Raw genomic sequence first — 71,220 nt, forward strand, 5'->3', positions numbered from 1 at the left:
AAAAGTTTTGTCGTTAATTAATGACATATACACATGCTAATAAAGCAATTTAAAAATGTTGATAATGTGGAAAGCGAGGAAAATATTTGTAGAGAAAGTCTATAGACAAAAAAAAAAATTGTTAGAACTTTTCCTATCAGCTAATGTGACAGATTTTGTGCTAATAAGACTCTGAAATTATTTACTATTCAATTCATAAATGTATAATTTAAATTATTTATGATGAACAAATTAATAATCTCCAATCATTTTAATATTTTGCATATATGGAGAGTATAAGGAGCCAATGTGATTTAAATATGAATTTGTTAAAAGAAAATATTTAATAGAAAATTATTAAGTGGTGTAACTTGAATCAAAGGAATATAGGAAAAATGTTAAATTTGTTGCACACTAACTATTTCTATAGTTTTACACACCCTAAAAGGTAACCAAAACTATAATTTTAAGTCATCTTTTTAGTTGTTTTTTTAGATGTATAAAACTATGTAAAATAATTTGTGTGTAGTGACGTCTCATCAAAAGTTGACCGGTATTACACTATTTATGTGTATAATAATCATATTATTCATATATCTAATCATTCACACAAATCTATAAAACCTGAGTTTAGGCAACTTTCAAATTTCTATTGAATTAGTCAAGTAATATGGTGTATATTTCTACTTATTAATTATGATTGTATAGTGAATATGTTGCTTTTTCTTATCATACAACAAGTCTGATTAGTGAGCACTACCTAACAATAGTTTTTTTCCCCCTTATCAAATTACCCTCAAGTTATATTTTTGGTTTGACTTTTGTTAGAATCACACCATTCAATAACTTTTCATTACATTGCATGAATGTTAATTATAACAAATCTACAATTGGATTATTTTGTCTCCTCGCTTGCAAACACCAAGATGATAAAGATTAATAATAACCATCCCCTCTATGAATTTATGAATTATATAATAAATTACATTCAATTAATATGAAACTTAACGTACGTATTTGAATTGAAGGGCCATGTCCACTCTCAAAATCCATGAGAGGCTCAACTTCCATCTGTGCATGGTGGCTTCTAACATTATACCAACTATGAGCAAGCTTTGTCAAGGAAGATCACAGATGACTCATGTCCGCTCTGCCAACAAAGCCAAGGAAACGGTATGCACCTCTTTAAGGATTGTGACCATGCAAAAAGAATGATTTGCAAGTACGTGGTGTCTATACTCAGATATTCAAGGACAAGAAATTCAGAATTTGTGGAGGGGAACTCCTTTAAACTATGCAGCCAGCTCTGTGAATCAAATTTGGAGAAAATGGATTTCCAAAAGGAAGAGCGAGACTTACATCAAGTGTTCCAGGTAAATAATGAGGGATAGACTAATCTCTCTCTCTCTCTCTCTCTCTCTCTCTCTCTCTCTCTCTCTCTCTCTCTCTCTCTCCCAGGCTCCCACCCATTCTAGGTTCTCTTTCTCAGTCAATCACTTACTGTTATAGCCATGATTAGTGGCTCCATCTTCTGAACAAAATGTGCCACCGTTATATTTTTTTTGTCTGTCTTCTTCTTCCCAGACCAGCGGCTATGGAGGAAAATATCATCAATTGGGTGGCTATGGTGCCGTGTGAACGGAGTCGTTCTAGTAACGAAGTGGTGGGGCAATTGAGATTCGGATTGAGTTGTTAGAAATTTAATATTTAAATCGAATAGAGAGAGAAAGAATGAGTTTGTTGGAGAGTATATCCAGAAAGACAGGTAAAATTTAAAAACACCTTTCTGGAAAACAATATCTAGTGAATGCTCTGCTTTAGAAAAAAATAAAAAGTAAAGAGAGCTTCACTCTCTTTTGGCAGGCAATACCAGCTAAGAAGCAGGCATACGTATAGTCAGAAAAGAGACCACAAACACATTAATCCAACCCAGCCAACAAATCTATAGTACTTCAACTAATCCAAATCATATGGCACTTGCACAGCCTCTCCTAAATTCACAAGGGAAATTGAAATGATCACGACCCAATCATGTTAAGGTTTAATCAACTAAATTCAGGTATCAGCAGTGGAAAAAACACAATTGTTTCTACTTTTAGCCATTACATGACCTCATCTGCCTTTACTTTCACTTACCGCGGCAAAAGGCAAAAGGCAAACGAAAAAAATGATTGCGTCCTCCTTGATTACCTCCGTAACATTTTATGCAGTGAATATCAGCTCCAGTTGACAAATGAAAAGATATCAGCTCCAGTAGACAAACAAAAAGAAACAAAAAGAAACCAAACGCAATTAATAAAAATAGTAAAAAAATTAAAACTACATCTTAAATTTTCTGCAAGATCTATTAATATCATTTCACAGAGGAATTCTTTCCATGCAAAAATGTGAGACCTGATTCATAGGCCGCTTTCACACCCAATTTGAGTAGGTACACAATATTCATTTCATGTAAAATACTCTCGATAATTGCTCCCCATAGCAAAAACGAACAGAGGATTCCAATCAATTTTGCTTTGAAACACTCACTGTCATGGTTGCCGTTTAGATCTAGGTGCAAGAGCAAGAAGAATCTTTTTTCTAGGCCCCTGCAATTCAAACATCCTTTATAAGAAACACACACAGAATGTGATGATGCCTATGACATGCAATAAAATATTCACACAACACAAAAACAGACACGAGTGAGGAACATTCATAGTCACCCAACTACTTGTCTGCTTCTCCCACTTTCCAGGCTACCATTCCTCTATGAGGAGAACCATATATGAACCCCCTCCCCCACTAATAATTACAATTGACTTTTAAATTTAATAAATAATCTGAAGCAGAGGGAAGGGGGGTTTGGTAGGACTTGGGTCCAATAAGGCTTGAGCAACCCACAAAGAGAAGACATCAGAGCATCTGTTTTACATAGCATTTAAAAGTAAGGTGCAGGAAAAAATTGTATTGAAGAATTGTTTTATTACAGAACCAAAGCATCTGGAAACCGCACACACTTAGGAGACAAACAGAGATCTTTACATTAAGATATAATCATTGCAGGACAACAGGCCATCACCAACATAGCTAGCAGAGTGGCTACTGACTAATGCTTCTAAACAACCAATCAGCTATTCATTCTGCTTTTGATTCAAATTAGATTAGTTATGGAGATTCCTCTAGTTTCTTCGTGCATAGTGACTAGGCATTTGACACAATATAATGTCAAACACATCATCTCAAACTTCATGTTCTTATGGCACCTATTAATACAAAAGCAGCTTGACGATGCATTTTATCTTTTCACTAAGGAAAGAGAAACATGGTACTACATAATGTGAACTTAAAATGAAAATGAACAATGGTCAGGAGACAGATTCCAACTGGAATTGTCAGTGAATGCAGTGATCCCCTAACTACACTATCCCCCACATATAATCTGATTTTGAGTAGCATATATATAGGCAGGAAGATTTTCAAGTTGGTCTCCATAACACCATATACAATGCAGATAACAATTGGATAATCTATACATGCTTCTTCATTTGCTACTGAATTTTATGGTTCATTAAAATTTTGAAAATTAGAAAAGCAAAATATTATAGGTTGATTTTTATTTTTATTTAAAAAATAAATAAACATATAAAAGCTGAGAAAGAACAGAACAGAAAAAATATACCATAGGGATCCCCAGTTCCTTGAGGTCATGTTCCCCCATCTGCTTCAATGCAGTCATATCCACCTAGAAAATAAGTCAAATTTATCAATTATCATCTGAATTATAAAGTAAGCAGTAAAAGATTGATCTTTGTTCAATGCAGAATACTTCAAAACCTAATAAAACATTTGAGGTTTTGGTCATTCAATTTGAAATCCAATAGGAATTAAAAATTTCATATGATGATCATATGGCTACTGGCTACAGCACTTGCAAATTAAATAAACATGATCTCATCCAATACAATGACTAGGAAACAACAACAATACAAAGATGCAAAGACAAATTTTAGAGGTCTTGGTGGTCCACCAAACATGCTCGATAAGCAACCTTTCATCATGCTTGAATTTCTGACGATCCCTCCACACCATTACCTATAATCTGAAGACTTCTCATTCATAACCATTTCCATGTGACATGATGTTCACTGGATATGTATCAAGACCTTATGAAATCACTGCATGATTTTACAGTTTTATCTAAACACAAATCAAGAAAGATTGTAACTTCTACCAAATAGAGAGAAGGCAAAAGTATAAGAAATTAAGATTGTAGAAAACACAGATGAGTAGTGGCATGCTCAAACTGTAGGAATCAATTTTGAATTGTTAAAGCATAGATCATATATCAGATCTTCACCACATCAATCCACAATTGAATGTATTCTCTATAATTAGCAAATAGGAACAAGTACGTACATCTAGAAATTTTTTTTCTTCTTATTTAACTTCATTTTACCTTTTTAGCAAATCAAATGTTCAAATAACCCACACCTAAAGCATTGATTACATTTGGTAGCATAAAAGATTAAGCACTTAAGCAGCCATAAAAGTAACTGTCCAGTGGAATTAAGCATATAGGTGTGTAACTGGGAGATTTTAGTAACTAAAAATCCTAAGCAAGCCAAATACCATTAAAATTTGAGTGCGGTGAGCCAAACCTAAATCATCCAACCTTTAATTCAAAAAGAACAAAACTACTAATAATATGATTTTTGAGACAAAGGTGGAAAAGAAGACTATAGAGGCTATGTCAATTTAAGGAATGCTTGGATATGCACCTACAATGGGTGATTATATCTGACCCTGTATTCCATTGACAATGACAGGCTTTGAAAATTAAGATTTTTCCAATGCTGGAGATACTTAAAACATGTAGAATATAAACAAAAAATCCAGTGATTTGTTGGAAAATTTTACTTAGATTAATTCAATGGATTTTTTATCTTAGAAAAATGAAGGTAAGGCACAAAGTTGAGTTGGAAAAACCTTTGTTTTTTTTTTGGATGGGGGAGAAGAGGGAGGGGGGAGAGTGGAATGAAGAGGCATATGCTTTTATACAGAGTTAAATACAATTGAACCAAGAAAATTACAAATAGCTAATAATATTCACAAAATTCAGTAAAAAATAAAGAGTGATGTTTTTATGGATATCACGAACAACAACCAACAGCCAAGTATTTTCCTCTTTAAAAGGTAGGACCCATTTATTGGATCTTACTACTTTGAAATGATTTTTCATGTATTTCAAAGATTATTCCTCCCAAATTCTCATATTTAAAGAAGCAGGGGGCATGGGTAATGTGGTGTGCATTAATCACAAAAACAAATGAAGTACAGTGAAACAATGTAAAAGAAATAAAGAAATATAATTAAAACCTAACATTATTTTTGTTGTTGGTTCCCATTGCATAGCATGGAGCTTTATATTATGGTGAAAATGGGTGACTTTCACTCTTTAAACAAAATTGTGCATGATTCAGGACATCAGAAAATTCTAGATATTTATCAAAGTAGGCAACCGAAGAACAAATAACATACTTCCTCAGCCTTGAAAAGAATGACATATTTTCCCAATCCCAGTGACTGTAACAAGCCATCAACAGTTTGCTGTTCATCACCCTACATAACTCATCAAAAACAAAGGTTATCAATTAGCACACAAGTAAATTGCCTTTGTTTGAAAATGAATAGAAAAATATATTTAAAAAATAATAATAATACACTTTGTGGCATTTCATCCAAGAAACCGGGAGGTTGATAGAGTTCAACCACCTAGATTTCCATGATTTAGAAGTAGCTAAATAAGTAGTACCATATATGAACTCTTTTGTGCAAGGTTGGTCGGTGGTGGATGTGGTGGAGGAAGTTGTCCAAGAGGAGGTGGCACAGGCTTGGCAGGTATTGGAGGTACTGCAGGTTTTGCCATGAAAGGTGTGGTACTCATAGGTCCTGAAGTATCAAAAACTTCTTTGCTCATATACGGAACTGATCTTAAATCATGTGTCCTGTTCAAAGGCCTTCTATGTTGTTCTTCCATGTTCCTAGGTGGGGAGTGGTCCCTAGAAGCACCCATACCAACACCTCTATCAGGCGATCTTTGTCTTAAATGATCCAACGTCCAAGTAGAATAAGAACTTCTCACTGAGTCCATCCGAGGCAAATCATCTGCACTTCTTGTAGGGGGAATTCGCCCCAAGAAACCTGTGTCTTTTGGTTCGGGTGGGCGCTGCCTTGAATCAACAATAGGTGCTGGGGGTCGAACTGCCTTTGACAGCTTCTCACGAAGGTCACCACGGTTCTGATCATCATCACTATGAGCTCGTCTAAATGCATTTTTTTGCATGAGTTTATATCGGAGGTCATCTCTACCAATGCGCACATCTTATTTTTTTTTAATGGAAGTTACATTAGTAACGGAAAACTAATACAGAATAACAGAAATGTAATGATATTGCGATTGCTTCAGAATAAACTTACTACCATTCGAACCATTAGCACTCAAACTTGGTGAACTAATATCTGATCGTTGTCTGCAAATGGAAATTATAACCATAAGCCCTTTTGCAAGAAAATGGTTGAAAACACCATGCTCAAAAAAAAACCCCAAAACCTTTTCTAGCTCCATAACCCCGCTTATAAAAATGCTAAAAAAATTTCAATTACCCTATACATGATATAATTCTTAAGCACCCAAATGAATTAAGGACTTATTGAAATTTTTTTATTGGTAAGTTACACATGAACCCAGTAGGTTTTGAACCCACGACCTACACCCGTCATTACATTATAATATGAATTAGAGCTCACTGGCGAGTGCATATTGAAAGTTCAAAACACATAAATAGCAAACAAGCGGAAAAGACTAGTAGCCATACGACTAGGTCACCACAACGAACTTAAAAAAGGGGAGAGCATGACACACCGTTTGTTGTTAAGTTCACTTCGATGCGACACAGAACTATCTGCATTACTTCCTAATCTATCTCTCACAGACCGCTTAGCCCCAGATGCAGGCGTAGAATCAGCATACGAAACACCCGATAATTGAGTAGCCCGCTTTACTACCTGTAAAAATTGATTGGCACCCAACAAGTCAATGCACTTATAGAACACCACCCTGAATAAAGTTATACCATCCCAACTCCACAAAAAGTCGAAAACCTAACTTTCCCACTTAGGTTACCAGTAAAATAGAACAATTAATTTTTTTTTAAAATAATAATAATAATATCCACAGCTCTATATTGCTTGTATTACCCAATAAAAAGAACTAGTTACACTAAGTTCAGTTGCAACAGCCTTAAATTAGGGTTTTTTTTTTCTTTTCATTTCATCATTTTCTAGGAAACCAAACAGAGAGTTAAGCAATAATAATGTTCTTCCATTCAATTAAAATGAAATAAATTTTTTTAAAAAAAACCCTAGAATGAGGAAATAAAACCCTAATAGAGAGATTGAGAAACCTGGCCACTACGCCCAAGAGTGATGGTGACTCGGCCACCACGAGCTTCGGCCATACTCAGAATCCGAAACCCTAGTTTCAATCAATCAGCTACTCTGGCTCCTCCAAATCCAATACGTATCGAATCGAACAGTTTCGCGAAGCATCCCCGACTTTTGACCCAACCACACAGAAACCCTAATTTTCTCGCTCTCTCTCACTGTAAACCCAAATATTATTTTGGCTTTGCTCAGAAAATATTGCACTTCCTTGATTTTCTGGGTTTTTTTTTTTTGGGTTCAGAAAATTCGAAAATTTTCGAACTGGGTTTTTGATTTTTGAGGAAATGGGAATATTGGAGAGAGAGAGAGAGAGAGAGAGATTATTGGGTGGAAATGAGAACAGGGAAAGCTGGAAGTACGCCCTGTTGGTAGGGATATGTGTGATGTGATTGTCTGAATGGGATTTGATCAGATTGAATAAGGGACGTTTGATTAACATTTAACGGACTGTTCTGTGGCACTTCCTTTTATAAAGGGATTTGCATTTGCTTTGTAATAAAGAGAATTATTAGGTTCATATAAATGGAATGGATGAATCTCTCCAAAAAATAAAAAAATAAAAAATAAAATAAAATGGAATGGATGAATAAGGCCAGTTTGGTAGAGGATTCTGAGTAATGTTATTTGTAATTTTTTGAAATACGTGTGAGTGAAAAAATGTGTAAAAATGCGTATAATGTTATTTAACAACTGAAAATGTGTGTTTAAGATGCTCTACCAAACGAGGCCTAAAATAGAAAAGAAATGAAATATATAGTTTTTTTTTTTGTGAGAGTTTATAAAAAAATTGAAAATAAAAAAGATATATAGTAGTTTTTTTTTAAAAAAGAATGAAGTTGGTATTTCAATTATGTTTCATATATCACCTTTTGTATTTCATTTTATGCTATACTAAATCATTATGTGCCATATGTCTACTTTTCTCTTTTTTCAATTTTAGTTATTTTATAAGGAAGAAAATTATTATTAGCAAATAATAAAATAGAACACAAAAACTGGAATTAAGGATTTCTCTTTTGAGTCTTTTTATTCATTATTTTTTTTTTATTGAAACTAATTTTCTTTTAGAAGAATTGAAACTAAAAAATTAAATAGACTCAACATAAGAGGGCCTCAAACTTTCAAGCCATTTGAATAGCAAGTAAATAAATTTTTTTGAGTAGAATGTGGATAAGTAGGTTAATCCAAACCCAATTCATCACTGTACTAAATTAGCTTAGGTCAATTAGTAACAACTTGACACGATAAGTAGGTCATGCTCTTCTAGTATAAAAATTAAAAACATGTAAAATTTCCATAGATTTCACTTCCCTCCATCTCCTTCCATTCTAAACAAACCCTTATGTCTCATATCCTTACACCTATCTTTCCTTCAACTTATGTCTCATATCCTTACACCTATCTTTCCTTCAACTCCCATTTCATGTTGTAGTATCCACTGATTATAAAAAAATGTTGTAGTTTTGACATTCCATTTGTTTCAATGGAAAACTTTATGTGAAGATAGTTTTATGCATTTTCCTATATTTCGTAGTACCTAGAAAAAAAATGAGTCAAAGGAAAACTATCTATTAACTTACCTTGTTTAGTTTGACATAAGATAAAGTTAGAGCCCGTTTAGATGAGGGTGTTTTTGGATCATATCACTCAATTTTCATAACTAAGTTCTCAAAACATGTGTGTCTCACAAAAAAATTCTTATTTGGCTTGGTTTTCAACCCTTGTTTCCATCACTTAAAACTCAAAATTTTGAGTTAGAGTGATGGAAATAGGAAACAACAAATGGGTGTTTTCAAAAACTGAGATAGGAAACTCAATGGCACCAACGTAAATATTCAGACTTTGTGGGGCCCAAGCTTGTGTGTTGTCATGTCAGTTCAAAGCTTGTTACCGTTGCAAATTTGGGCGAAGACCATTTCTCTCTTTTTCACTTCCCTTTCTCTGTTTTCTCTCACATTTCATTACTCCAACCAAATCCCAACAAACCCGTTCCAAAATCACCCAAATCCCAAATAACCCAACACCGCCAAACCCAGCTCCGCCAACAACCACCGTGAAATTGAAACTCAACCATCGCCAAAACACCAAAATCAACCCACAAAACCAACCGCCGATCCACACCACCGAAACACAAAACCAGCCCCAATTGATTTAACCCAGCCCTAACCAATTCAAGCCACGCCTCTACCACTCTCCATATCGACCACCACTGGAATTGAGACGCAAGAACTAAGACCAAAAAACAATTGAAACCCAAAAACCCAATCTCAAACCTGATCTCCACCGTGACCCATAACTCGATCTCCACCGTGACTTAAACTAGATCTCCATCGTGAAACCCAGCCAACACCCAAATGACCACCACTAAGACCCATCATCACCAATCTGAACCTAACAACCACTGAAACAACCCACCACTTTAAACCCAATAACCACCTATTCAAACCAACCAAAAACAGTTGAGAAAGAAACAGAGAAGAGAGAGAAAAAATCTTCTATCAGATTAAAGAAGGGAGAGACAAAGAAAGCTGAGAAAGAAACAAAGAAGAATGAGAAAAAAAAATCAAATATAAAGTGAAGAGGGGCGAGACAGAGAAAGAGAGATAGACAAAGAATTTTGATAAAAAAGAGGGAGAGCCAGAGAAATGAAAAGGTGAGAGGATGCCATAGTGGGAGAAGTAAAGCAGAAGAAGATTTTTTGCTAATGAGATACAGGTAGCAACAGTAAGCAACATTGGGTAGTGTTAGTGGGTGGGGTCCACGATTTTGGCAAAAAGTTGTAGAGATATGTAACTGAGTTATGAGTCAAAACAAGTGTTTTGCAATTTTTAAGTGAATGTGAGGTTTGAATAGGGAGCTATGAGTTTTGGGTTTGAGTCATGAGTTTTGAAAATTGAGCTATCTCTAAACCAAACGAGCTCTTATTTTCAGCTAAGATTTCATGGAAAATAACTTTATCTCATGCAAAACTAAATAAGGAAAACAACTCAATTCCATACAAAATTAAATAAAGAAAGTCAAGAGATAGTTTTCTAACATATTTTAAAGTTGATAACAAACATAAGAAAATGATATAGTTTTTAAGAATTTTTTTTGAGAAATTATTCATTTTTTAGAAAATATTAATGCTAAAACAAACAGAGAACATATTCCCATCCCTTGCATCATTTTCCCCTTAATTGAGTTCGTTTCCTTAACTTCCTTTAAAATAAAATTAAATTCTTAAGACTATCTTTTAATAGGTATTGGTTGAATTATAACCTATAAGACTTTTGGTGACTACAAAATTCTTTTGAGTGAACATCATCATCATCATCATTATTATTAGTAGATGATATTCTTCTTAATCTTTTGTTGCTGTCTTTTTTAGATTTGGCCATGATCACTTGAAGGATTAAGTATAGTTCTCTACTTCAAAACGTTTATATATCAGTCCTATTACCATTAATAAAACAAAGCATGTACTCCAAAAACAAAAAACAAAAAACAAAAAACAAAGCATATACAATGCCTTGACTAGGGGTGTGCAGCCAACCCGCAAAAACCGACCCGACCCAACTTGCCAGGTTAGGTTGGTTTTTAGGGCTTAGTTGGTTGGGTTGGGTTGGGTTACAAAATATTTTTTGATAGTGGGTCGGTTTGGGTTTGGGTTTGGGTCATAAAATTTCAAACCCGCAAACTTGACCCAACTCACCCATATATTTAATATATATTTAAAATATATTATATAATTAATAAATTTTTAAAAATAACTAGCTCTTCTTATCCTATATAAAAGCCAATTAATTCACACAAACTCTAGTAAATTACTATTGTTGTTTAGTCATTAGTATTGTTTGTTTTTAAGGAGTTATGCTAATCTTTGAGTTTTTTAAATTTATTTATATTTTTTTTACTCAATTTAATAATAATAATAAGAATAATAATAATAATTTATCCAACCCATGGGTTCAACCCAACCCAACTCAACCCGGCTCATGTGAATTGGGTTGAGTTGGACTTATATGATGGGTTGGGTTGGGTTGAATTTTTTTTGACTTACCATGATTGGGTTAAAATATGCCCTTAACCCAACCATGAACATTCCTAGACTTGACCTGGGCCATTGTAATAGTTATTCTTATTCTTATTCACGAGGGTCCAGTGATCAAAGAACAATAGGACATCAGCACATAAAGAAGAAGAATAGGACATGACAAATATAGCCCAATGGGCCAACCCACCACCATCATGAGTAAAATATTCACGAGGGTCAAAATATGATTTCGATCCAAAAATTATGTGCGAGAATGTAATTTAAAGATCATTAGTGTGAGAAATGTTCATTTCGTTCTTGTATGATCGATTCAATTTAATCCTTCAAGTGTAAAAATGTACTATCAATATCACTTTTTTGGCGTACCATTGCTATGAGAATTGAGAACTATACTTGTTATTAGTTTGGTAACTATATTGACATGCCACATTAGCTTTCAGCTGACCTTAAAAAATTAAAACATATGAAGATTACTCTGCATCCTTTATGCAGTGTTTATGGCTAAGCAATTAGGTCTCAGATATGTTATTTTTGAAGAAGATGCACTAAATATCATCAATGCAAAGCAGGAAACCATTCGGCAGCATCAACTAGCTAGTCCATTTAATTAGTTTGTTGGAATTTCATTTTTGAGAGAGTTTCAACTTATGGTGTCTGCTCCTAATGATAGCTCTTTAGTCTTTATCATCAGACCAAGACACCAATCAGTTTTTTGTGTGGGTGGGGATTGAACCTCAGATCTCTTATACAACCATCAGAGATTTTACCAGTTGAGCTAACTGGTACTCACGTTAGAATTTCATTTTTGTTCCAACATTAGCCAATTTTTTTTTTTATATTATAAAATTAAGAGCCAATTTTTTCGTCCCAAATTTGACTCAATGGTCCTCTCTCTCTTTTTTTTTTTTTTTTTTTTGGTAATAAAGATGGTCCATTGCCAATACCTTAAGGTAAGGAAAGAAGTTCTTTCCTTACTTTTTTTTTAAATTTTATTTTTAAGAGAGAATCATCTTCTTTCCTTAACCAGAATCTCTACCCTAAGGAAGGAGATGGCTTAGGAGCTAGGAGTTAGAATCAACAGGAGTTAGAATCAACGTTCACATTTAAAAAAAGTTTTATCCTTATCTAGCCAAAAAATAGATAAAGAGTTTAATATTTAAAAACAATACCAAAATTTTGTCCTTAATTAGCGAGAGCACCGCTGCCCGTGCATACACACACGCACACACAAAATGAAGGTAGACAGATGCTTTTCAAACCATAACTCTTTAAATATTTTTACATACTATATCTTATTAAATTTTAAGAATTTCACCCTTAACCCATCTCAGCTAGATCTAGTACAACACATATATGGAAGGTAAATGGAGTCAGTAGCTCTCCTATAGATCCTAGATGAGGGATCTTTGGGGAAGAGGATTAAGCGAGCCTTTGTGAACATCTTGATGCATTATCTCCCTTCAACCCTTTGAGTGAAATGTAGCAAAAGTAAGGAAAATCTATGGGCTGATCCCATCGTCTTCACCCCGTAGGAACTACAGGATCACCCTAAGAACACCCTCAGCATCCAGGAGTTATATATATATATATATATATATACACACACACACACACACACATATATATATTAATCATCAATTTTGGAAACTTTTTATGGAAAATTGAAAAAGCTGTTAAAAAAGTTAGTCACTTTTTCATTTTTTCATAAAAAATTTCTTAAAGTGGTTTACTAATGTATGCCTTGGTAAACTGTAAAACCCTATATATATACACACACTATTCAATTGTTGTGATAATACAAATAATAAATTAAATAAATTGTTGTCTCTATCTTATTAGTGTTAGAGCCACCTCATTTTGGATGGTAAAATGCATTCTCTTTGACCTATCTTGCTCCAATCTTGCAAGAGCTACCCCACCCCAAACATAGGATGGAAAAAGAAAGAGATAAGTTTAGCTACAAAATTAGTTGTAGCCTTAGGCTACAACCTTCCTCAATATTTTTTTTTATTGAAGGTGAATTTTGACAATCCACCATTGGATTACATTTTTTTTTTTAATATATTCTTCATGCTTATAAAATTTTTAGAAAATTAAAAATTATACTTATGTTATCAATAAATTGTTTAAATTGCAAGTTTTTGTAGTTTAAAATTATATGTAAAATATAAGTTTATAGATCATATAGTAAATAATATCCGATTGATACAAAATTTAGCATGTGTATTAAAAGTATAAAGAACATGCAATTTAATAGTTAAATTTTCAAATATGTCTACAACCAATTTTGTAGCTAAACTTTATCAAAAAAAAAAATCAAAATCAAAATAAAATTTCTAAGTAAGACTCTTGTCCACATTTTAAAGATCTTATTATCTAATGCCCTGTTTGGGAGTTTAGAGAGGGAGGAGAGTAGAGGGGAGAGAAGTAGTGGGAGGAGAGTAGAGGAGAATGATTACCTTCCACATTGTTTGGATGTTTTTATAATTAGTAAGGGGGAAGGGAGTAATTAGCCATTTCGCATGTTTTTAACATTGTAATTTTATAAATATAATAAGGGTAAATTAGGTAATTTACTTTATCAATAATTTTATGTGCTCTACTCTCCCTCCAAATCTCTCCAATTTGGGGGAATTAAAAATGAGGGGGTTGGAGGTAGTTGAAACCCCTTCAAACCTCTCCCCCTCATTCCTTAAAAAACTCCCAAACAAGGTAATTGAATTACTCCCCTTCCCTCTACTCTACTCCCCTCTTTTTTTAAACATCCAAACATGCCATAAATCTTCTTGAAATTCCTAGCATTTCGCGCACCTCACCACCACATAAACTCTTCCTAAACCAAAAAAAAAAAAAAAAATGTCGGATTTAACTCAGCATAGTTGTGTTTCCGTAATAATGGGTAGGCACATCATTATAATTGTTTTTCCCCAAATCCCACACATAAAGTTTATTTTTTCTTCATTTAAATATGGTACTCAGAACCTGTGAGTAGTCTCTAGTAGATTCAACAATGTTGCTATTTGTTAACATGAGACGAGTAGCCTCTAGTAGATTCAACAAAAGTGATAAGACACAACAAATATAGTGCACCTAATGATGGAGACAGATGAATATACCAACTTGTCAGGCCTAAGAAGACAACCTTTCTCAAAACCCTTTTTCATGCATGTTCTCATGAGGAAGTTCTATTTTAAATTAGATACTAAGCCATAAATTTCTATAGCCTATAGGCATAGGCTCAACGCATGCAGAAGATGGAATCCACAGTTTTAAACAGTCATAGTTTCAGTGACCATCCTTCAGAAATAGTTACTCTGCAATTCACCTGTAATTCTGATAAATGGATTCTCAATAATGCCAAGTTGGGGTTGCAAAATAAAAATAAATGGTAGTCATATTAAACTCAAGTCATCAATGAAAAAGATTAAGGAAAAGAAAAAGTTGTTTTTTCTCAGCACGTGTTTCTCTTTTTCTTCTGATAGACATTGACTGAAAAGCATATCCCCGCATATAGGTGATGATGTTGAAGAACACAGCAATAAGCTCTTTTCCCATCATTGAATACGTAGGTGCAAATCTTAAATGGAAACTTTTGGAAGCAACAATGGTTAATTTAAGAGATCTGACATTCTGTTGAGTATGTCAATGTGCATTGAACCATACCAGAAGTTAACAAATACAGTACATGCACTGTTGCACCTGTCTGTACCTCAGATTTTATCTGTGTATACGTATGCACAAATGTGCATCCTTGTACATATTTGTGTACATACCTCAACTGTGTATCTATTTCACCAAAAAAATGGTTCACAAATTGTACCATTTAAAGCTAATAGAATTGTAAGTTTGTAAATGTTATTACTTGCCTTCTTTTGTGAGGAGAATCAAGAATCGAATCCCCGCTCTTTATTTATGTAAATATCAAATTTTTATTTTTTTTAAAAAATGCTTTACTAATCAAACATGATAAAAATATTAATTTCAAATAATTGGGAATTTTCTTGGTGCTTAAAAACTCATTGCAGCTCCACCAATTTGTAACCCTGCAATCCTAGTGAAGCGTTAAGAAGAAAAATTTTATGAGAAGAACTTGTAAGAACTAGAAACTAGCTAAAATTGTGGTGCATTAAGCAGCATGCATGCACAAAGAATCAGCAGGCACCTTGAGAAGAAAAAAGTCTATAAATTGGCAACAAAATAGTGACTGAGTGGTGCATTGTTGAGCATAACAAGAGAGAGAAATATTTCAGGAGCCACGAGAACCAACACAATGATTTCCTGAACTTCTGATTAAGCAAAAGGTCAAACAAAGAGTATTTCCCTTCATTTAGAACTAGGGGTGTGCAAAAAACCGTGGAACCGAAAAAACCGATTGAAACCGACCGAACCGAGGCAAAAATTTCGGTTCGGTTCGGTTTAGTTTCGGTTTCGGTTTTATATTATAAAAAACCGAATATTTCGGTTCGGTTGTCGGTGTCAAATTTTTATACACTGAACCGACCGAACCGAACCGAAACATTATTATATATTATTATATTAAATATATAATATAATATATATTTAATAAGTGGCATACTTTGGCCCAATTTTATTCACAATTGGGCCAATGGTGATTCAAAATTTCAAGTGATAATGTTGTGGGCCTTGAGTCTTGACTGATCCGGCCTTGTTTTTTTTTTTTGTTTGTTTGATAAGTGATCCGGCCTAATGGCCTATAATTAAAATAAAACCCATTAAATTAATTACCTATAATTACCTATAATTAAACTAAGTAAATATCTAATGATTCTAATTAAACTAAAACTAATTACACTATAAAATCTAAAGTTGGAAACCCTACCCTACATACCCCACATTTTTCACCGCGCACTTTCCACTCTCTCTTCTCTTCAGCCGCCGCTCTCCATCTCCAAAACTACCCTGCTCCTTTCCCTTTTCTCTCTCTCTCTCTCTCTCTCTCTCACACACACACACACACACACAGACTGACACTCACTCACGCACCGACAAAGACTCAAAAAGAATCACACAGTGACTGACTCTCACTCTCGATCGAGCCATGACTCGGCCGACTAAAAGGGCGAGTACAAGAAAGACTCGACTCGACTCGGGTTGACTCGCAGCGATGTTCACGGACCACCGCTCCTCACTTAAATGCCGTCGTTCCCATTAGACCGCCTTCACACCCACAGACCGCCTCCATTCAGCCTTCGAAACAGACAGCCTCCAGCGGTCCAACCCTCCACGTTTAGCCCTCACTCTCTCTCACGTTCTGCCCTCCCTTCTTGCCCACGGTGAGCCTCCATTCAGCCTTCACCCTTCGAAACTGACAGCCTCCAGCCCTCCACGTTCAGCCCTCACTCTCTCTCACGTTTAGCCCTCCCCACGCCGGCTTAATCATCGGCCTCTCATCTCATGGTGAGCCTCTATTTTGAAAATCTCTTTACGCTTTGACCTTCTCTCTGTTTTGTGTTTTGGTTTTTGAAAATAGTGATTTTGTTTTGTAGTAACAACATAATATCAAGATTTTTATTTTTTCAAGTATTAATGTTTTATTGGGTAATGCCTGATTTGTGTTATCTGGGTGTATATGATTGGGATAGATAGCTTACAATATTTTTTGTGTTACTTGAGATTGCCATGTGTAGTGCTTGCTGTCTTATGGAATGATTCTATTAGAAGCTATATTTAGAGGCCTTGGAAATGGGTATAAGTATAGCAGATTAAGTTGAAAAAGCAAATCTACCTTATCGAAGCATGCTCTTGAAATTGCTATTTTTAGTTATTCCTCATTTTGCAAATATATATTAATAGTCACATGTTGACTCTTTCTGCAAGCCCAATGTGAGACATTACCCAGAGTGTGAGTTAACTTTAACACATGGGTTATCGATTTTTTCAAAACTCTAACTTTAGTTTATAATTAAAGTTAGCTGATTGCCTTTTTTATTTATTTATTTATAAAGTTAGCTACTTTTTTATTTATTTATTGTTGATATATTTTTGTTTATTGTTGTTGACATGCTGTGAATCCGTGACTGTGATGTTGAGTTGTTATTTTCTAATTGATGTTACAGATTTGAAAATCAATTACCCCATGTGCTTAACTGTGATGTTGGTGCATTTGTTAATAGTTGACTGTGATGTTGGGGTATTTGTTTATTATTGCCTTGACGTTGATGTGTTTATTATTATCTTATTGACGTGTTTATTGTCGGCTTGTTGCTGTATACTAGAGTCCTTTTCCTTTTTTTTTTTTTTTTTGGTTGCTGACTTTTATTGTGTTATTGTTTTATTGTTATTGGGGTTTAATTTTTAATTTTTAATTTTTACTTTTTTTAGTTGCTGACTTATTGTGTTTTATTTTTTATTGTAGATGAATGAGACAACGGAAATTCTAGAAGGTCAAGACCTTGAAGCGGGTCAAGGCACAACCAATGTGCATAAAGACAAAGGCAAACCCACACTCCCACCAAATGCAGGTAATACTGGTGAAAAAAGATCTTTTGTTTGGGGTCATTTCACTGTTATTGAAGGGGGGGATAAACCTAGGGCAACTTGTAACTACTGTGGCACAACCTATGCTTGTGACACTAAGCAAAATGGGACTACAACCATGAGAACTCACATACAATCACTATGTTTGAAATATCCTTATAGGGAAGAAAAAAAAAACCAATGAACCCTAGCATTCAAACCTAAAGAAGAAGGAGAAAGTAGTGGTAAACTAGTGCCATGGGTGTTTAATTTTGAGGAATGTAAGATAGCATTGGCAGAGATGATTATTCTAGATGAGCTGTCTTTTAGGTTTGTGGAGGGTTATGGTTTTAAGAGGTTTATGTCTAAAACCCAACCTAGGTTCAATCCAATCCCTAGCCACACAACAATTGCCAAAACTTGCTTTAGGGTATTTTTAGATGAGAAACAAAAGTTGAAAGAAGCCCTAAAAGAGCAACGGGTCTGCCTTACCACAGATACATGGACATCCGTTCAAAATTTGAACTACATGTGTCTCACTGCCCATTTTATAGATAGTGATTGGAAAATACACAAGAGAATTCTTAGTTTTTGTTTAGTGAAAAATCATAAGGGTGAAACACTTGGGAAGACAGTTGAGATGTGTTTACTTGATTGAGGGATAGATAAGATTTTAACTATTACAGTTGATAATGCTGCTTCTAATAGTGGGCTGATTTTTTATTCAAAAAAAGACTAAGCATAGGAAGACAACAATTTTAGGGCATAAATACTTGCATGTGAGGTGTAGTGCTCATATCTTGAACTTAATTGTTCGTGACGGGTTAGTTGAAATGGATGAGACAATAGTGAAGGTGAGAAAATCTGTGCGATATCTGAGATCGTCTCCACAAAGACAAAACACATTTAAGTTATGTGCGGAGAAGGAAAAAGTTGAGTTTAAAGGTCAGTTGTGCTTAGATGTGCTCACTAGGTGGAACTACACCTATATTATGTTGGAGAAGGCTGAGAAGTATCAAAATTTTTTTGAGAGATTGGAGGAAGAAGATCCAAATTATCTTATGACAATTAGAGAGGAGGAAAAGGAAGATGGAAGTGATATAGATGAGGTTGCTTGGGGAATGGGAGATGTGGATTGGGAAAAGATTAGGATCTTTTCGAAATTTCTTAAAATTTTTTATGATGCAACCTTGCGGTTTTCGAGTGCTAATTATGTCACTAGCAATTCTTTCTTTTTGGAGCTCATGTCAATTCATGACACAATTGATTTGGAGTATGAAAAAGATAGTTATTTGTTGAAAAAAATGGCTGATTACATGAAGACCAAATTTGAAAAGTATTGGGGGAACTTTGATAATATGAATCACTTGTTGTATGTAGGGCTAGTTCTTGATCCTCGATACAAGATGAGGTATCTTGAGTACTGTTTTGGTACTTTGTATGAGAACCAAAAGGCTGTTGATATGGCAAAAAGAATAAAGGTTGTTTTGGTGGATTTATATAATGCTTATGCTCAAAATCAAGTGGGGAGTAGTAGTGCTAGTGCTGCTGCACAAGCCCAAGGCCAAAAACCAAGTGGATCAATGGAGGGAGATGATTCTAGTGTGGTTGATGCGAAGGCAATGAGGATGATGGGATTTAAGGAGCACTTGAAGGGTATTGATTCTTCAAATATCAAATCAGAGGTTGATAAATACTTGTTAGAGAGTTGTGAAGATGTCTTTGATGATAATTTTGATATTTTGGCTTGGTGGAAGGTTAATTCTCCACGATACCGTGTGCTTTCAAGAGTTGCACAACATGTTCTTGCAATTCCGGTATCCACTGTGGCCTCAGAATCTGCCTTTAGTACGGCTGGTCGTGTCCTTGATCCATTCCGGAGTTCATTGTCTCCACTTATGGTGGAAGCCCTCATTTGTGGTCAAAATTGGCTCCGTCCTTCATTGGCTCCAATCTGCCTTCGTGCTGCCATGGATGATGTTGAGGAGTTTGAAAAGCTTGATGGAGGTATGACTATTATTTGTTATATTAAAAAAATTTAATTTCTGTTTCTTTATTTATTAAGAAAAATTCTGCATGTCTATTATTATTAAAAAAAACTGCATGTCTTGGATTCTTGGCATATATATTGTTTTATTGTACAAGTGACTTTTATATTTTTTTTCATTTTTTGTTTGTAGAACTTGTGAATGATGCTGCTACATCGAAACTAGGCATGTCCACACCAACACCTATTGACGTTGATGGTTGAAGATTGCTCTTTGCTATTTGGAAGGGTGGTATAATGGTATATGATGATATTTACACTTTTTGCTATTAGACACTAGTAGATAGTGGCCTACGTATAGATATATAGATATGAGCTTTTATTTTGTGCTTTGACAGTGCCCTATACATAGAAAATATAGGATATTAGGCAATAGGCAATGACATATGGCCAATTTATTTTGAATCTTTGGCCAAATATTAAATATGGATAGTATATGTTGACATTGACATTGACATATGGCCAATTTATTTTGAGTCTTTGGCTATAATGCTATTATGTAAGTATTGACACATTGACTAGTTATTTTATTTTGTAAGTATTGAAATCAGCACCAGTTATTTTGGTGTTATGTAAGTATTTTGGTATTATTTTGTTGTAATGCTATTATGTAAGTATTGAAATCTACACTAGCTATTTTACTGTGACTTGTACAGTTTATTTTTTAATTTATTTGTATTTGATGGGTGCCTACTGCCTATAAAAAGTTACAGATTTGAGCACTAGAGCAATTTTTTGCTCTAGATTATTTCTGGATTTGTGAATCTGTTTTGTAATGTTGTACTTGTGAAATTGCTCCAGATTATTTCTGGATTTGTGAATCTGTGTTGTCAGGTTGTGCTTGTGCAATTGTATTGTTGACAAGTTTTATCATGTTGACAGGTTATTTTTTGATTTTTGAATATGTTATGTGTATTTTAATGAGTATAATAGAAGCTCTAAAGCAGGTTATGAATTTATGACAAGTTGTGATTTATGAATCTGCTATATGTGTTTGTATTTTTGGATTTATGAATCTGCAACAGGTTCAGGTTGTGATTTTTTTGTTTTTTGATGAATCTACAAGTTATGAAATGTAAAATACAAAGCAGGTTGTAAAAAGGCCCAAAAATGGCCAAAATAGGAAAGGCCCAAATCTGGGTTGAAAGTGCCAAAATAGAAAGCTAAAAAATGCCTAAAGATGGCCATGGGCCAAAATAGATAAGGCCCGAATTTGGGCCACAATTGGTTCCTAAAATAAGCCCAAAACATGTTTCTAAAATAGGCTTAATTAGAGTATAAAAGGGCCATAAAACAAATGGCTTGAATACTGATATTTTTTTTAAGAAGCCCAAACAGAATTAAAAAAAAAAAAAAAACCAAGAGGCCCAAACTCCAGGCCTAGGCCCAAAACCAAACACTCATCGAAAAACCGACCGAAACCGAAACGAACCGAAACTGACGGTGTCTCAACTATTTCGGTCGGTTTCGGTTGACAATATTGAAAACCGAAAATTTCGGTTTCGGTCGGTTTTTTTTTAAAAAACCGACCGAAACGAACCGAAACACCCCTATTTAGAACCAACGCTAAAGTTTTTATTTTTTGCTAGCAGCAAAGGCACAAGTAACCAATTACATGCCCCAAAAGCAGTAGTGCAGGGAAAAAATGACTTGAGTCCAACTAGTTTATAACAAATCTATCTTTAAATCTGCAATCTGTTAATTAAGGAATTCCTATTAGAATTTCAGATGTGAAGAAAAGTAATATTTACTTATAATCCTCTCAACTTCATATGAAATGGAGATAATCCATTTATTGTTCCAGATTAAATTTTATAAATCTAAAACCTAATGTATTAGTCTGTCATTTAAAATTTTAAATAACACAATTCTATCTAAAATCAAGATCTATGATATAGACTCTCAATTTCACTTAAAATAGAGTTGATCCTTATTTGACTCAACTAGGTTTAAAACATACGTTTATTTTACTAGATTATCTTGGTTATTATTAATTTGTGTAGAAGCAACAATCTTGTGCTGTCATCATAGTCCACAGATCAATTGATGAAGAAGGAAAAAGGAAATAATTAAGTCCAAACTTTGAAAACTTCGAGAACGTTAACAAAGCCGGATATGGTTATATAACTTATCACAATATTGAAGTATTCTCTCTTATATCAGGTTTTGCAAGGAATTACTACTAGTATATAAGATCTGACGAGTCAAACCCAGAAGAATAACGAACCCTTGTTCAAGGATTGTACTAGCTAGCAAAGTAAATGATGGATCTGTAGCACAGAAGAAAATAACTATTAACATCTAAATAAATAAATGTCCACATGATTTACCAGCTCATCTTCCGAGGAACAACATTTATTGCCATACACACATATAGAAATCTAGATCTATCTCAAACTGTTTTCTGAAACTTGCATCAATACAATTCAAACACACAACCAAATAAAGCAGTGTAAATGGTAATAATATTTAGCACTAGTGAGAGAGAGAGAGAGAGAGAGAGAGAGAGACATTATCCTAAAGCACAAACTACGTACCACATACCATGGTATAATATTTCTTCATGCCAACTCCTTCAACAAGCACAGCCGAAAAATATCTACCTGAAACTCTCATGACTTAAAAAGGTAAAAAAACAAAAACAAAGAAAACCCATATGAATAATACTATAATAGCTCTTAAACTAGTTTAGATTTGCTTGATCTAGCAAACAATCGGACCATAAGGCTTCGATTCCCCGAGAGAAGAGAAGAAAATAACGTCAAAGGGTAGAGAAGAAGAAGAAGATGAAGAAGAAGACCCTTCACTCAAAACAAACTAGAAATGAGAGGGTAGGGTAGGGTTACGTTTCTTCTTCTTGACTGAACCCATGTCTTCAACTTCTAAAACTAAAAGCTTCTCTTTCTTCTTTCTTCTTTCTCTTTCTTCCAGTTTTGATCTTTGAGGAGAACGGTAGTTTTGGTGGGGTTGGTGGGTGGTGATGATGAAAGTGAGGGACTAATGATGATGAGAGGAAGAGGCGAGAGGACATGATGATTGCTGCAGGTTGTGTGTTTTCTGCGTTGAAGGAAGATATATAGAAAGAAATATATATATGAGATTCCAAAGTGTTGGGATATGGCAATTCTCAAGAGGGTTTGATGGCTATTATTTCTTCTGTCACATGAGATAATTATCATGAAGCTACCAATACCATGATACTGTCTTTTTCTCTCTCCTAACCCCTAAGCACTTCTTCTACTACACATGAAATCCTGTGTTTGTCTGTTGTGTGTGTGTGTGTGTGAGAGAGAGAGAAAGAGAGAGGGTTGATGGAGATTTTCTGTGATTAACCTTTTCTCCAAAATGAGTGAAATTGACATTACAGTCCATGTACTTGTCAAAGGAGGAGATAAAAAGTAGACACTGTATCTTTTTTTTTTTTTTTGTGTGGAAGACTTTAGTAGAGACTGTGAATGTGTTTGGATTCAAGGCTGCGTTTTGCGTTTTGCGTTTCAAGCTTTTTTTTTTTTTTTTTTTTTTTTCAAGCCGCAGATGTTGACCAGTCGTCCGTGAACAGTGCATCCGTGCACTGTTCACGGACCCACAAATTTCACTTTCAGCTACTTTTTCATTAAAAATGGGTCCCGCGATACTATTCACACATTTTAAAATTATTTTGTTACAGTGTTTTCAGTTTTCAGTTTTCAGTTTTCAGCAATAAGTTCTATCCAAACGGACTCTGTGTATCTGGGGGTCATGGTTGGTGTAACTGGCTACAGAATGAATGCCATAATATCTTCATCTTTCTATTAATTAATAAAACACTGTTACTTACTTACTTCTTCGTATAACATTCTATACGTATTATTAAATTATATATACACTATTTTTTTTTTTGGCTTTAATTTTGAAATTAAGTTGTGATTGCATTGATAGGTAATGAGATTGGAGCCCCTTGATGGCCTGATAACTTCATATCATTCTAAATTTATGTCCTTTGTTGACTATTATCTATATTTTTATTTTTTATAGAGTTTAAACCTATGACTCTTATCTATATTGATTTTAAAAAAGGGCTTGATTATCGTGTCACTTTTTTAATATTTCATTTATTTATTTATTTTGGCTTACATTGATCCATGGAGCATGAGTTATTCTTAGTATAAAGAAACTCACATTGTGGAGAAAATATCTTATGCATTTGATATTTGCATTCTAGACTCAATACAAATGATAATTATTACGATTAGAAAGCATCCTTTTCCCTATAGGATGTGTAGTAAGTGCAAAACATAGTGTAATTTACTTTGTTATACATGTTACAATAGTCATTAATTTCATCAATTGTAAACAAGCTGGCATCCATATGTAATAATTATAAAATCATGTCCTTTATGGACTCTTATACCTATATTAGTTATTCAAATAGAATCGATACTTAATTCTCAAGATAATTACCAAGAGCTTTATAACTCAATTAGTATCTCATAATGTTTCTAACAAGAATGTTTAAGATTCAAATCCTTTATTCCTATTGTAACTATTGATTTAAAAAAAAAAAAAAAAATCTTATGACAGTTTCATTTTCAATGTCAATCCTCCAATAAGAAGTAGAAGGTGAAAATATTTTGTTAACTTATTTTATATTTAGCTTCTACTTCATAACCTTTGTCTTTGTTATTGTAATATAATGAATTTAGCTAACAAGTAATTTTTTCTTTGTTATTTAGTACAATTTCAAATAAATTATGAAAATTGAGTTCTTATAAAATATATCAATAGTTTTTTAGAACATGATAATTTTTTTAAAAAGTTTATACTTGAATTAATAATCTTTTTTTGTAATTTTTTGTTGTTGATTTTTTTGGCTAAGCTAACTAGTAGAAGCTAGTAGACAATAAAAATTGGAATTAGTTTCAAATAGGTTGAAATTAGTTTCAAATAGTTTGGAAATAGTTTTAAATGAGCTTGAAGTTGTTTTAAATTAGAGAGACACTTCACCCTAGGCACAAAATTAATAGAGAATGTAAAATCTAATTAGAATGGTACGTGATAGATGATAGTTGATACAATATTAGAATGCAATTACAATTTAATTTAAATTTGTTATTGATGAGTAGTCTCCACTCTCCACTTTAAAATATATAAATATTTTTATATAGACTGCACAACACAAAATACAAGCTTACAGTTAATGGCAAAATGTGTCATATTCATTTTTGCCCTCATCAATAGATGTCAATGATGGTGGCGTTACATATGATGATGAGTGATGACAATGTAGATGAAGATAAGTAGATGATAAAACTAATGATTAGTTAAATGATGCAATATTGACAATGATGATTGTGGTGATGGAACTTCATTACTTTTTGGTTTCTGCCAATTTTTTCAATGGGAAAATGGTTAGCTACCTGAAATTCGCATACGCACCCTTTTGAGTTATACTTAGTTCATAGCTGTCAACTAGCTTGTTATATACCCATGCCTTGTTTTTTTTTTTTTGAGGAACTATACCCATGCCTTGTTGGTAAGTGATAAACCTTTTGCTTCCTGTAAATTAAAGGAACACATATGCACAATATTGAAACAAAAGGATAAAGCAATAAATCAAAACACAATTATATAATTCACTCACAATAAAGCCTAAAGCTCAAAACCCCACTCTCCCATCTTATGAATACCAATATCAATACTAAGTTTCACCTTTTAGACATCAAAAAAGTATATGTTATTATTTTAGTTTCTCAAATTAAAATAGATGATGTCGATAAAATTGTGATTTTAGTAGTAAGGTCGGATTCTCTCATTTTTTTTTTAATATATAAAAAACATGGGCCTGAATACCCCATTTATTGCAATACTATAGTCACAAGTATTTGCCAGGTTAGTTTATTATACCTTTCACCATAGTTATGTCGCATTGGCTCTTATTCAAAATTTCACGAGGAGTTATCATAATGTTTGGCATTGGATTCTAGCACATGGCCGGTCAGGCCACTGAAGTTGGCCCCCCCAAATGCTTAATAAATATTTGTTCAAAAGAACTTTTATAAGGGAATCGAGTTCAGTTTTTAAAATCGACATGCATTCACCCTTTAACAAACCATATTAGAAACTTTTTAGCAAAGTCCCACCCAAACCCCTCTTTTTCTTTTGAAACGTACGTATAATAAGTAACAAAATGCCAATTGATCAATGCCCAAATGTGAATTTTTCTAAACTCCAATACATATCTTGCCCAACTGTTTTTGGGCAAAATGTGTTTGGTTCTTATACTTGGCAACTTCTTCCACCAATTTTACCAAAATAAAAACTTCTTCCACCAAGATATTTTTAGTTGGTGCTATCTAGATGCCTAACTAACAGACCCACCTACACTTCCCTTCGCCAAAACTATTCACATTTGTGACTTGAGAGAATTTGGGTAGCACAGACTAACCCCATCTTCAAGCAGATCATTACGTATTAACATTACCAAATCATACCATATTCACAAGACTTACTAACATGGACTGAAATACTATCACATGACTTATATGCAATCACAAGAATCACATCGTGCCACTCTCTAGTTGTCTTTGCTTGGCAAGGTCAATCATATATGGAAAAGTAAGGACTTGATTCTAGTGCACTGTACCTAAGCTTTGTCTGAAATGTAAAACTAAACAGTTATGACATTGTCTAAGGTAACGCTGACCCGGTAGGAAATGGAGACCTAATCCATGACCATTTAGGGAATTGGTTGAGAGGTTTCTCTCAACCATGTGCATCGATATGCTTATCTTTGATTGTAGAAACCTGCTCACAAGAGAATGGTGAGCAAAGTTCAGGCATATCTACCAAGAAGCTAACTTCTGTGCAGACTAACTAGCATTGAAGGGAGGCGGACAAGAAGTAGGGTATATATTAGGAATATGTTGAGCCTCCAACTTTAATTATACCTTAGCTTTTGTGAGATTTCATGCACAAAAAAAATCCCTAAGACGAGTAATTCTTAGGTAGTCCCGGAGCACTGAGAATGATGCTCCCTTCTCTTACATTCATGGTGGGGTCTGCTCATTAAATTTATAGTGGGGTCTACCATAAATGTGAGAGGAGAAAATACCATTTCATTATACTCCGAGACTACCTAAGAATTTTCCCCCTAACACATACTTAAATAGTATATATTGTGATGTGAATAATACTAACTTCCTATAAAAATATATTGGAGGAGATTGAAGAGAAACCATTTCAATGCCACATATTATATATACTGTACACCGTTAATGGTAATAATAATATTTATGATTTCTCCCGTTCTACACTTTTTCTCACAAAAAGGCGAAGGAAAAAGAAGAATCCCGTTTATCCTGTCTTTCTAACTTTATTTTTTCCTTTTTTATGGCTAAATTTTCTACTTTTCTGTTTGACCCTAAGTAATAAAGTTAGTACTTTCATTGGACTTGTCCAATTTTTACAGGTTCCACCTCTCGTCTATATTAAAAAGCCTATCAGCATTAGTCTTGTGGCCAATTACAAGGCACATAATTCCACCACTAAAGAGTGCTTCTGTCATTTCATCGATAAACATTGAAGCGACCCCAAAAGAACATAAAAGAGCTGCAGACTTCTTTACAGCTGAGTGGAGGCATGCATTGCCCCTAGGAGATTTGGTTCCATGTTTTAATGGGAAACCCAAGTATAGACACTGGTCAGGCTTTGTGTATCCTAGTTTGTTTTAGACAGTAGGGGAGGGTAACGTGAGATTTCAACCACAAAGATCAGACAATATTAGGATATGGTAAGAGATTTTTAGTAATGTTGCTTAAGTTTTGTGAAAATACGTATAGGTAAAAAAGTGTGTGAAAATACATATTGTAGTATTTAAACGATAGTTTTCGTTATTTAAACACTGTTACCAAACAAGGCCTAAATATCATGTCATTATTATTTGGCTTTCACTTGAATCTGAATGTGTTCTAATTATAATTTTTTTATTTTCTTTTTTGATAATTTAATCTCATTAATACAAAAAATTAGTTAGTACTTTAGTCAGATGATAAAGATCAATTAATGATATGACTTTTTTTTTTTTTTAGAGAAGATGTTAGAAATTTTAGTTATAAACTTAAATAGAAACATACATCACCCACTTAAACAATAACAAATCAAAGAGTATGTCTTCCAAACAAACATTAACATTTTAACAAGACCATGGACCATCAATGTAGTCACTTTTTTTTTTTTGTACGACAATTTGTAAAAAACAACTTAATCTCTTCAATCAATGACCATATAGAACCCTTTCTTAAAAAAATCAAAATAAAAGACCACATATAACCGTTGGGCAATGATCGTATTATGGGTGAGTTTGATATCAGCTTTAAGTTTTAGCTTTTAACTTTTATGTACAACTTCTTAAAACCTTTTTTTTTTTCCTTCTTATTTTTTCAAAATATAAGTTTATTTTAGTATACTTTCATAAAAAAGTTTTCAGCAAAAAGTTAAATAAACTGTTCGCAAATGAACACGTAGCTTTCTCATTTTAATGGAATATTCTCAATAGCTTTGATTATTTTTTTTGGTAAATAAATGACTTTCATCAAAAACTAAGCAACAAACAAGGAGTTTGAGTTTGAATATTCTCAAGGAGTTTAATTATTTCTTTAATTAGAAACTATGGATTTTGAGTTTGGTTCGCTAGTGAAAACTGTTTAGGAAATCTTGAACATAAAAATTGGTCCTCTTGAGTCACAAATCTTGTAATTTAGTGACATTATATGGTCTCATTTACTAAGAGAAGCAAAGTTTGAATCCCTTTTTAATTATTACTTATTGTAACATTAAATTATAAAAAGAAAAATTTGATGACATACGGAATTGATGACATACTCGTGAAAACATAAAGACAAAGACTGAAGTTTCATATTCAAAGTGAAGAAATTGTGCACGCTATATGTCCTTTAACTTTGAAATAATACTAAAAACCTGTACCATAATCTGCAGGTAGCTTGGTACCATTGACATTTACTACCAAAGACGCTGTACAATGCTACAAAGGTTTGGAAAAGTGTGAATACCCCAAGAAAAATCACTTTTAAGTAGATATTTTTCTGCCCTAGATCAAATGATCAATACTCCATTATGCATGTTAAGCACCATGCATGAAGCCACTGGAGCTTTCATAGGGCATCAAAGAAACCCTTACAGAAGACCATAAAGGAATACTTTAATATGTTAGTTACATCCGGCCAGCTCTCTCTCTTCGTCCTTAATGTGTTATAATATTAGTTTTGCATATTTGTGAAAATAAACCCAATTACAAAAGATTAAAAAAGGAAGAAAAAAAATTAGACAGAATTTACGTGGTTCTATAATATACCTATATTTACTAGCGATGATAGAAAAAGTTCCACTATAAAATAAGGAGATTACAATATATAGTAATATATACAATAAGACTCTCACAAGATCCAAATCTAAATACACACTTGACTATACATGTGTATTCGTACCACAATATCACTCTCACATTAAATTTCATTTTTACACCATTAAATGGAATTGGAACTTGAAATTTTTTTGATAGGACCAAACCGTGAGCTTTATAGAAACCATCTGGAACATGCCAAGTATGCAGAGTTAATGAGCAATTTGTATGAAGCATGTGGGATTGTCCTCTCCATATTATTGGTCATTTAAAAATTTTCAGGTGAGGGTTTTTCAAGTTCTCATTGTCATGATTATGATTCCATTTTCTGGGGCAAACAGAAAAGTCATCAACTTTGGAATCAAATTTATTTTATTTGCAAATTGGGGAGCCAAGCCATACAGACTCAACGGCCACCCATGTTGGGCTCCACACCCAATTTACTTCTTCAACCTTCCAACTTTTGGGCAGCGGCAAGAATTGTCAAGGTTTCAACTTTCAAAGTTCAAGTTTTCACTCGTTTGGTAAGTCATAGAGTATTTCCTAAGTAAATTGACTTCTCCAAATACTACCCAACCGCCTTTAGCCACGTGCTAGGCTCATGAGCATCAACCCATGCAATCAGGATATAGAATTTTGCATGATTTAATTAAGTCTTGTTGAACTTTCAAAGTATTTAATTCAAACCTTAAAGTTTTAAAAAAGAAAAGTTTCGTTTAAACCTTATAGTTTCAAATCATTTTGAATCTTAGAGCTTTGGATAAGTTTCATTTAGACTTTACAATTTGAAATAATTTTCATTTAAACCAGCTAATCACATGATGTTTAACAGGGTTAACCAAAAAAAAGTGATAAAGGGTTTAAATGAAACGTTTTTAGAAATGTTGAGATTTTAATGAAACATTTTGAAAATCTAATGTTTAAATGAAGCATAAAAACAAAATTTTGAGGTTTAAAAAGTAATTTATCCTAAATTTTTTCACAATACTTTTGCAATTTGTTACGGTAGAATGTTATGATTGAAACAATAACTTTAATGGAAAAATTATCAAATTTCATTCATTCAAGAACTTGAAATAGAGGTTACATCAGAATTTATAACAAATCCTACTAGGAGTTTCTTCTATCCATGTAACGAAGCCGTCAATGAATTGAGCATGTTGGGCGAATTCATGAGCTGCCTTGTTACCCTCCTATTTGATATAAGAAATTTCAGCACGTCTTATACAGTTGCTTTAACGTTCACGCAACGATATTGTCACATTGTCAATTGTTATTAGAGTCACTTTTTCCTTGCAAAATCGAGCATACCAATAGAGAGTCAATTGACCGAAACAATATTAACTTTTCATATATAGATTACTAACAAACTAATACTACTTTTATTATAAACTAATAGTAAATTACATCAAGAATTATGAAAATATTATGTGTAATATGACTTTTATTGTTTTCCTAATCCTCCTAATTAGTCTTGGAAGGTGATTATGCCCAAAAAAATAAAAAAAGTCTTGGAGGGTAAGGGATGGGACCCATTTAAGAACAAAGGGGAGGAATTTGCGGTGCAAACTAGAATGTTTGGTTAATGTTAAGAAAATGATATTTTTTGAGAGATAAAGTACGTACAATGATTAAAGTCAAACCACTAGTTGACTTTAGTCCTTTCTTTAGTTTCTTTCTTCTTTGTCGGCTTATGGAAAATGCAAATATCTTCACACTCTTCAGATTGTCGTCTTGTCCAGTCCCACAAACTCAAATTCAGATTACAGATAATTACGAAGTACGAAAGGAGGCCCAAATTTCCTCCAAGTTGGGCCTTAGGTTGGCCCATCTTGGAAAATTATGTTATGTACTTATGTCCAAGTTATCCGTGAAGTCATGATTGCAATTCATTGAGAATTTTTTAATTTTCTCCAATTTCGCGGAGAAATTAGGGAAAATTTTCAAATTTTTGTCTTCGGGAAAGAGTGTAGTTTAGTATATGCTCTGATTTGTATACGTTCATAATTAAATATTTGTATAAGCTAGAAGCCTAAAGAAGCCAAAACTTAGAGTTAGAGACAACTTTGTTATTAGATGTGTGTGCCGGTTTTGCCACTTATTTTTTTTGTTTTTATATCTTTGATGCATGCGCCTTTTGCTAATAAGGACAAAATTTGTTTGTTTAATTTTTTTTAAGAATTAGGTTATGTTTTGGGTAAAATTGGTTGATTTGGCTTAATTTTTTTTAAAACTTTATTATTGGTAATTTTTGTTATTAGGCTAATTATTCTGAGGTTGTATAATTTTTTTTAGATTTTAGATCTATAGATTTTTTTATGATCTTTAAAAAGAAGAAAAATGCTAGGGTTACAAAATTTTTTTTTTCAAATTATTGATATGGTGAGTGATTGTTAATAAGTAAAAAAATGATGTAAGTGGTGGCTTCAGATGCGAACCAATAAGAATTTTTTATATTAATAGTTTGTAAAAATGTTGTAGAAAAATTTATGGTTACAACATTACTCTTAACAAAATAAATGATAATGTTAAGAGGGGGCAAAGTGTTATTTAAAGAATAAAATTGCTCATATTAGTACTTATGTATATACTAATATTTAATAAATAAAAAAATTGGGGTGGCAAGTCAAATGGTGGCTCTGTCTATGGCCAAAAACCTTATAGTACAATAGTCTGGTTGATATTTACAAATATTTTCAAAGGAAGCATATAGGTTAAAATTCTCATATTTCAATTATTGAATCATAAAAGAAGAGGTCGACATTTGTCACAACTATTCATATGACATGTTCTCAGGGTTCAAATAGGGAATTTTATGGTTAAGGGCATCACCACCACAAATGTATAATAGCAAACCTCCTGGCCCCATCGTGATGGCCTCTATAATCTATATGACTACTAAAGTTGAGAGTTAGAAACTTGCATGTTGAAATAAAACCCAAGGAGATTGTAAATCTTATTAGAAATCAGCATATATAAGGCTAATAAATCCATACATTCACTTGTTGATGAATGCAGATACCATATTAACAATCTTTCAGCTGAGTTTTGTTGAACACATGCGGTTACAAGGAGACTAATAAATGAACATATGTTGCTCTTTGGTTATCATTAGATGCCTCGACTATGTATCATTACCACAGTTTTCTTGAATGAAAGCCTCTTTCAACTTAAAAATAAAGCCACATAACTTATACTTTACAAGCTACCGCGTGATTGGTTAGTTTCTTGCTGTGATGTGATAACCTGCTCTCTGTCATTGGCATCATACCAGAAATTTATATTGTCAAATCTGCTGGATAAGTCTCTTGTGTCAACTTGATTTTATGGACCACAGAGCAGACATGCATGAGTTTGCATAATTGCATACGGTTCGGACTCCACCAGACCTCTCCTCTCACCAATTATTTTGCATGAGGCTTCACATCACCAGAGTCCAGACATGTGATTTTCAGTCTTTGTGATCTGCACTGAAGTTAGATATTTAAGCTTATAAAGTTATAATACGAGAAATCTTTATATTGGATTTACTTTTAAGTTTACATTGCAGCCTCAATCTCACTTTTGCTGAAAGTGGGGGTTTGGGAACTGTGGATAAGATTTAACATGTGCAACTTTTTTGTATTGGTTTTAGATTTGTGGAATTTGATGCATCGAAAACTTAAAAGTACAGTTGTGTACCATATTCTTACAGCAGATCCAGCTATTCTAAGCAATTTGGCTTTGCAAAGAAGTAGAGTAATGTCAGGGACACTATATATTTTTCATAATTGTTCATATAGCTTGTTGCGATAAGAGTAACACCACTCTTATATGGATCTAATATTGTGGTCCTAGAGTTAAGGATCTAATTTACATAACAAGAGAGTCAATGGAAGAAAGGGAGATGGAGAATCTGTTGTTAATATGTAAACAACATGTTTAACTGCAGAGTTTTATAGATCCAGGGCCTGTTTGGTATGCAAGCTCAAATAACAATTTTTAGTGTTTAAACACTGAAAACTGTGGGCTCTCAAAAGAAAACTGTATTTGATAGGAGTTTTTTCAATCAAAAGTGTTTTGAGTTACAGTTCTTAATTTAAGGTGTTTAAAGCATGTATTATAAAAACTCATTATACCTGTTTTTAGTTTTCAAGTAATGTTGTTGAGTGGTTTTTTTGTAAATAAGTTAGAACCAATTTCAATGCCTTAGTTTACAAAAGAAGAAGACGTGCCAAATCGCAATTACTTCAACATGACTACGATTTAATCATTCAACAAACCAATCTTTTAATAATATTTGATAGATTTGAACTTTGGGCAGTATCTTACTATTAGTTGACATGAAATTGATATTTCTATTCGCATGACATATTTTGACATTAATTTGATTTACTACCTACCTCAAAAAATGTCTATAACTAATAGCCTAAATGCCTAATTAGTAGGAAATTTGCAGCAATCTTTGTGTTAGGTATAATGTACTTTTCTCGTTAAATTCCTACGGTGCACTTGGATTGAAATTGGTTCCCCAGTGTGGAAATGTTATCAATTTTAAATTTTGTCACATTAGTATAATGATTTATAATAAAGTTTAGGTGCAGTGCATCAGATAATATTTTTATAGTTCTTTTGATTTTAGTGATAATATTTATTATAATCAAAGCTATAAAAGAGACTGCCAGAGCTTTTCCTTTTAACAAAGTACTTTTCAACGTGGCCGAAACCCGTACAGAAACGAAGCTTGGAGAAGCTAGGTTTAATTCTCTCTAGAACGTGAAACAGGTGAGAATGTTTATAATCTTTTATAATCACATTTAACTGGACTACCAAATATTATTTTGTCCCGTGTCTCCTAAAGTCCCATCTCCATTATCTTTGCCTATTTTTCACTGGGTGATCAAATTTGAGGATTGAGTGCTAGAGGCTTTTAACCTAACTCTCATGCCACTTGCAATTAATTAAGAGATAAAATCTTTGACCCTCCTATTGAAATATTAGTTTAATTATATTAAAAACAAAGTTTCGGATTTTGCATGCCAGATTGCCACACTGATATGAAAGATAGTACTAATGAAATCATTTGAGAGAGACTAAGAGTTGTAAAACATACTTTGTTTTAGCGTAAGAAACACAAACACAGATATATATGACACAGTGAATATGAGCAATTTTTGAAAAATTATAACATAAAACGGTCAGTACAATGCCAATATAACACAGTATAACATGAACATGACACAAATACTACACTTTATATGAAGTGTCCATGTTTCTTTGGTTTTAATAAGAGTATACTAAGATATTACTGTATTTGTAATTCCTTTTTCTCTGAAACCTCTTCAAGCCTTTGAAAAGAAATTGCCTGAACTTACTTTGCCAAATTTGCACTGCTGCACTTCTAAACTCAAAAGTAAAATAAAAAAAAAAAAAAAAAATTGCTGGCAAGTAGTCTAGAACAACTAATTCTATATTTCTATTCAATCTAAGAATCCTCTTGACAAGATGTACTGTAAAATCAGAGAAGGTTGTAAATAAAATGAGTTCCACCAAACATTATGCAACTTTATTAAGTTTACAGAAGACGTCAAAATTCAGTAATATATTTTTGGATTATAGGCCTTTTTCACTGCTATTGCAGATTGGAGGAAATTAAACTCACCATCTAGTAATGTTATACTATGCCACGATTGATAATGAAATGATCAACAGAGTCATTTTATGAGCTGATCAATAAGTGTCAATCAAATTCAATGGACTTCATAAGCTTCCAGCTCCGAGCCTCAACTTTTTGTGCAACGACGGAATCTCTAATATCAATTATTGTGATTTGGGGTTAAGGAAACTCAAACCAAAACTGAATAGGAATTTGAGGCAATATTCAACACAACTCGATTGAAACATGTTTGTCAATCTTATTTGGATTTCTTTTGATGTCCCATGGTGCTTTTAGGCTTTGCACAATAGTTTTTTTTTTTTACCATCTTGAGTGTTACTGAATTGCATAAATGCAACCATTTAAAACAGCCATTCATTTTGGCGCACCATATGAGGTCGGAGAGATGAGGCTGCCCCAACCTGTCAGCATATAGGCATGTCGAGATTATATGGCACATCACACCAATAAACGCATTATCATAAAATAAAAAAAGAAATTTACACAGTTATCTTGAAGCCTTTTGGTTACCTGCTTATTAAACAAACAAATAAAAACATCATTTGGTAATGGAGAAGACATAAGCGTGTGTTTGGATAAGTTTCCTTAGCTTACTAGTTTATTATAGCCCGAGTGACCCAAACCATTGTAGGCTGATGTACTTGTACAACAAGTATGTTAATTTTTAGATTAGTCTATAATTAGCCTAGTGGTAGTCAACTACTCTCTAGTATATAAACTTTATATAGTGTTCATTGTAACATAAGTGCATAATATAATATGTAATCATCAAGAGCTTTCTTACTGTAGATGTAGACTGTTAGACTAAACCACGTAAACTTTTGTGCATGCTCTCTCTTTCATGCTTCCGCTTATCATTCAATCATCATACACAATCACACATTAACTTTATATTTTTAAAGCCTGATTTTTTTTTAGTGACAATTGTACTTCTGTCAACTTTTATTAAATAAGCAAATAATAACAAAAAGTTAATCCTACCTCACACTCTGCACACATAACCTATAGAAATAGTAAATATTAAAACAACATTCAGCCCCTTTAAGCTGCTAATTTTCTTGGCATCTCTTGCAGGCAATACTGGAGCATTAAACAAGAGGAGGGTGGAAGTTAAATCATAAATGGGTGAACGCAAAAGAACAAGACAGGGGAAGTTAGCTTTTTTCCCTAATCTGCCAACCCAGCTATGGTCCTTGTCCAAATGAAAGTAGCTCTTAATGGTGTTAGGTCTCCTGTCATGTTAAGGCACAACAAGGAAAAACACTGGAGCAATAATTTCAAAACCGTGATGCCATCAAAGCAACTTTGATCACGTTTCTTATCTCAATTTTTGGCCATAGTTCAGTACTTATAATCAAAGCTGAGAAATTTAAGACAACCTTAGTCTTAAGCTTCTAGATCATGGGCCCCTATGTCAATTTTTACACAAAGTTTCATACAGGAAAAATAGAATCTTTCCTCCAAAATTTAAGTCGTCCCCATATAGCACTATCTGGATATTTCAGTCAAAACACGTTTGCCTTTGGATTAATTTTTAATGAAAATTTTATTTTCTTATTTGTTGAAAATTGACAAAAGGACAGTTTCACCCAAAAATAAATAAGTGTGATATTAAAAAGATGTTCATAAAAAAACATAACTACCAAGTTTTATTTCCAAAATTTTAGAGTTGGTAATGAACCATCCACAAATTTAAGTCAATCATATGTATTCTTTTTTTTATTATTTTATTGTATTTAAAATCATAATTTTTATTATTTTTATAATTAACATGTCCAAAAAAATTATATAAAAACAAATGAGTTAAAAAGTCCACAAAAAAAAAAAAAATTACAAACTCACATTACAATTCTCAATCTCTTATACAAAATGCAAAAGTAAAGCAAAAACCTTCCACTCTTGTAGCCTTATTTACAAAATTGTAAAAAAAAAAATACTAAAAATAATTTTTCTTTTATAAAAAAAAAATTATGGGTCATAGAGAGGGAACCCATATTTGCCAGACTTTAATATCACAATCCAAACTACCACTGTAGACCAGATAAGAAGTACCACAATCAGAAGAACCACTTTTACCACCATTATTATTAGTATTACCATCAAGAGCCACTGCCAAGGACTTAACTGGGCGTCTATGTCCTTCTAACACGCCCAAACAAGAATAGCTCTTCTCAATTCCTCTCCTCCAGATCCTAACAGTGTTATCAGCAGAGCCACTGCACACCAAATCTGACACCACAGCCAAGCACAATATAGCTTTGGTGTGACCTCTAAGAGCACCCACTAACACCATTTGACCAAAATTACTATCAAAAGATTCACTATCTTTCTCCCACACAAGAATTGAACGATCACAAGCTCCTGAATATAACACAGACCCATCACTGCTTAGAGCCAATGCATTCACAGCTGACTTGTGCTTCTCTAATGTAGCCACTAGTGAATGTGAATATGAATGCTCTTTGTAATTGTCCCCAGCTTGCTTTCTCTTCCACACCTTGATTTTCTTATCAGCTGAACCCGTGTAAATAAATCCATCTTTGGACAATACTAAAGCATTGATTGCATCATCGTGTGCATTCCCAACAGACTCTAAGCACTTAAAATCATTGGTTCGCCAAATCTTGAACGACCTATCCCACGAAGCTGAGTATAAAAAAGACCCATCTTTGGATATAGCAAGTGCTGAAATAGTATCAACATGATGTACCCACGTACACTTCTTGTGTCTACGTACTTTTACGTAGTTCTTGGCTGAGAAAAACCTTGAAAAACGATCATTCAATGTTGGAAGAGTGGCTATGCACTTGTACTTTTGGTTTGGGGTATTGTAATCGTTGTTGTTGTTATTGATCTTCCACACACGGATTTTGTTGTCTTGATGAGCACTGAATAGCTTATCTTGTTCCAAATCTACTACAAGGGACTTAACCGTACCGTCGCTTAGAGCAACCACGTTGTCCACTGAATTATTGCTTTCGAGGCCAAAAGGATCTCGGCTAAATTGGCTTATTTCGCTGTTGGAAGAGCCACTGTAAAGGAATTTGCCAGCGAGAGTTAGAGAGGACACGTAGGAGGAGTGGCCTTTGATAGTGGCTATGCAGAGGTGTTGGGCTGTGTTTGGATTAGGTAATGGTTGGTCATGTTGTTGGGGAAATGGTGAGGTTAGAGAAGGAACAGAGGGAAGACTTGGTTGGGAAGAAAGTGTAGAAGAGCTTGATGAATCTGAGTGAGATTGTGACACTGAGTCTGTGTGGCAAGGCAATGGACATGGAAGAAGCCCCATGCTTTTTTTGTGTGTGTGTGTGTGTGTGTGTGTTCTTTTATCACAACACTCAAGAGGAAGAGAAAGAGAAATAGTTGAAGAGACAAAGGGTTGGTTGGCTTTTATAGAATGGATCTGCCTGCGAGTAAAGAAAGCATCAAGTTGAGGGGAGGTGGATAATACTATTTTTGTAGGAGCCAGTTTTAGGCTTTTAGCTAGCTTGGGGGATACTTTTTTCTTATTTTTTGGAGGCAATAAGAGAATAGGGGAGGTGTTACTTGATAGGAAAAAAAAAGGTGACCTTGTTGTCGATCTGGAAAATATTAGCTAATAGTAGATATTTTTAGAACAGTTTATTTGTAAGTTTAATTGTAAAATTAAAGTTAATGGCTAATATTCAGAATTTTGTAAATAACACTATCCTGTTCTTATATATGAAAATCTCGTACACATGGTTTATCATTAGCCACTACCTTTATAACTACATTATAGCTATCACATATGTCAAATAAAAAAAATTATTTATTTGTGAGTGTGATAGAATACAATAACTATCTCATATCTCATGCATTCGACATATGTATATTCTCCCCTACAAACGTGTGAGAACACGTACCTTTTTCTTAGAATGAGAAAAGTCAAGTATAGAATTTATTTTTTATTTCATGAGATTCATATGTTTGTAAGGAGATGAGAGATATATTCGATAAATAAGATACCTTATTGATAGCATGTGTAGCATATAGAACCTCTTTTTTTTTTTTTCATTATTTTCTTTTGTTCTTGTTTATTTATGGGCTTTATAAAGTGAGACATCTTTTACCTCTTATACGCTATCCAGTTTCTTCTGAAGATTGAAGTATCTCCAAACCACATTGTAATTCTTATATATAAATAAGATTATTTAATTGTGAGGGTATCATAATGGGAAAAAAAAAAACCACGGTAGCTTTTTTCTACTTCTTGATTAGAAAGATGTTACTTAGAATGAGAAAAGCAATTAAAAGAATATTGAAAAAGGAAGGAAAAGAAAAGGAAAAATGGATGGCGGTGCTAAAGCAGGCTTGCAAGTTGCAAATAGCAACAATTCAGAAAAAAATAAAAAATAAAAGTTGCAAATTGCAACCCCTCCCGCCGTCAAACTTGAACTGCGCACTATACAGCTTAAGGCTTTTTTCCTTTTCACTTTTCAGCCCAACTGATGGAAAATATCGACTCGTTTTGTGGGTTCAGACTTGAGACCACTTGTCCAAACTTGAGATAAAACCAGCACCAAATGTGCTGGCTGCAAGTATTGAATTTCTTGACATGTTGTACTCCTGCTTTGCTTTTTTTTTTTGTAAGTTGTAACGACTTCTTTTTCTTATTAAAAAAAAAAAAAAAATCTAGTCGGCCTCACACCACGTGACAACAATAAATAATACTATGTGTACTACTGAGACTTTGATAAGGCTATCAGCGTAAAACTAGCACCAAATGTGGTGGACGCAAGTATTGAATTTCTTGACATGTTGTACTCCTAGTTTGCTTTTTGTTTGTAAGTTGTAACAACTTCTTTTTCTTATTAAAAAAAAAAAAAATTCTAGTCGGCCTCACACCATGTGACAATAATAAATAATACCACATGTATCATTAAGACCTTGATAAAGTTATCATCATAAGCATAACACATTTTTTGAAATGTCACTGCTCAAACCGCTTTAATCCCTGCCAAACATAATGTAAATCGATATAAGAACGTCTATCAATACCATTAAACAACCACATCTGATCATGTCTAGTAACAGCTTTTGGATGAGGTGGTTGGTTATTGGTAAGAGCATTTCACATCAAATGAGTCTAAACTTTGGGTGAATAATTAGTAGAATTACCTGTAGTGCAATTTCTGCGGCAGTTTATCAACAAAACCAGCAATGGTTTTAGTTTCACTGCTTACTATTGCTTTTTATCCGGTAACAGCTTTTGAGTGAGGGGAAATTGGCTGGCTATTGGTAAGAGCATTTCACATCAAATGGGTGGGTGAATTAGTAGAATTACCTATAGTGTAATTTCCCCTGCAATTCACCAATAAAACCAGCTTACTATTACTCCGCTCTTGCTCCCACTGTCCCACATACATGCTGGTTTGGAAGGACTGCCCAGCAATGGGTTCCACCACAGGAAAATTAACAATGGTGAATATAATTAATCCACGTTTATGTATGATAAACAGCCTATATTGTTGACCACCACCCTTAAATGGATGCATTGCTTTCTTTTTTGATGGTTTTGAGAGTGATTGATAGAACCAGATGAGTTTAACACTAAAATTATTTTATTGACTTGTTAAAGGTTGGATGATCTGGTCGAGATGGGTCCCGTCCAATATTGAAGATTTTCTCCTGTTAGGGTCATGTAACTCTGTGTCAAAATGTTGTCAATTAATGTAATTGTTTTCTTGACTCTATGTTGTAAGTCTTGTGTGTCTTACTCTTAGTGATGTATGTGAAAATCAAGATTCAAGACAAAGAATCAAGAAACTGCTCAAGGTAACTGTTGCTACTGTTAGCTCGACTGCAATTAAGCTTGACACCACTCGACTAATCAAGCCGCTGGATTACTGAAATCTTAATTCAAGTTCATGATCGACAAGTAAATCTCTCTCTCTCTCTCACCAACTAAATAACTAAAGATGTGAAAATTGGTGTTCAGTTGAAAGTGCTGCAACAATCCACAGACATGTTGCTACTATGATAACCTTCAAGTTGGTAATTTAAGTCACGAATTAGGGTGTTCTAGTGGAAAGAACCACTGTCGAAGAGTTCAACTGGGTTTGAGGTTTCGTGGGTTCACAACAATAAGTTCTACTGGAGATAAAAAGTTAGAATTTGGGTTAATTTTATTAAACTTCGATTTTATTAGCGGATTCTTCCATTAATGGTAAGTGTTAAACCCTAAAATGATTTTTTTCCTTCGTTACCATATTATTGTCTCAATTATTTTTTTGCACTTTATTACTGAAAATTGGTTATGTGACATGTTTAATTGAATTTGAATCCAGGAGTATAATTGACTAATAATTTGAATTGACTTACATTTGGTTAAAATCGATCAACTGGGGTCTAGACAATCTAAAAGTAAGCTTTCAAACTTGTGTGTGTATATATATTATATATATTCTAAACAAAATGCAACCTTAGAGTTGCTGATTCAAATTTTGAAACTTTAAAAGATAAAGTCAAAATAATCACAAACTTAAAGGTATAATTGCAATATTAAAAATTTTGAAACATTAACCCAATAAAAAATTTCAAATAATGTAATGCTAACAAAGAGTTATATCAAATGTTCCTTATAAATGATTGTGAATATATACTGTCTTTTCCACACACACAAACACAAGAAAAAGTTTACATGTATTGTCTTACTTGAGAGAGTCCTGCCTGCAGACTTTTTTGGAGCAGCCCTGGACCAGTAGTAAAGTAAGTAAAACCCAACTTCTTCTTTACTTTAGAGAAGCCCAACTCTTTTAATGTTTAATGTGAAATAACATAAAAAAAATAAAACTCATGTGAGAGAAAACAGTATATGGTATACCACAGCCCGAATATAACTTGAAGTCAGCTTACAACAAAAAATAGATTGTGACACTGGTGAGTGAAATGTATAGCACAGAAAAAAAAAAAAGTTTAGATGGAATCCTTAGCTAGTAGATCATTGCAATGGCTACCTTAGGTTTTGCCACAAGCAGGAAGAGTATTCAATGAACATAGCCATTTGGAATTGCTATGACTGCTTTAGGGTTTAGCACTAGGAAGATTATCCAATCAGCAAAGCTGGCTTGGGTCTAGTTTTAAGATATAATGCTCAACGGTATGCCAAGGCAGTAAATAAAGCTCCCCCTGCCCATGGGGGTTGTTGACCATTCATTGACCAAGTGCTCACAGAGGTATGGAATTAAAGATTTTTTTATTTTATTTTATTTTTTTAAAACAGGATTGAAAGATTTTTTTTTTCTTTTTAATACATCAATAGTTGGAGATAGAGGAATTTGAATTATGAATTTTTCCATTGAAATATTTTTAAGAGTCTTAAAATATGATATTCTTCTTACAAAAAAACAAGTCTAGAGATATTAAACTGAACTCTTCATTATCCATTTTTTTTAGGGGACTCTTCATTATCCATTTGGTCTCCCATTAGGCCATAATTGGAGCACAGTTAGATTTTCCCAATTTCTTTGCAAATTTAAGGGCCATGAGTGAATGAGCGTAATGGCTGGGTCATCTCTAATTAATAATCCAATAGCGAATATACTCTCACTCTCCCATTGTTAGCAAGCTAGCCCATATATGCGGCCCTCATGCGTAGGCTCCAAGCCTTAGTCAAGGCCTTCTTCACTAATTACCTCTTTTCTCTCCTATTTTTACTTCTTTTTTTGCTCCCCATCAGCAGTTTTCACCCCAAAAAAACACACCCTAAATTTAATGTTAACTGTAAAATGAAATGATTTCAATTGATAAATATAAGGGGTTAAAGTGATAACACAGCACTGATAACATCTTTAATAGTTCTAGTTCTCCAAGTATATATAGTTCAAACCCCCACATTCCACTTGTTTCATTATCTATCTATCAAATATTATATATATATATATATATATATATATATATATATATATATATATCTAAGTTCTTCCCTTTTGCTTTAAAAAAAAAAGTTTTACCCTTTTACTAAAATTCGGGTAAAATTTTAAAGCAAACAATCACTCTAATAATAATAATAATACTTACACAACAATTTTACAACTTTTTTATTATAACATTTGAAATGACAGATTGTTGTTAGTGCACATTTCTTTTCATATAATTAAAAGTGATATAATTTTTCTTGTACCCTAGTTAAAATCTTAACTTCATTGTGGAAAAAAATTGTATAGCTTTTGTGATGCTCTATAATTTAGATTGCAAAATGAGCGAGCTTGAGATCAAAGTAATAATAAGGTCATAACATGTGATGTGGAGAAAGTCTACAGCCGACCAAGAATTGAAATCATTTTTAGTACTGTCGTTTGAATGCAATGATAGAAACAAAAAGCCCTCCGCATCACATCTGTATACAAACCAAATACACAAATTATATCTGTAAGGACTGATGACAACAATTACAATTACGACAATGGTTCCTGACTCAAGATTCAAATACAATGAATTTGTAGAGAGGGTCACAACAACAAAAGTCTCCTATTCTGTGTCTTTCCTCTCTTATTTATACCCTTTGCCCTTATCATCCCAGCCCTACACCTCACCATCTACTCTACCCCTTACTATTGACACCTGTCTGTTCCTTTATAGTCGGTAGTGGATAGAAGCTTTAGCTCTGTGTTTTGTACTGTTCAGGTCATTTCTACATTAATGCAACGGATAAAACTGGTACTTCCTATTCAATGCGGCCAGAATGGTTGGTATAGAACATTTAATGCGATGTTCATAGGTATCCAACCATACCCAGATATGTGCAATATGTCTCCTACATCATTAGTCTCTTTTTCTTCCTTTACCCACCGGGTCCACTTCATCCTCGGGCCTCTTTCTTTATCCTTCTCGGCTTATTAAACCTTTCAATATGTCCTCGGGTCTTCGGCACCTCACAACAGCCCCCTTAACACTTGAGTTATTAACCATAAATTAATAACCAAGTTTTAACTTCTCAAGCATGCTTCTTTCGTGTATTCTGCTTTCACACGTACAGATGTCTTTTCGCTACCCACAACCCGCTTCTGATGCCTCGTAGTCCACGATGGAGCATTTATGGTGTCAGGCGGCTCGTTTCCTGCGCATGTTTTACGGCTGGATGAATATCGTACGGCTCAGATGGCGATCTCAATTATGAGCGGGAAAGTTACTACCATTCCATCTTTATTTTGGTTTTCCCACCCCTATAAAAGCACACCTTCAGCCTGGCTAAAGTTCATTTTGGAATTTTGAAGGATTAAAGGAAGAGAGAGCTCCCGAGGAACTTGTTTTTAAGCAGAGGTGTGTCCGCTCTCTTTTTGCCTTTTTCTATTTGTTTATTTTTCTTCTCCTGTCATAAGGGTTAATGGGTAGATACGCTAAGTTAGTAAAAATGGATGAGGCAAAGGCCGCCTTTAAAGCACAATATAGGATCCCTGACGATGTAAACCTTCAGTATTGCGAGGAAGAAGAATGTCTACTCGTATCACGGCCACCCGAGTCAGTTTTAATTCCCATGATAGCTTTTATCGAGGGCGGGATGGAAATTCCCATGGGTAGGGTGACTCGGGATTTTCTTATAAACTATAAGCTTACCCCAACACAATGTTCCCCCAATGTCCTTAGGATTTTAGGATGCGTAGATGCCCTTAATCGAAAAATGGGAACCAATTTAACTTGGCATGATATAAACTGGGTGTACAACTACCAAAAAAGGGACAGAACCAAATACTATATGAAGTGTAGGGTCCCCGCCGTTAGGTTGATCTCATGCTTGCCTAACTCAAGCAAAGGCATGGACGAGGATTACCTCATCATATCGGGAAATTAGCATGACGGCTTACACTGCCCTACCCAAGATGGGGGTGCCAGGTAGGGTTCCCGAGGATCGACCAAATATTTAGGAATAACCGTTTTCTGTGTATGTTTTCACCATTGATTAACTCTTGCTAACGATTTCACTCCTTACTGTAGACAACTACCACACTGCTCTAAATCTAGCCTCTGTGAACTGTCAGGATTTAAATAGGATTCTTTGATTAGAAATATTTTTACACAGAGACGGGCAGCTCCGAGCAGCCCACGTCATTCTCGGCTACATTCCTTCTACTAAACGCTTCCAAAGCCCGAAAAACGTAATCCGAGCTAGGGATCTTCGGCTTGCTCGGATTGACGTTGCGGTTCCTGGATTTGTACTACCTACACCTCCTCTCACAGGAACTCAGGACGCGCAACTTCCCGCCCCTCTTGCCGCCAGACTACTTTACCCCCCGGAGCAATCTGCAAATCTTTTGGTAGACGAAGAAAGAGCCTCAACTCCCGAGCCAAATCATCCCGAGGTAACAGAGAAAGACTTTGAAGTTTTCTACTGCGCAGACGCTCCTTGCAGCTCTAATCCTTCAACCAGCGCAATGGGCTTCCAAGAGAAAGAGCCTGACCTACTGGCCTTGCTATAAGCACATGCAGGAAATTCCTCCCCAGTGGTGCCTGTTCCTTCTCGTCCCATTACCCCAGCCGTGACCCGTACACCTTCCTCGGAGGTTGCAGATAAAAAAAGGAAAAGGGGCCAAAGTAGCAAAAATATTATAGAAATTGAAGAAGGGGAGAACCCTGACCCTTCTTCTAAAGATATCAGGGCTGGAAAAGCCCTTTCTAAGAAAACTGCTCACACTGGACCTTCCAAGGACACCAATAGTGAGTTAATAAGGAAGGCATCCATTTGGCGCCCCAACTTCACCCTAAGTTCGGGTAGTCTCGTTTTGGATGACGCCAACCTTAGGGACCCACAGAAGGGTTCCTCAAGTTTGGTGGCCGAGTGTCTGGAGAAGGCTCTATGTCTTCCAGAAGACATGGCTGAACTGCGGTCTTTCCGCAAAAGAGAAGTCTTCCTGTCCTTGAAACAGGATTTAGCTAAGGTACTTTCCATAGTCTTTAACATTCCATCTTTATTTTGATAAAAACTTAATATATCTATCTTTCTTAAGTCTAACTTTCTTAACTCACACACTTTGTAGGCGGTCCAAGCTTCCTTCATGGCTGAGGAATGGGTGGACCATTCATTGGACTTGGCCAGGAAAGCTGAGCATAATGCTGAGGTGGCCGTGAAGGCCCAAAACGAAGCGGAGCAGAACCTGAAAGAGACCCTCACTCGCTTATCCGAGGTGGAAAAGGCTCAGAAAAATGCTGAATTTGCTTTGCAGACCTACGAATCGCAGGCGAATCTTGCTCTCAAGGCTCAGAAACAAGCGCAAAACAGGCTTGCCCTTACTGTTGTTGAGCTTAAACAAGCAAAGAAAGAGCTAGCCTCCAAGGAACAGGAGAAGGCTGATGTTGAGCAAGCAGCATATGACGCCGGAATGAAGAAGGCAGCGGACAGCTTAACCGCCCAACTTAAAGGGGTTGCCAGAGCATTTTGCTTGGAAGTGTGGGGTCGGGCTTTGGATGCTGCCGAGGTAGCCACTAAATCTGAGCTCCGAGCTCCTGACAATATTTACTACCCCCTTGCCTTGCACTTAGCTCCTGCTCCCCCCAAGCCTACAAGTGACTCAGCTGCACCCCTTCCAGCTCTTGATTCATCTGGTGTGCCACCAACTGAAAACCCTTCTCCTTCAGCCAAGCCCGTGGATGAAGTAACTGAAGCCGACCCCAATGAAGGAGAGCAGGCGAAGAAGAAAAAGAAAGAGAAAGAACCAGAGAAGAAGAAAGACAAGCAACCCATTGCTTAGTCTCGTTACTTTTTCTTCTTTGTTGATCTGTCGTTACCTTTTGTTGTTGTTTTTTTTTTTTTTTAAATGAATAGGCGTAAGGGACAACATGGCTGCAATCTTTTTTGTTATGAATTTATTACAAGAGGCAACTATCTGTTCTTCTATTATGCGTTTGTCAATTCCTTGCCTTGCTATTCAAATGTTAAATTTTCATGCATCCATGCATTGGATCATACCAACCAAAATCGCACTATAAGCCAACAATTGTTCATTTTTACACTTATAATTTGAGAAACTAAGTAGGAAGCAAACTTAACTAAACAAACCTAACTATTGTTTAAATTAACGCCTAATCTTCATGTAATTTTGAAAAACAAAACAAGAAGTTAGCTAACTTAATCCACCTAAAGATTGCTTAAATTAACGCTTAACTTCATGAAACAAGAAGCAAAGCTAACTTAACACACATAAAGATTGCTTAAATTAACACTTAACTAGATGAGATTGAGACTATATGAAGTCGGCACTTATCCTTTCTTTTGGGAGGTTGATAACCTTTAGGCTTATGCCTATTAGAGTCGTACATGTCTCGTTTATAAGTTGTTAATTGCCCTTAGGCTTGTGGCCCAAGGAGCCGAATAGGGACTAAGGTAATGTTAACACTTGTATTTGTATAAGTTGTTAATTTCTCTTAGACTTGTGGCCCGAGGAGCCGAACAAAGACTAAGGTCAGTTTAACACTTGTATTCGTATAAGTTGTTAATTTCTCTTAGACTTGTGGCCCGAGGAGCCAAACAAAGACTAAGGTCAGTTTAACACTTGTATTCGTATAAGTTGTTAATTTCTCTTAGACTTGTGGCCCGAGGAGCTGAACAAAGACTAAGGTCAGTTTAACACTTGTATTGGTATAAGTTGTTAATTTCTCTTAGACTTGTGGCCCAAGGAGCCGAACAAAGACTAAGGTCAATTTAACACTTGTATTTGTATAAGTTGTTAATTTCTCTTAGACTTGTGGCCCGAGGAGTCGAACAAAGACTAAGGTCAGTTTAACACTTGTATTTATATAAGTTGTTAATTTCTCTTAGTCTTGTGGCCCGAGGAGCCGAACAAAGACTAAGGTCAGTTTAACACTTGTATTTGTATAAGTAAAAGGACATACATATGATAATGAAGCAGGATGAACATACCACTGATACAAAAGAAACCTCTTTTCTTAATAATAATAACATCGTAAGTTATTTACATTCTAAGGGCGATGAACCACCCTTCCATCCAGATCCTCCAAACGATAAGCCCCTACACCTGCTACTGATGTCACTCTATACGGCCCTTCCCAGTTTGGACCTAACTTACCCCAAGTAGGATTTCTTACTGTTCCTACCACTTTTCTTAAAACCAAATTGCCTAGTACCAAGGGTCTTGATTTAACTCCCCTATCATATGTTTGCTTGAGTTTTTGTTGGTAATCTCCCATCTTCACACTGGCTACTTCTCTTCTTTCTTCGATGGTATTTAAACTATCATGCATCATGTCATGAATACTTTCATCATCATATTGGTCGGATTTCAAGGTGGGAAAACCCGACTCCAATGAGATTACAGCTTCCATTCCATACGTCATTGAAAAGGGTGTCTCGCCAGTCGATCTTCGGGGCATAGTGCGATAGGCCCATAACACATGAGGCAATTCTTCTACCCAACGCCCTTTAGCATCATCTAAACGCCTTTTTAATCCAGCCAAAATAACTTTATTTGTAGCTTCGGCTTGACCATTTCCTTGAGGATAGGTCGGTGTGGAATATCCATTCCTTATTCCCATATCTGCGCAATACTGGCGGAAAGCCTTGCTATCAAATTGGAGTCTATTATTAGAAATCAAGGTGTGTGGGACTCCAAAGCGAGTTATAAAGTTTTTCCAAATGAACCTCTTTGCATCCACATCCCTGATATTGGCTAACGGTTCGGCTTCCACCCACTTTGTAAAATAATCTGTGCCGACTAGGAGCCATCTCTTATTACCAACTGCCCGAGAAAAAGGTCCAACGATGTCCAAACCCCACTTAGCAAAGGGCCACAGACTGGACAACGGATTTAAGACACCCCCTGGTTGATGAATGTTTGGCGCAAACCTTTGGCACTAATCACACTTTTTAGCATACTCCTGGGAGGCCCTTTGCATGTTTGGCCACCAATACCCTTGAGTCATAGCTCTATGGGCTAAACCTTCCTCTAGTATGACTCCCACATATTCCTTCATGTAACTCTTCTAACAAGGGCTCTACAGCTTCTGGATGTACGCAGAGCAGATATGGCCTCGAGTAAGATCGTCTGTACAGCTTTTGTTCTTCCGACAGCCAGTACCGAGGAGCACTTCTCCGCACCTTCTCGGCTACCATCTTATCTTCAGGCAATTCTCCGTGCTGTAGGAAGGTAACAATTGGATCCATCCAGCTTGGGCCCACGTGAATGCTATGAACCCGCACCGCCGAGATGCCTGTGAGGCTAGAAGTCAACAAATCCTCTACCATTACCATCCGAGGCAACTTTGAGCCCAGCGACGTGGCTAACATGGCCAACGAGTCGGCATGAGCGTTTTTTCCTCTTGGAATTTTTCGTACTTGAAACCTTTTAAACAAACTTAACACCCCTTTGACTCGTTCAAGATACTTCTTCATTCTCTCATCTCTTGCTTCAAATTCTCCATTAACTTGTCCGACAATAAGTCGGGAATCACAATACAATTCCACTACTTCTCCACCCAGATGCCTAACCATTTGAGCGCCCGCCAAGAGAGCTTCATACTCAGCCTCATTGTTAGTGGCTGGAAACCCAAGCCTCAATGATTTTTCCAGAATTAGCTTCTCGGGAGTAATTAACACAACTCCAATCTCGGCTCCCTTTCGATTCGATGCCCCATCTGAATAGACTTCCCAAAGAGGGAGGTTCCCCAGCCCAACATTCATTACCGTTATCATTGCGTCTTCTTGATTAGTTTCACTTTCTGTGAATTCGGCCACGAAATTGGCAAGAATCTGTCCTTTAATGGCTATCCGGGGCATATATTTAACATCATAAGCCCCCAGCTTGGTTCCCCATTTGGCTACGCGACCAGTATAATCAGACTTCCTCATGATAGCTAGTAGAGGTAACTGGGTAAGCACCACTACTGTATGAGCTTGAAAATAATGAGGCAACTTCCTTATAGCGTGTACTACTGCTAGAAGAGCTTTTTCAAGGGTAGATATCGCTGCTCGGCCTCTTGTAAAGATTTGCTAATATAATATATGGGTTTTGAACCCCGTCATCATTTAGTACTAAGACAAGACTTACAGCATGGTTCGTGACAGCTAAATAGGCATACAACACCTCTTCTTTTTCCGGCCTTGATAATATCGGGGGGTTCATCAAGTATTGTTTCAAATCTTCAAAAGCCAAATTACACTCATCTGTCCAATGAAAATCCTTCCATTTGTGCAACAGACGATAAAAAGGTCGGCACATATCCACTGACCGAGATATAAACCTATTTAAGGCTGCAAACATGCCAGCTAGCTTTTGCACCTCCTTAGGATTCTGAGGAGGGTGCAACCCTAATATGGCTTTAATTTGGTCAGGATTAACTTCAATTCCCCGATGAGTTATCATATATCCGAGGAAATTTCCCGAGCCTACCCCAAAAGAACACTTAGATGCATTCAAACGCAACTTGTACTTCCTTAGTACTGAGAATGTTTCGTGTAAATCCTTTAAATGGTCTCTCGTCTTTTTTACTTTTGATCACCATATCATCAATATGTGCCTCCATATTACGCCCCAATTGTGAATCAAACATTCTTGTCACCATTCGTTGATAAGTGAAACTTGCGTTCTTAAGACCAAAGGGCATTACCCGATAATGGTAATTGCCGTTGGGAGCCCGGAAGACAGTCTTCTCCTGATCATTTAATGACATGGGGATTTGATGATAACCTTGAAAAGCATCCAAGAAACTCATCTGGGGATGCCCAACAGTTGCATCCACCAATTGATCAATTTTGGGTATGGGGAAGGGGTCCTTTGGACATGCCTTGTTCAGATCCGTAAAGTCAACACAAACTTTCCATTTGCCGTTCTTCTTTTTTACTACAACAGTGTTGGCCAGCCACTCGGGATAAAAAATCTCCTTAACTGCCTCTGCGTGCTCTTGGGATGCGCGCCGAGGAGGCTGCTTCCGTGGTATTGCCGTAGGGTTAACATTCAAATGGTGGCAAATGAACTCCGGATCAATTCCCAGAACATCATAGGTTGTCCACGCAAAAACATCAAGATTATCCTGTAAGAATTGCACCAACTCCTCCTTCTCCAGCAATGGTAACTTTGATCCCACTTGAAAATATCTCTCCTTATCCTCTCCTATAAATATTTTTTCCAACTCCTCGGCAGAATCTCCATCCTTATCACTTCCCACTTTCCGAGCAGATTTCTTTAATTGCTATGATGGTTCCGTGATTTCCCCCGTTGATGAACTTTGACTTGTTCTGATATTTGCAGACATTAAACACTGCCTCGCTACCAACTGGCTGCCATGTAATACTCCCACAGTTCCATGGACAGGATATTTCACCATTACATGTAAAGTGGACGAAACTGCCCCCATTGCATGGAGCCAAGGCCTGGCCAAAATAGCCATGTACGGTGAATATGCCCTGACGACTATAAAGTTAACTTGAACTTCGGTACCCTCCACCTGTACAGGTAACCTAATCATTCCCCGTGAAATTACCTGCTTTCTGTCAAAGCCTACCAACGGGGAGTCATATTTTTCCAAATCCTCTTCTCTCAATTGTAAACCATTAAATAGATCATGATACATAATTTTTGCACCACTTCCATCATCCACCAGGACCCGCCTCACGTCATATCCCTCGATGCGGATAGTTACTACCAATGCATCATCGTGGGGTTGATACGTGCCCTCCATATCTTTATCAGAAAACCCCAATATCGGCGTTGCCGAGGACCTCATTCTTTTAGCTAGCTGATTGTTTTCCTCCATGGCTCCGTTACCAAAACTGTTTTGTACAGACATGATCCGTGAAGGATCCCCAACCTCTTTTCCCCGCTGCGTCAAAATGACGTTAATGGTGCCTAGAGCTGGATGGGGAGTATTGCCCCAATACCTCCGAGTACCTTGTTGTCCCCCTTGCCCGTCTGGTTTGGCCAAGAAGTGATTAATCTTCCCAGCTTTAGCTAATTGATTCAGATGATCACGCAATGTCCGACAATCTTCTGTAGTATGTCCCTTGTCTTGATGATAATGGCAATAAAGATTTTGATTCCTCGCGGATGCATCTCCACTCATTTTGTTAGGTGGTCTAAAATACGGTTCATGCCGAATCTTCTCCAATACTTGATGTATAGGTTCCTTGAATAACGAATTAACTAGAGGAGTTTCAGCGGGCATTGGGCGATTTGAAAAGTCTCGCTTAGGCCGACTACCTTGAAACCCCATTCCCCGAAGATCTTTCTTTTCAGGATATACCCTCACCTTTCCCTTGCTTTGCATTTGATCTTCTTCCACCCGTTTATATTTATCTATCCGATCCATAAACTGGCACATATCTACAGCGGCCTTCATTGTCAAAGATTTTCTTAGTCCATGCTCCGTGGGCAACCTCACCTTAAAGGTTCTCACAACCACATCTTCCACATCTCCATCAATTTCATTGTACATTTCCCAATATCGATCGGAGTAGGTTTTGAGTGTTTCTCCTTCCCTCATGGCTATAGATAATAGAGCATCCAAAGGTTTTGGGATCCTACTACATGTTATAAACCGTGCCCCAAATGCCCTAGTCAATTCTTCAAAGGACGCTAAGGAACCTTCCACCAAAGCATCAAACCACCGCATGGCTACTGGCCCCAAACTGGAGGGAAATACTCTGCACATTAGTGCCTCATTATCCGAGTAGACGACCATTTTTTGATTGAAGTGACTGACGTGTTCCACAGGGTCAGTCCTTCCATTATAAATAGTAAATATAGGTTGGGAAAACCTGCGGGGGAGCTTTGCCCTATTTATCCTGGCCACAAATGGGGATTTTGAAATTTGCCTTAGAGCTTTACCCATTGCATCGTTTCCATTCTCGTAGTATGCTCCACCTTCACCATGCGTCTCCTTCTGCTTCTTTTTCCTACCACCCGAAGAAGCGCTAACACGGGCCTCATTGTTAAGAGACTCAAGCACTGGAAGCCCCTTTCCTCCAAATTCTGCTTCAGAACTATCGCTGGAAGAACAAGAAGGGCTCTTCCTTCCCCGTTTCTTACTATCTAAACACCTGCGTAAATAATTTATCTCTGACTGCATTTGTTGCAACACATCGTCCCGAGACATTTGCCCTTCAGTTGGTGATCGCTGCGCAGCCCCCTGACCGATACGATGTGATTCCACCACCACCCCTGAAGTATGTCTCTTCCTTACTCCCTGTTGGAGACTTGCAGTTAGGTCCCTTCTTCGTGAACTTACTGATTCTTCCCTTTTTGGACTCGCCTCAGCCATATGCCTTTAAACAGAACGTCTCATTTTGTTGTTTCCCACAGACGGCGCCAATTGTAAGGACCAAAAATTAGATGACAACAATTACAATTACGACAATGGTTCCTGACTCAAGATCCAAATACAATGAATTTGTAGAGAGGGTCACAACAACAAAAGTCCCCTATTCTGTGTCTTTCCTCTCTATTTATACCCTTTGCCCTTATCATCCCAGCCCTACACCTCACCATCTACTCTATCCCTTACTATTGACACCTGTCTGTTCCTTTATAGTCGGTAGTGGATAGAAGCTTTAGCTCTGTGTTTTGTACTGTTCAGGTTATTTCTACATTAATGCAACGGACAAAGCTGGTACTTCCTATTCAATGTGGCCAGAATAGTTGGTATAGAACATTTAATGCGATGTTCATAGGTATCCAACCATACCCAGATATGTGCAATATGTATCCTACATCATCAGTCTCTTTTTCTTCCTTTACCCACCCGGTCCACTTCATCCTCGGGCCTCTTTCTTTATCCTTCTCGGCTCATTAAACCTTTCAATATGTCCTCGGGTCTTCGGCTCTTTGGATCTTCGGCACCTCACAACATCATTTTTTTTTTTACTGAATAATAATGTATGGTATTAAAACCGAAAAAGGATTACATACATGTGAATTCAAGAACAAAAGTTATAGCTAATATATTGAAGGAATTCAGCATTAGCTAAAATATTTTAGGCAGGTTTCGGTATCTCATGTTAGAAAACAAGACAATTACCTAGCTCATATCTTGGCTCAGTATGCCAAGCATGTTGATTCTTGTGTAACTTAGATAGAGAAAAATCTTAATATTATTGAGTTTTCATTGGCTCAAGATGTAATGTTTTTATCTTCTTCTTAATAAAGTTGTGATCTTCTTATCAAAAAAAAAAAAAAAGAACAAAAGTTTCCAAAAATTGGTCTTAGGAAAGGATTCATATCCAAAACCAACAAAGTAGCGTGCACCAGTCCACTGCTACATTAGCTTCCGCCGCAATAAGCCAAACAAAAACACATACTAGACTAAATGGGAAATGAAAGTTTGACAATATCTTTGATGACTCCTAACTTTCAAGTTTCAATATATTATTTCATGCTTATTATGTATCAACATTTCTCATGTATAAGTTTATACCAACATAGACAATAAAATAGAATAATAATGAGTCACAACCATTATTTAATCATTTCAACCGTGGTTGATAGGATGTAAATAATAAAAACAAATAATTCTTTTAGTACTACAAATAAACTCATAATTTTTGTGACTGATTGTCTGCCATTTTCACATAAATTTATTACTTTCTATTCACTAACCATAATCAATCACATGAAAAATTATAGCAAAAGTTGTATATTTTTTAATCGGTACTAGATTTTTTGAAAGCAAATATTTATTATATCTTGGACAGTGTATATAATAAGAAATACAAACATTATCAACAAAATAAAAATGCTTTGGAACTTAAAAAATCAAAAAGTTGAACATGATTTAACTCAACCAAATGAAAAAGTCGAAAATAATAGTAATTATTATTGACAGAACCTCCCCATGACCAACATATTTCACATATTGACATATAACCACCCCAATGAAAAAGAAAGGGTTAATCTCTCATAGAGTCGTAGTACCTGCATGTTGTTAGAAACAAATGTGCAAAACGTTGTGGTGTAGTCCTTTTTTTTTTAGGTGAATAATTGTAGTGTAGTATGTGTTTACTTCAAGTACCATGCAAATCACTTTTAGATAACTTCAAATATTTTGTATCCCTAACAATATTTAAACTCAAATTATGCTCCCAAATTCAACTAAAATTTAAAAAATGAAAAATAAACAATATTATATAATAAAAACATGTTGAGTATATTCTATAAACATACTTTAAAATTTGTGCTAATGTCAATTAATTCCAAATTGGTCATGTAAAATCTTGAATCTGATTATCATTAATCCAAATTTTAGAATATGTAAATGAAATTTACTCTTTTTTTTTTTTTTGGTGGAGAATCGTAAATAAAATTAAGATATTAAACAAAATAAAGTATATACTATACACCTAAAAACTAAAAGAAGAGTAAAAATCCAAACCCAATGGCCAGAAATGCTCTAAGGCCACACATAGAGCTCGAAATCAAGGCGCCACCGCCATCACTAGTTTCACGATCAGATGACGACGGCGGAGATGAACCATTGTTACCCGCCGGGTTCGCTCCGTACAAGTACTGAACCCCCATAATATCATCGCTATGAAGCTCGACCTTCCTTGTCCTCGACGTGATCGCAGGGTACATGATCGACTCCACCACCGACGAATGTCCGAGCCCAAGCACGTGCCCAATCTCGTGCACAGCCACCGACTCGAGATCGATCGCCGCGAGCGACGTGGACCTGGTGACGTCGCCGTCGACGACCCACGACTCGGCGGCGTCTAAATGGAACCGCCCGCTCGGCGGCGAAAACGCGTGGGCCAGCGTTCCCAAGATCCCATCGAACGGCTCTCCGTCGCCGTGATCGCCGTTGAAGAACCCGATCGTAATGTCCGCCAAGTACGGCGAGGTTAACAGCTCGAACGTCAGCGGCGTCACCCTGGACCAACGGTCGAACGCGCGTGAGAACACGCCCCTTATCTCGTCGGTGATGTCTCCCTCTGGGTTGAACGCGTAGGTCAGGTCGTAGTGGCCTTCGGGCCAACGAGGTTCGCCGGGAAAAAACGAGTAGCGAGAGACAATGCTGTGGAAGTGCTTGGAGGACGAGGTGGCGATCGGGTTTCCTGAGTTCATGGCCGAGGTACCGTTGACGATGTCGGCGACGCCGCACCTGGGTTTTATAATCTGCGTTACTGTGTCGTTGTCGAGGCTGCCGGTGACGTTAAGGTTGAAATTTTTCTGGTAGGTTTCGACGGCTGACTTGAGTGCATCGTCGAAGTCGTCGGTGAAGTTCGACGTGTGGTTGATGTAGCCGAAGTACTGGAAGTACTTCTTGAGCCTGTTCAAGCCGTCGACTCTTTGGCCAAAGTGGTGACCGGAGAGGTTGTGGAACGATTCCTAATTGCTTCTTGTTGTGTTTAGCCATGGCGGAATTGAAGTTACGTTGGTAAAGAAGTGAGCTGAAATTGGATTTGGAATATACAAAAGCGAAAGAGAAAGCAGCAATGCTGAGTAGATCAATCTCATGGTTGTTTTATTTATAGGACAAAGAGATTGATGAGAAAAAATGAGAATAGAATTTCTGGTTTTTAAAGAGACGGATAGAAGATCGTTGTTGTTGCTGGGGGCGTTGAAATGTTCATGCACCACGTCAGAGAGAGAAGACATTGGTCAATGTTTCCAATTTACTAGCTTCTGACTCGTGCACTGCATAGTTTTTTTTTTAAAGAACGTACATGTATACATTTTATTTTTGTGGTTATTGTTATGGACAAAAATCACATTTATATTTTTAATGCAACTTTTTTTTAGCATCAACATGTAATTGAAAATTAAGATAGGTTAGTGTAAGGACTGAGTTTGTTACCTAGGCTCACCTAAAACAGTGGAAGCTAGCCCAACATAATGAATTTGTAAGAAAGTAGATCTTACAAGCAAGCTACGAAACCAAGCAACTACAAGCCTTGAGCAGATTGGGTTCAAAACAACAGGGTTTGACATATGAATGGTTCAAAATACCTTGTCTCGATTTAGTCTAAGGAAGCAGTGTTCTTATATTTGATCAAGTATTTCTGGTTATAAGGTGTTTTTCTCACTGTTCTTTTTTATTTTTTTTAATTTATTGCATGCCCTCTTTTTGTGAAAGCCCTTACCTTATATAATCCATTCTCTATAAATCTTAGCCTTCCACTTGTTCAATTTCTAGGAAATCCCCTAGATGCTTGTCCCATCGAGGAACTTCTGGAGGTAATAAGAAAGGCTTGTGAGTTGGGATGACACTATTCTGGTGTCATTTCTTCATAAATGCGGCTAGATCAAATGGTGCAGTTCATTTAATGTGGTGGTGGTAGTCTTCTTCCTAGATATTTCCTTCTTCCAATGTTGGTACATCTCTGCTACTTCCCGTGAAACTTATCTTTCCAAAAATGGTTGACTTCTTAAAGCACTCCCGAGATGCCCTTGCTTCTCGGGAACCTTGATTGCTTTGTCTGTTTCCTTCCTTTCTCCTCGGATTATTGGCTTAGGTTTGAATGGATCCTTTAACCATCCTCAGGTACCTACTCGTCCTTTGGCGTGGCTCATAACCGCAAAACGTGCTCGATCTACTTGTCCTCACAGTTAGCAAACGCATGGAAAATTAAGATTATTTTTGTAGAGTTTATTAAACAAATAAATAGTGAGAAATCAAGAAATAGAAACTAAGAAAAGCTCCTTTACTTTGCAAAAATTCAAAGAAAAAGAGATATCAACAAAAACACATTTTAATTTATTAATAAAAAAATTAACATCAGCAAAAAGCAAAGCAAATGTGGATTTTTTTTTCTAGGGTTTATTAGTAACCAAACATTTGAAATTAAGAGAAAGAAATGCTAAACATATAAAACATTAAACAACTTTTGGGTGAAACTGTATAAACAAAAAGAAAATTCAAAATGCACAAAACATAATCCATAAATCAAAACTACCAACAAATAACACAACAAAATGATGTAAGACAATATCTACTATCTAATTTTTATAGTTTATTAATTTTGGTATTTTTATATATTTTTATGTATTTTTTGTTATTTTAGGTTTATGGTATTTATTTCCTTATTTTTAGGAACTTTTAAAGCCTTTTTAGATCAAATTTGGTTCCTATTATGGTTAAGTACTAATTAGGACATATTTTAGAATATATTTTCTTGTTTGTCAACTTTTACGAAGCCATTGGCCTCTAAGTCTGTAAATGTTTTTCAGAGTTTATTATCAATAAAAATTCAAACTTCGTCTATTTCTTTCTCTAGTGGAGTCCAGGAAATTATCACTTTTAATATTCAAGGAACCCCTTATGAATTCAAGGTTTATTACCCGAAACTAATAATTTAGGGTCTATTTGGTAGTGGTGCTCAAGTATTGTTGTTCAAAATGATATGAAAATGATGGTTTAAAAGGTGTTGTGAAAATACGTGTTTAAAATACTCATAATGCAAAAAAAAATAAAAAGTGTTTAGTACCATGTTTCAAATAATATATTTTAAAATGTGAAAAAACATAATTGTATGTTTGGTATGTATATGTTTTTTTTTTTTTTTTAAAGTAATGAAAAGAATGTTATTTTATTGAAGGAGAAAGAAAAAAAAAAGGAAAAAAAAGAGAGAGATGGACAAAGTGCTGGGCTTGTAGGATGAAAAAAAAGAAAAGAAAAGAGTTTAGTCTTGTTAATGGATCCCATGATTTTCAACTTATTTACAAAAAGGCCAATCACCAATGTTACTTGATTACTAAAAACTGGTATGGTGAGTTTTCAAAATACATATTTTAAAATCCCTAAATTGAGAATTATAACTCAAACACTCTTAATAATAAATAAATAAATAAACTCCTACCAAACACAGTTTTCTTTTTGGGGCCCACAATTTTCAGTGTTAAACACTGAAAATTGTTGTTTGAGCTTGCATACCAAACAAGCCCTTAGTTTCTATTCCATCAAATAGTAGTATCGATTGTGTATGTTTTTTTCAGGCTTTTGTGACATCAGTTGATATTAGAATCTTGACTTACCCTAGTCTGATGGAAAAATGGTGATCATCTCATTTTTTTAATATAAAAAATGGTAAAATATTGTTTTGATCTCTAAACTTTACCAAAAACATTTTTTTTCATCCGTAAACTTTTTTAAAAAAAATTTATCCCTAAACTTTGTAAAGATTTTTTTTTCAATAGTTTAAAGACATAAATAGAGATGAAAATAGAACTATTTTCAATAGTTTAGAGATGAAGAACAAACTTTTAATAAAGCAATTTAACGACATAAATAAAACATTTTCAATAGTTTAGGAATGAAAGATGAAATTTTCAATAGTTTAGGGACTAAAAATGAATTTCTTAAAGTTTTGGGATGAAAAACAAACTTTTAATAAAGTTTAAGGACCAAAATAATATTTTACCATTTTTTATATTAAAAAGACATTGGATAATCACCATTTTTCCCAAGAAAGAAGGAAAATAAATTGTAATCCTCTTTCAAAGTGAAAGCCATGTGGTGCAAATGTTCAAAAGTTAAAAGTTTAGGAATTTCATATGCCATTAAATTTTGTCTCATATTAGTAATGCATTAATGCTCACAAATATTGATTTAAATCAATGCAATTATTTATTTATGTTTTAATTTCTTTAGCCATGTCATTGTCATATGTATTGACAAATGTCAAATGTGTTAAGTTATGACTGAACCTTCTAACTTCCATTCACGTTGAGGAAGTTACTAAACAAGTAACCACCTCAAAGCTCACTATATAAGAACTTGATAGGCCAAAAACGTATTGACCCCTTGTGATGGATTAGTTGATTAATTAGTCAAGTTTAATTAATTAATCAATTTAACATGCAATGTACGTGGCAGCACAAACAAATCACCAACTAAATAAATATGAAGCGGAAAATAAATTGACACGATGATTTGTTTACGAATGGGAAAAACCTTCGAGGCAAAAACCCCACCGGGTGATTTTAAGGTCACCACTCCTGAGAATCCACTACTATCAAAACAAGCAGTTACAAGTAAAGAAATCCCAGTACCTTATACCAACCAGCAGTTGAACCCTTACCCCAATACCCAATTGGATTTATTCTGTAGTGACAATCTTTCCTTGTATTGCATGGCTCCCAGTACATGATTAACCAATAGATGCGTGGATCCCCGTACGCGACTTGATCACCAACTTGAGAAGGATGTTGGCTACAAAGTTTTTTAGTTCATCACACGATGAAGATCATGAAGTTGCTTGGTCACAAAACTCTACGTTGTAAAAACACAGTAGCTTCTTCAAGATGAATTAGAGCAACTAGATTTCCGGTCACACTTTTTTTCATACTTGTGGAATTGTGCTCTTGTGCAACTGTGCTACCTGTGACGGCCCTTAAAATAATCCTTATAAATGTTTAGGGTTGTGAGAAAAGAAAATCCAAACATACATTCATGGATTGGATGAAAATCAGCTCTGAAAAATTGAACTTCATAAATCTCGACAGATACCCTATCTATCGAGCAGCTGTCGAGTTTCGGGTTGAAACAACTCTTTTAAATCTCGATAGATACTAGCTATCGAGTTTTAATGAACAAAACTTCTTCACTTGATTCTTGGACAGATTTGCATGGCTTTAACACTTGAACTGGAAACCTTGTTTCTTGAAGCATTAAACACATCCTAGATCTACCAAATTAAAAGTAAAGTGTGTTTTGTCAAAAAATTAGCCAATACATAAAATATTGACATATGTTCCTAATCATGAATCACATATGTCCTAACAGGACTCATTCACATCAAATGAAAGTAAGTTTCCACCACTCCTAAAGTTAGAATTCTTGAGTTCTAGAAAGAAAACTAACTTAAGCATCGGAGGGTTTCTGGCCAGTTCACCCCGGTCGCCTTTGATCTTGTATTTCTTTCTTTTCAGGCCTTCCAGACAACCTCAAGCCCATTGAAGCTCAAAGCATTCAGTCTACTGATTTTCTGTGCATCATTAAAATCATTTTTTTTATGTATATTAAGACCTGTAAGGACACGTTTTGAATCCAAAGCCCAAAGTTGAAAAAGACTAAAGCCCAAAAAGCCAAAAACAATAAATTTGTAGAGAGTGAGCTAGAAACTGAACTCCAAAGAGTTGGATAACAATCACAGTAGGCCAAATGATAATTGAAAGTAAAAAAAAAAAAACAGTTTTATGCAAAGAAAATCCTCCCTGGAAAAGCCCGAGGGTGGTGGTTCTTATAATAATAGTTCTTATATATATATATATATATATATATATATATATATATATATATTTCTCTTAAGCTTAAACACAATTATAGTTCTTCATTGTACAGTGATTTTTCCCCAGATTATCTGATGATCCTCCTGTAATGAGGATTTCCTCCTTTCTATTTCCCTTCCTCACTTCATCTCAGCTCTCCATGTGCAGGTCAGATTGTTGTCTTTGATACTTATTCCATCAGCATCTTCCTGAAATCTTCGTGGGTAGCTGTAAGGTTGGAGGTTACTGTTCAGGTGTCATCTCCATATTAATGCAGCCAGAGAATTAGTTACAGAGCATTCAATGCGATGACAACAGGTTTCTGCTTAGATATTTCTCATCTTTCATTTGTCTCATCCTCATCTGATACTTATCCTTACCAACATGATTGTCTAGTGCCTTGTTCTTGATGAGAAATCGGACTTCTTGACCTCTACCCCACTTAGCCGAGGAGGTGTTTCTCCTCAGACTACACTCCTAATTGCTTATGACCAGACTTCTTCCACAGACTACAAACTTGTATGCTCTCGTTAGTATCTATTTGCCCTCGAACACGACCCAATATCCATTTTTGGACCCTTTACCCTTACAAGACCTATACTTATTTTGTTGTATAATATTTATTTTTGCCCACAATATTGTTGAATACTTTTAAACTTGATTTTTTTAATTCATATTTTATTTTTTAAAAAAATCTATAACACTATAAGATTATAACATATTATAATATTTTTTGTTAAAAGTAGATTTTATTTCTTAAACTGATTAAATGATTTTGCAATCTACAAATAAGAATTTAAATCATAAAATACTTTTATATTCTAAAATTACATAAATTGAAGCAACCTCCCAAATACTTCATCAACCACTCTATTCTCACAACCAATATGGAGACCTTAATCACAAATACCCAATTCATTATCTCAATTAAATTAAGGAAATCATTTGTAAATATCAACATAAAGAGAACGTGATTAAGCAAAGAGAAATTAGCTAAAAACACATCAATTTATCAAAATTTAATTATCTTTAGTTGGGCTTCCATATAATTTTAAAAAAAATGAAAAATACTTTGAAATCATTATCGATTCCTATTTTTATCACAATGGCTCATACTCCCAAGTGCAGGAGATCGTAGCAATATAATTCTCGGAGTACCGAGGTCGAACCACAAGGAGCAGGGTAAATTCAACGACAATATAATTAAATAATAATTTTGATGAAGAAGAAAAATACTTTCGCTTGGTGATTGTTAGCAAGAATAATAATAAAAACTGATTTAAATCAATAATGTAAATACTAAGGCATCGGGGTGTTTCCCTATATCGATATGAGATTCTTTGTGATCTAAGAAAATATCTATTTCATAATTGATTGTGATGGGACTGACGAAGTTAAGCATAGACGAAGCTGCCTTCATGGACGAACATGACCAGTATCCGCGTCATCAGAAAGAGTTAATGCCATTCAATGCTGCCAATAAAGCCCCAACCGTTACGAGACTAGCTGGACGAACCGGTGGAAACGCATTAAAGTCCATAACTCCACCAGAGACGTTATCAGGGGAGTCATTAACACCCCAACGGCTATAATCCCCAAGGGTATATAAAACCCTCACAACACCAATACAAGGTACGGAGACAGCATTACAACCTGAACTAATTTATTCTTGATATTTCGATTATTGCTTTCTTTCATACTGACTTTGCCATCGGAGGCGTTGTGGCAGGCACCACACCGGTGACCACTTGAATAAGTTCTTGCTCCCGCAGGTTCGTCAAAGTACTGTCAGGAACCATCTGGACGAATTCCAGGGAAACCGACGAGATGCTACTTCATCAGTTTGGCGCCGTCTGTGGGGACGATTTTCTCATACAACAAGAAAGTGGTTCCTACCAGCTCCAGATGGAATCCAACCAGGACTCAGCGGCCTTGGCACAGCAAGTCCGAAATCTCGTGGCCACCGTCGAAGAACTTACCAGACAGAATCAAGAGATGAGACAGAGGTTACAGCAAGAGGAGAACCGGTCAAGAGCTGTCCAAGAGGACGAAGGGGATAGCCATGGAAGGAGTGACCGACGGAGAACGGTAACCCCAGAGGAACAGCATTCCGACATCCTTCAAGAGATGAGAAAGGAGATGGATGAATTAAGAAATGCCATCAAAGAAAAGACCGATCGAAGCCTAGATAAAATGGTTAGAGCGACGGACTCCCCTTTTACCATGGCAGTCTTAGAACGACCGGTACCAGCGAAATTTCGGCTGCCTCAGCTCGAGCCTTTTGATGGGCTCAAGGATCCCTAAGATCACCTTAATACCTTCAAGACGACCTTAGGCCTTCAACAGCCCCCTGATGAGATCATGTGTCGTTCTTTCCCCACTACGCTGAAGGGAGCTGGACGAGAGTGGTTCACGAGATTGCCCACTTCGTCCATCGACAACTTTGAGCAGTTAAGTAATGCTTTCCTGCGCCATTTTGTCGGGGGGCAACGCCCTAAGAGACCAGCGGATCACCTACTCACTATTAAGCAAGGAGAGAGGGAGACCTTGCGGTCGTACGTAAAACGCTTCACTCGAGAGACCCTAGAGGTGGACGACACGGACGATAAGGTCCAGCTGGCGACATTTAACGCAGGGCTTAAGTCCAGAGAATTCGTCGTCTCGTTAGCAAAGAATCCGCCCCGGACAATGGCGGAGATGCTGTTGAAAGCTCAAAAGTACATAAATGTTGAGGATGCACTGGCGGCCATCATAGACGAGGAAAAGCCAAAGAAGGAAGGAAGGAGGAGGATGAACGCAGGGGACAAAAGAGGGAGCACCCAAGCCGCAGAGGAGGTGACATTGACAGACGAAAAGACGAGAAAGCTCCACGACCGGTAAAATTCACACCTCTAATTATGCCTGTTGATAAGATTTTGACGCAGATCCAGGATCAACACCACCTAAAATGGCCGAGACCCTTGCACTCGTCACTAAGCGTGCGTGACAAAAGCAAATACTGCCGATTCCACAAGGATCATGGCCATTACACGGAGGATTTCCGAGACCTGAAAGGACAGATAGAAGAATTGATACGAAAAGGAAAGCTTCAGAAGTACGTAAAAAAGGGGGACTCCAGCAGGTTCAGGGAGGGCGACACGAGCCAACGCGAGTCCTCGTCCAAGAATGAGATTCGCCCATCTCAACCACAAGATGTGATCGGGGAGATAAGCACAATATCAGGAGGACCTTTCATGGGGGGATCATACAAGTCCCTCAAGAAAGCATGCCAGAGGCAAGTAAATAGTGTCCATATGGAACCCCTATTGAAGCAAAGACGGACGAACCAGGATATATTCTTCAACGAAGAGGACATAAGGGAAGTAAGGCAACCCTATAACGACCCTTTGGTGATAGCACTCACAATTGAAGGGTTCAATACTAAGAGGATCCTCGTCGACAACGGTAGCTCCGCAGACATCATGTACCTATCGGCCTTCCAACAGTTGAAGCTAGGTCCTAGTAGATTGCGCCCGTTCGAGTCCCCCCTCGTCAGCTTTAGCGGTGACAGAGTATATCCCAAGGGCATTGTAACACTAAAAGTCACAATAGGCACCTACCCAAAGCAGCAGACTCGTCATCTGGACTTCTTAGTGGTAGATTGCCCCTCTTCGTACAATGTGATCATTGGGAGACCCACGCTCAACCGGTGGAAAGCAACAACGTCCACCTACTGCCTAAAGATAAAATTCCCAACTGAAGACGGAGTCGGTGAGGTAAAAGGAGACCAAGTTTTGGCCAGAGAATGCTACCAGGCCGTGTTGGCTACAGGAGAAAACCACACATGGACGATCGAGAGAGAAAAAGAAGACAACATGGAAGCCCTAGAAACGGTGGAACTCGTCGAGGGGGAAAAGTCAAAGGTGACGAGGATAGGTACGACCATGAGCCCCGAGACGAGGAATGAACTCGTCCGTTTCCTTAAGGGAAATTTGGACGTATTTGCATGGAGTCATGAAGATATGCTGGGTATACCGCGCTAGGTAATTCAGCACGAATTGAAGACGGACCCCGAGAAAAAACCCGTCCAACAGAAACGACGGGTCTTTGCCCCCAAACGAAACCAAGCAATCACGGATGAAGTTAACAGGTTGTTGCAGGCAGACTTCATCCGAGAAGTTTACTATCCCGAATGGCTGGCCAACGTCGTGCTGGTGAAGAAAGCAAATGGAAAGTGGAGAATGTGCGTGGACTTCACGGACCTGAACAAGGCTTGCCCGAAGGATAGTTTTCCCCTGCCGAGGATAGATCAGTTGGTAGACTCAACGGCTAGACATAAGTTGCTAACATTCATGGATGCATTTTCAGGTTACAACCAGATAAAGATGGCTAAGGAAGATCAGAAAAAAACTGCTTTCATCACAAGCCAAGGACTCTACTGCTATAAGGTAATGCCCTTCGGACTGAAGAACGCAGGAGCAACGTACCAAAGACTGGTAAAGAAGATGTTCAGCAAGCAAATTGGGAGAAATATAGAGGTATATGTGGACGATATGCTCGTCAAGAGCAAAGAAGAGTTGACTCACCTGGACGAACTGGGAGAGACATTTAATACCCTTCGAAAATACCAGATGAAGCTGAATCCTAGTAAGTGCGTGTTCGGGGTAGCTTCAGGAAAGTTCTTAGGATTCATGGTATCCCAAAGGGGAATAGAAGCAAATCCAGAAAAGGTGCAAGCAATACTCAGCATGGCATCACCCAAGACCGTCAAGGAAGTCCAAAAGCTCACGGGAAGGATAGCTGCACTCAATAGGTTCGTCTCTAAAGCGACGGACAAATGTCTCCCATTTTTCAAAACATTGAAGCAAGCTTTGTCCTGGACTGACGAATGTGAAGCAGCCTTTCAAGAGCTCAAGCGTTACCTCGGTAGCCCGCCCATCTTGAGTCCCTCAAAAATAGGGGAAAGCCTTTATTTATACCTAGCAGCATTAGCCACGGCCGTCAGTGCGGCCTTAATTCGAGAGGAAGATAAGAAGCAGCTCCCAGTTTACTATGTCAGTCAAGCCTTCCAAGAAGCAGAGGCCAAGTATCCCAAGATTGAGAAGATCGTTTTCACCTTAATAGTGGCTTCACGAAAGCTACGACCATACTTCGAAGCACACCCTATCCTTGTGATGACGGATCAACCTATCAGGAAATCCATGAACAGGCCTGAAGCAGCTGGGAGAATGGTCCAATGGGCAATCGAACTCAGCCAGTTCGACATTGAATACCATCCCAGAACGGCCATCAAAGCGCAAGCTCTAGCAGACTTCATAGCGAAGTTCACCCTTCCAGAAGATGACGACGGCAAAGACGAGGTGGAACAATGGACGATTCAGACTGACGGATCGTCAGCCCAAAAGAGGGGAGGAGTAGGGGTCATTATAAACACCCCCAATGGAGAAAAACTCCAATATGGAGTCCAATTAAAATTCCCGGCAACCAACAACGAGGCTGAGTACGAAGGCATACTGACGGGACTAAGACTTAGCAAAGCCCTTGGGATTAATAACTTGCTTATTCAGAGTGACTCGAAACTGGGAATAGGGCAGATCAGGGAAGAGTATGAGGCGAAGGAAGAGAGGATGCAGAAGTACCTCAAGCTGATTAAACATTTAGCTCGTGGGTTCGATAAGTTGAATTTCGTCTAGATCCCGAGAAACCAGAATGCCGCGGCGGGTGAGGTCGCCAAAATGGCCTCGTCTAAAGAAGAACCAACGAACAATGAAATTCTCATGGAGATTCAGAAATACCCTAGCATCGAGGAAGTCCCAGTATTCTCCATCCAGAACATAGGTAGTTGGATGGCACCGATCGTCTCATACCTTCAAGACGGGCATCTCCCTCATGACTCAATGGAGGCTAGGAAGATTAAAGCAAGGGCGGCCAGATTTACAATTTTGAATGATACCTTATACAAAAGAGGGTTCTCCCTGCCTTATTTGAAGTGTATCGATGAGGAAGAAGCCAAGTACGTCCTCTAGGAAATCCACGAAGGGATTTGCGGAGACCACGCCTGGCCTAGATCCCTGTTAAGCAAAGTTATTAGAGCAGGGTATTTCTGGCCAACTATGCAGGCAGACGCTACGGAGCTCGTCAAGAGGTGCAATAAGTGCCAGAGGTTCGGGAACGTCCAGAGGCTACCAGCAGAAAAGATGACAACGATTACCTCCCCATGGCCATTCGCACAATGGGGGATTGATATCGTCGGCCCATTACCCCTTAGAAAAGGACAGGTACGGTTCTTGCTCATCGCTATCGACTACTTCACTAAATGGGTCGAAGCGGAAGCAATAGCAATGATCACAGAGGCGAGAATCCGTAGCTTCGTGTGGAGAAATATAATTTGCAGGTTCGGGATTCCGCGAACGATCATTTTAGATAATGGCCGACAGTTCGACAGCCAGGGATTTAGAGACTTTTGCTCAAGGCTAGGTATCAAGAATAAGTTCTCGTCACCTGGACACCCGCAGTCAAACGGGCAAACAGAAGTAACTAATCGAACACTGCTTAGAATCATCAAAGCACGGTTAGACGAGGCTAAGATCTTGTGGCCGGAAGAATTGCCCAATGTCTTTTGGGCCTACAGAACAACAGCAAGAACCCCAACGGGAGAGACGCCTTTCAGGCTCACGTATGGCACTGAAGCAGTAATCCCAGTCGAGGTGGGTATGGCCAGCACCAGGCGAGAAGTATTCTGTGAGGAGAACAACGACGACCAGCTTCGAATCAATCTGGATTGCTTAGACGAGGTAAGGGACAAGGCCTCGAACATGACGATGAAGTACCAACAGAAGATGACTGAATACTATAACAAAAGGGTCAAGCTCAGAAGACTAGAAATTGGCGACCTCGTCCTACGCAAGGTGACGACTGCAACTAGAAACTCCGCCCACGAGAAACTCGGTCCCACATGGGAAGGACCTTACAAAGTCGTGCACTACTCCCGGCAAGGTAGCTATCATTTGGAGACCCTAGACGGACAAAAACTCCCGCGACCTTGGAACATAGAACACTTGAAGAAGTACTACCAACAGATGTAAATCAAGAATGTACCGATTCCTCAAAATTAATGAAATAATGGTTCAAATAATGTGTTCATACAGGTACCAAGTCCCGGAGACCCACTACCACCAAAAAACGCCTAAGTAATAAGATTCCACATAGACGGATGTACATTACTGACGAAGGCAAAAACAAAAAAAAAATGCCTAAGTAATAAGATTCCGCATGGACGGATGTACATTACTGACGAAGGCAAAAAAAAAAAATGCCTAAGTAATAAGATTCCGCATAGACGGATGTACATTACTGACGAAGGCAAAAAAAAAAAAAAAACGCCTAAGTAATAAGATTCCGCATGGACGGATGTACATTACTGACGAAGGCAAAAACAAAAAAAAAACGCCTAAGTAATAAGATTCCGCATGGACGGATGTACATTACTGACGAAGGCAAAAACAAAAAAAATGCCTAAGTAATAAGATTCCGCATGGACGGATGTACATTACTGACGAAGGCAAAAACAAAAAAAACGCTTAAGTAACAAGATTCTGCATGGACGGATGTACATTACTGAGGAAGGTAAAAATAAAAAAAACGCCTAAGTAATAGGATTCCGCATGGACGGATGTGCATTACTGACAAGGGCAAAAACAAAGAAGAACGCCTAAGTACAGGAGAAGGCTTAAGTAATAACGTTCCCACCAAATGAACGTACATTACTGACGGATACAAAAAAATTGACATACAGAAGAACATGTGTAAGTAGATACGATATTATAAAAGCTTAAAAACCAAAGGCCATTGTTTATACAAAAAAAAAAAAAAAGGAAACCCATAAACACTGGGCTAAAAATACACATGGAAATTTTTAAATGTTCTGGAAATTAAGCCTTAAAACATATCAAGCACAAAAAAAAAAAAAGGAGATAATTTCTGCTGGTTGAGAACAGGTTCAAATGTCCGGGACGGCATCGTCCTCGGCTGGGACTTCAAGAGCAGGAGCTTCGACGGCTGGAACATCAACATCAGGGAGGTCTCCAGGAGCATCAACAGCCGCGGCTTAAGCAGCCTCGTCAGCAGAGATTTCCCTATCTACTTCCTCCATGTCCAACGTCTCCAGGTCAATCCCAGAAGGGTGCTTGAGGCAATACCTCCTTAAAAGCTCGAACCCTTTGAAGTACCAGCTGAAGAGAACAGATTTGTACTCCTCCGTCTGCTGGAAACCTTCGATAGCTCTGGAAGCGACGACCTTGATCTTTTCCTTCGCGGCTGCCAACTCCCCATCTTTTTCCAGCACAAGCTGCTGCTCTACCTTCAGCTCGTCACTCAGCTTCTTGGCTTCCTCCCTGGCTTGTTGGACGTCCTCCATCGAAGCAATTAGCTCCCTCTTCAGCTTCGAATTCTCTATCTCCAGAACCTTGATCTGGGAAAGCGAAGACTCAACCTTAATTTCCTGAGCAAGATACTCAGACGAAAGGTGAACAGTCTCCCCCAGCACCTACAAAAAAAATACGTGTTAATATGTACACGACGGAATTTAGCTCCAAACACATTAACGCAAGAAACCGGCATATATGTAGTCACTTAAAACGAGCAGGTTACCTGGACGAGCTTCTGGAGATGACGACTCATCAACTCATTTGTGGGCATACCCGAGAACGCCTTTAGGTCTTCTATGGTCACGAGCCCGGTCCATCGCCAACTTCTCATCATCCCAAATGGTTGACAAAGAAGTAGCCTCCTTCCCCCTCTCTGCTGTACGAGGCCTCTTCGAAGCAGGGGTCGGGATCTCCTCTATCGAAGTAGCTGGCGAGGCCGTCCTCGTAGTGTCAGCACCAGAAACCACGGGAGTAGACGAAGCAATCGGCGTGACGGAGGAAACTTTCCCTTTCACCTGAACCACTTTCTTCCCGATGTTGGATAGCGGCTCGTCCTTCTTGGATCGCATTCTCTCGTACATACCCTTGTTGAATTTAGTCGTCATCTCTGCGAAGAAGGAAAGTATTGTGAAGGAACAAAGCAATTAAATACGAATATGGATTTGACGAACCCAAGTACTTACTCTTCTTCCCTTCAATGTCAAGGCTCCGAAGGACGAAGGGAGACGGATCGGGGCCCAGGTTGTAAAAGGCGAGCGTCCTAGGATCTACCAAGTCGTCCCAGTTTTTGATAGACTGGGAATACACAATGGCCACCTCGACACGCTCCTTGCACCTGCTTTTGAGTTTTAGTCTCCTTTTGACTGCACAGGGAGGAAAGAAATTAGCAACGATAACATCGGATCCAACAAGAAAAGGAAAGGAAAGGATACTGACGTACCTAAAGTCAGGGTTCCCCACCAATGAAGCAATCGGGGGATATCTCCCCAATCTTGGTTAGAGGGGGTCTCAAAGTCGTCCCCTGACACAAACACAAATCTGGACTTCCAGTATCTAAAGGACGAAGGTAAGCCCTTGACGATCCTGGTTCTTCTCTCTCAAGGTACTAGCTCATAATACCCGTACTCCTTCGACTCTTTCAAACGGTACAAATAAACAAGTTCGTTTACCTTGATCATATCCCCATTAGCGGCCAACCATATCTCCATACAGTTGACCATTATCCTCCACGAATTGGGCATGAGCTGCCCAGGAGCGATACCCAAATAAGCTAAGAGCTTTATTACAAACGGGTGGACGGGAAGCCTCAATCCACAAGTAAAAGCGGCCTTATAAAAGCACACTTCACCTGGGAAAAATTGGCAAGCCCTATCATCGTCAGTAGGGCGACGAACACGAACCCGCTCTGGAAACTGAAACCTATCCCTAAATCGACTGACGGCGTCAGAATCTAACCCGCATGGCTCCACGAGGGCATGAAAAGCCCTAACCTCTCTAAAGGTCGAAACGGCTGTATCTCCCTCCATAGGGTCGCCGCTAGACGACAACCCAGTGTCGAGGTCACTAGACCTAA

At 36.6% G+C, this 71,220-nt stretch overlaps 5 protein-coding genes across 9 annotated transcripts; 1 reads left to right on the plus strand and 4 right to left on the minus strand.

The window, feature by feature from the left end:
• Window positions 1-1,989: 1,989 nt before the first annotated feature.
• On the minus strand, window positions 1,990-7,803 carry LOC142628276 (uncharacterized). 5 transcript variants are annotated; one of them, XR_012843012.1, is made up of 8 exons: window positions 7,425-7,803; window positions 6,884-7,026; window positions 6,442-6,491; window positions 5,774-6,342; window positions 5,500-5,580; window positions 3,641-3,703; window positions 2,374-2,567; window positions 1,990-2,227 (listed from the first exon to the last, which is right to left on the minus strand). XR_012843012.1 is itself a non-coding variant. In XM_075802364.1 (7 exons), exons 1-7 carry the CDS (start codon window positions 7,476-7,478, stop codon window positions 2,511-2,513), a joined length of 1,017 nt encoding a protein of 338 aa, XP_075658479.1. In that variant the 5' UTR covers window positions 7,479-7,803; the 3' UTR covers window positions 2,257-2,510. The 5 variants fall into 5 exon arrangements, 2 of the variants coding, with proteins under 2 accessions (XP_075658479.1, XP_075658478.1); XR_012843011.1 differs by having other exon boundaries at window positions 1,990-2,199; window positions 6,439-6,491; window positions 7,425-7,800; XR_012843010.1 differs by having other exon boundaries at window positions 6,439-6,491; window positions 7,425-7,800.
• Window positions 7,804-18,810: 11,007 nt separating this feature from the next.
• On the plus strand, window positions 18,811-20,228 carry LOC142629109 (zinc finger BED domain-containing protein RICESLEEPER 2-like). The gene is made up of 2 exons (XM_075803096.1): window positions 18,811-19,984; window positions 20,158-20,228. The coding sequence occupies exons 1-2, from the start codon at window positions 18,811-18,813 to the stop codon at window positions 20,226-20,228; spliced, it is 1,245 nt and encodes a 414-aa protein (XP_075659211.1).
• Window positions 20,229-36,861: 16,633 nt separating this feature from the next.
• Window positions 36,862-38,496, minus strand: LOC142627003 (protein JINGUBANG). Its single transcript, XM_075800777.1, has one exon. The coding sequence runs from the start codon at window positions 38,361-38,363 to the stop codon at window positions 37,053-37,055; it is 1,311 nt and encodes a 436-aa protein (XP_075656892.1). The 5' UTR covers window positions 38,364-38,496; the 3' UTR covers window positions 36,862-37,052.
• A 12,736-nt stretch (window positions 38,497-51,232) lies between these two features.
• LOC142629111 (uncharacterized) lies at window positions 51,233-53,299 on the minus strand. Its single transcript, XM_075803097.1, has one exon. It carries the CDS (start codon window positions 53,297-53,299, stop codon window positions 51,233-51,235), a length of 2,067 nt encoding a protein of 688 aa, XP_075659212.1.
• Window positions 53,300-55,337: 2,038 nt separating this feature from the next.
• Window positions 55,338-56,799, minus strand: LOC142629835 (metalloendoproteinase 2-MMP-like). Its single transcript, XM_075803874.1, has one exon. The coding sequence runs from the start codon at window positions 56,095-56,097 to the stop codon at window positions 55,381-55,383; it is 717 nt and encodes a 238-aa protein (XP_075659989.1). The 5' UTR covers window positions 56,098-56,799; the 3' UTR covers window positions 55,338-55,380.
• Between the last annotated feature and the right edge of the window lie 14,421 nt (window positions 56,800-71,220).

The sequence above is a fragment of the Castanea sativa genome, chromosome 3, assembly GCF_040712315.1.
Source record: "Castanea sativa cultivar Marrone di Chiusa Pesio chromosome 3, ASM4071231v1".
Classification (NCBI taxonomy): domain Eukaryota; kingdom Viridiplantae; phylum Streptophyta; class Magnoliopsida; order Fagales; family Fagaceae; genus Castanea; species Castanea sativa.

Coding starts and splice junctions, on each gene's coding strand:
- LOC142629109 (XM_075803096.1), top strand. CDS start 18,811: ATGGATGAGACAATAGTGAAGGTGAGAAAATCTGTGCGATATCTGAGA. Junction 19,985..20,157: donor GTTTGAAAAGCTTGATGGAG/GTATGACTATTA, acceptor TTTTGTTTGTAG/AACTTGTGAATGATGCTGCT.
- LOC142628276 (XM_075802363.1), bottom strand. CDS start 7,478: ATGGCCGAAGCTCGTGGTGGCCGAGTCACCATCACTCTTGGGCGTAGT. Junction 6,492..6,883: donor AGTGAACTTAACAACAAACG/GTGTGTCATGCT, acceptor TTCCATTTGCAG/ACAACGATCAGATATTAGTT. Junction 5,581..5,773: donor CACAAAAGAGTTCATATATG/GTACTACTTATT, acceptor TGAGTTATGTAG/GGTGATGAACAGCAAACTGT.
- LOC142629835 (XM_075803874.1), bottom strand. CDS start 56,097: ATGAACTCAGGAAACCCGATCGCCACCTCGTCCTCCAAGCACTTCCAC.
- LOC142629111 (XM_075803097.1), bottom strand. CDS start 53,299: ATGGCTGAGGCGAGTCCAAAAAGGGAAGAATCAGTAAGTTCACGAAGA.
- LOC142627003 (XM_075800777.1), bottom strand. CDS start 38,363: ATGGGGCTTCTTCCATGTCCATTGCCTTGCCACACAGACTCAGTGTCA.